At 41.5% G+C, this 72,089-nt stretch overlaps 3 protein-coding genes across 4 annotated transcripts in view; 1 reads left to right on the top strand and 2 right to left on the bottom strand.

Annotated features, from left to right (window-relative positions):
* Positions 1 to 12,524: 12,524 nt before the first annotated feature.
* LOC147628831 (putative NAD(P)H dehydrogenase (quinone) FQR1-like 1) lies at positions 12,525 to 40,657 on the top strand. Of its 2 annotated transcripts, none has more exons than XM_086811992.1 (4): positions 12,525 to 12,779; positions 12,912 to 13,005; positions 39,903 to 40,165; positions 40,258 to 40,386. In XM_086811992.1, exons 1-4 carry the CDS (start codon positions 12,757 to 12,759, stop codon positions 40,292 to 40,294), a joined length of 417 nt encoding a protein of 138 aa, XP_086668118.1. In that variant the 5' UTR covers positions 12,525 to 12,756; the 3' UTR covers positions 40,295 to 40,386. The 2 variants fall into 2 exon arrangements, with proteins under 2 accessions (XP_086668118.1, XP_086668117.1); XM_086811991.1 differs by having other exon boundaries at positions 12,527 to 12,779; positions 40,316 to 40,657.
* On the bottom strand, positions 20,907 to 22,897 carry LOC147628832 (uncharacterized). The gene is made up of 4 exons (XM_086812400.1): positions 22,392 to 22,897; positions 22,125 to 22,286; positions 21,796 to 22,019; positions 20,907 to 21,078 (listed from the first exon to the last, which is right to left on the bottom strand). Exons 1-4 carry the CDS (start codon positions 22,785 to 22,787, stop codon positions 20,907 to 20,909), a joined length of 954 nt encoding a protein of 317 aa, XP_086668526.1. The 5' UTR covers positions 22,788 to 22,897.
* A 31,427-nt stretch (positions 40,658 to 72,084) lies between the features above and the next one.
* LOC147628830 (mitogen-activated protein kinase homolog NTF3-like) overlaps positions 72,085 to 72,089 on the bottom strand; it is a 2,477-nt gene continuing 2,472 nt past the window's right edge. The window contains exon 2 of the mRNA XM_086811990.1: positions 72,085 to 72,089. This exon is cut by the window's right edge and continues 1,242 nt beyond it. The gene's annotated coding sequence lies outside the window, so the exon portion shown is untranslated.

The following is a 72,089-nucleotide window of genomic DNA, read 5'->3' as shown; positions in this document are numbered from 1 at the left end:
TTGCCTTTGAGATTGTAGAGAGAGTTCTAGAGAATAGTTGTTTTAACTTCAAAATGTTCTTAAAAAAGTTTAAATTTTTTATGATTTTGCCAATACATAAAATATAGAGAGACACTTTTATGTATCTCTATGATAGTTTAGAGAGATTTTTTGAGCCTTAAGATATTAATTTTAAATTTTAGCAAATGGAGATTCAGAATGATAACAACCACTCAAGAGATGTACTGGCTGTGAAGGATTCTTCCAATGAAGAAGTAGCTTTGTCTACTCCACCGGAGTTGATGAATGTTCGCGCTGCAAAACACCTTGCTAGGTCAAGGTCTACAAAATATTGTGGACATATGCAAGCGGTTTGAGAAAAATCAAGTTGCTTGCAAAAGGAGTACTTAGAAGCCCTTTGGGATGAGATCCGCGGAAGTGGCAGCCAAAGGGGAGATATGCTAAGAGACGAGTTGTCTCATCATCTCCACTGCGTCCTTGACAGTAATGGTCAGGCTAACCAACTAGACATGATTTCTTTCATGGAGAATATGCATGTCGAAATTGGGGAATGTCAAGGCGGATGTAATGGGCAATGTAAAGAACAAGTGGATTCTCTAAAAGAGCAAGTACGTACTTTAGGTGTAGAGGTATTGAGTCTTAAGATATCTATCAATCGACTCAATGCTATTATGAAAAAGATGAGTCGTATGTTAGAATCCCCCGCGGGTAGTTCCCTAGGGTTTTGGTGAGAATAATAATGTTTTTTCTCAAGGCACAAATTGTATTGCGACTTGCAGAATTGGCTCTCTCTTTTGGCTATGTGTATGAATTTTCCATTTTCTCAAATTCAATACTTCTCTCTTATTTTGTTCTCTCGTACTTTTTTATTGTGTCTCAACTTCTACTCTCTCTCTCTCTCTCTCTCTCTCTCTCTCTCTCTCTCTCTCTCTCTCTCTCTCTCTCTCTCTCTCTCTCTCTCTCTCTCTCTCTCTCTCTCTCTCTCTCTCTCTCTGTGATCGTATATGTTATTACCCTTTATCTTTGTAAGAGATAGATTGTATATGTTATTACTCACTTATTCATTTAGGAAATGGGTTGTATACGTTATACTCATGTATGTATTAAAAACTTCTCTAAGAACTACATTCTTATTAAGCTAAGTCTATTTGACATGTGTGATAATGGCTGTTGAAGTTGAATATTATGTTGGTGTTTGAAGTTAAGAATGTTTTAAAAGAAAGTTAGTATTCCCTATTTTGTGTTTTGAAGGAGATTTGAAGATGGTTAGGAGTTGTTTATACTTGAGTTTAAGCCAAGTTTGTTGGCTTCGAGTTTTGGATGCAACATGTGTGTCTTGCCGCCGTAACCGTTCAAGGACAAGGGCTTGCATTCGAAAATTGTTGGAATTAGGGTTAGGGTTTCAACAATGCACACACACAAGATAGAGAGGCTTGAGAGCACACAAACTCACTAGAATAGAATTAATAAATGTGTGCCAGATATAAAAGATAAGTACACACCCCAAAATGAGTAGATAAGAGGGTGTACATACGCACGGGGGAAAAAAACCTCCTAGTGGGAAAAAATGCCCCGACGGTCCTAAGTGTGTTCACACACATCACTACCATATAATGCTACAAATCCCCCCTGGAGTGATGATATGAACATGTACAGGGTATGGCCGATCAATCCTAAAAAGGCAATAAGCCCAAAGCTTTACGAAAAGCTTTGAACTTTTCACGAGGAAGAGCCTTCGTGAATAAATCTGCCATGTTGTCATGTGTAGGCACATAGATCAAGCTGATCTCTGTTGCATAGAGTCTTTCCTTGACATAGTGGTAATGCATCTCAATGTGCTTAGTGCAAGCATGAAACACTGGGTTCCTCGCAACTGCTAATGCGCTTTGGCTGTCAGTGAAAATGGTAGTACTAGACGAACACCCAAATTAGCCATAAGACATATGAGCCACACACACTCAACTGTAGCTGTAATAGATGCCCTGTACTCAGCTTCACAACTAGAAGTGGCCACTATAGGCTGCTTCTTGCTGAGCCATGATATACATGAATCATCAAGGCGAAAGCAAAACCCACTAGTGGAGATTAAACCTCTTCAATAGCTTCTGTATATATATAGAATACATCATAATAATGCCATCATTGCACTGCATAAACTGAATCCCCAAATAATAATGCAAGGGTCCCAAATCTGACATCTCAAACGATGACTGCAAATCAGCCTTAAAGGCTGAAATCTGATCTATATTGGGTCCCGTGAGCAACATGTCATCAACGTATAGAATGATGACAAAAAATGTGTCCTTACTCCTCTCTTCACATAGAGGGTACTCTCTGTTGGACTGTTGCAAAAATAATTTGCAACCAAGTATGCATGTATCTTCTCATACCATGCTCTAGGAGCCTGCTTAAGGCCATAAAGAGCCTTTTTTAACTTGTATATTTTAGACTCTTCCCCTTTCACATCAAAACCAGGAGGCTGCGATACATACACCTCCTCATGTAAATCACCATTCAAGAATGCAGTCTTAATGTCTAACTGATGTAAATTCCACCCATAATGTGCTGCCAAAGCAATGAGACACATAATGGTAGTCATACGAGATGTGGGTGCAAAGGTCTCATCATATAATCAATGCCCTTTTGCTGGGCATACCCCTTTGCAACAAGTATGGCCTTCTAAAAGTGATCAATGCTACCATCTACTTTGCGTTTTATCTTGTAAACCCACTTAGTACCAATGGCCTTCTTGCCACCCATGAAGTAGACATGTCAAATGCCAGGTGTCATTCTTGAGTATAAAGTTATACTCATCCTGCATAGCATGCATCCAATGATCATCATCATGTGCTTCCTCAAAGGAAACAGGTTCCTTCTCATTACATAAAGTAGAAATGAGAACATGATCCACATGAGAATAATCTACATGATGAGAACCTGCACGAGTTCTGCTAGGTAAAGGAGCTGCCAACTTGCTATCCCTCAATGTCTGCACAAGCCATTTTGGCATATGCCTAGATTCTTCTATGGTTACTCTCTCCTCATTCACTACATCCTCGATAAGGCAAAAGGCTAAATTTCAGCACTTGGTTGAGCATTCAATTGCTCTACATATGGATGCCCTCCATTAAACAAAGGTAGGAGCGAATTAAACATGTCTTGTGAGCATACATTCTATTGTTTTTTGCATGAAAACATGGGCTGAATTGAGTTTTTGACAAAAACAACCTCTCTACTTACCAAAATCCGCTTTGAGGCCGGATGGTAGAGTATATATTCCTTGCTTTCTGAACTGTATCCCACAAATATGCATTTAACTGCCTTATCCATCAAGCTTACTATGTTATTGCTCAGGCACAAGAGCATAAGCAAGATAACCAAAAACATGCAAATGAGCCACAGAAGGCTTCCTGCCATGCCAAGCTTCATAAGGAGTTTTAGACACTGTAAGGCCTTAGTAGGGCATTTGTTCAACACATAGTTTGCGCACATAGTTGCCTCTAACCAAAAACCATGAGGTAAATCTTGGGCTTTCACCATACATCGTGCCATCTCCATGAGAGACCTATTCTTCCTCTCAGCCACACCATTTTGTTGAGATGTATATGGCAATGTACATTGATGCCTTATGCCTTTTTCAGCCATATATGCATGAAATTCCTTGGACATATACTCCTCCCCTCGATCTGAACGAAGGGTGCCAACTTTACATTCACATGCATTTTCAGCCATGGATACGAAGTGCTTAAAGCACATAAAAACCTCTAACTTCTCCTTTAATGGATACAACCAGATATATCTAGAGTAATCGTCAACAATAAAAGTGACGAAGTAGAGATATCCCCCAATAGATGGTGTCCTCATAGGACCACATACATCACTATGTATAAGCTGTAATTTCTTAACAGCTCTCATAGGTCCATCCTTTGGAAATGATGCCCGATGCATTTTACCAAGAATACACCCCTCACATACATGTCTAGTAGGGGTCTCAAGAGTTGGCAACTCAGACACCAGATCATGCCTTTGAAGGCGTAACAAACTGCCATAATTCAGATGGCCAAATCGTGCATGCCATAATTTTTGCATCACTCATAGCACTAGTCGTAAAGACTGAGCAAGCATCATGCTGCAACTTCTCAAATACATCCATCTTATATAGGCCATGAAACAAGGTACCTGAGGCAATGATAGAATAACCATCATTTCTATCCTGAACTGTACATCTGTCATCCACAAATTTCACCATCAAGTCTAATAAGGCTAAGGCTGAAACTGACAGCAACAAGTTCTTCTTAATGCCTGGCGCATATAAAACTTTCGAAAGAGTAAATACGTCCCCATTTGCAATAGTGAGCACAACTCTACCAACTCCTTTGACAGGATATGAGGAACCATTTGCACATGTGACAGCTCCTGCACTTGGGACAGATTCTAAAGATGAGAACAAACCTTTTTGTGAAGTAATGTGCTTACTAGCACCACTCTCAAAGTACCAAGCATCCGATTCTGCCACCCACTGACATGCATACATCATGAACAGAAGGGTCATAATTGCAATGTACAGTCCATGCCCAATCATCTTGAGCAAAACTTGCAGATTCCTTCTTCTCTGCACTTGCTGCTACTGCAGATGCATCAGCTACAACCATGCCTGATTCTTTCTTTTTCTCCTTCTCTAGCCTTTTCTTGCACTCATGTATGTAGTGCCCTAGTTTCCTGCAATAGTGAGGCTCACCCTTCTTTTTAGGCTTATCACCTTCTTTCTCTGCATCCTTACCTGAGGATTCTGATTTTGGCTTATAGCCACCATGCAAAGAAGCTTTACCTTTGTCTTTTTGATTGGCAACAAAAGCTTGGTCACCAACTCGCATATTAGATCTATTTTGCCTAGACTGCTCTTCTTGCAAGAGTACTAAAATTGGCTCATCAAATGTAAGGGCATTTGGATTTCCCTTCATCATGAGTCTAAGGGTAGAGGCAAAACTCTGATAAGAATCCGACAATGCATTGAGAAGTGTGGGCACCAATGTACTATCAGGATATATCTCATACACACTAGCAAGCTGCTCCTTAAAATCTTTGATCTTGGTCAAGAAGCTATCCATTGAGTCTCCCTCATTCATGTGCTCAGACTCCAATTGTTTGTGCAGATATGCAACACGTGCTTCATTGCGCACATGGTATAATGCAGCAAGTGTATCCCATGCCTGTTTTGAAGTCTTGCATGACCGAATATGAGGAATAATGCTTCGCTTCATAGAAAGTGCAAGCAATGCATGTGCCTGTGCATCTCTTCCATCCCATCTCGTTTCAGCAGCAGTGGGAGGTACTGGTGGTGCATGTGGCGGAGCCACATCTGTATCCGATTCTACTTCAAATGTACCTGCAATACCTGGTTGCACTGGTAGTTGTGAAATAGCAACCAGTACATGCTCATCATATAGGACCACAATGGGTAGTTAGTCCCATCAAGTTTGTCCTCAGCAAGCAGACAACATGTTGAATACATCACTACTGCTAGAATCTTTCAACACACTGCAAGTACTCAGTATTCACTGGATGGTTGCCAACTGACTAAATCACCTGCTGCAAAGTGTATGAAAAATAACACAGAGTAAAGAATAGAGTGTTACTGGCAAAAGTATGATGGTCGATGTTGTTGAAGACACTGTAGATGCTGCTGCGCACCAAATCTTTACCGCTACACAGTCCAAACACCCAAAATCGAGTAGAATCAATCCAAAATGACGCCTCTCTAGAATGTCTACAGAAACCTTGTGGTGCCCAAAACGTGTCCGAATCGCATCGCAGACCCCGAAAATGCTGTATACTTTGTATATAGCATACTACAGTATACACCTTCTTCTCCTAAGAGGGTATCTCAATTGGAGACAGAAAAATAGGGTTGTACGAGGGAGGCAGACTACTAGATCAAGTGTCAAGGAAGCTAGCTCTGATACCAATTGTTGAAATTAGGGTTAGGGTTTCAACAATGCACACACATAAGATAGAGAAGCTTGAGAGCACACAAACTCACTAGAATAGAATCAACAAATGTGTGCCAGATACAAAAGATAAGTACACACCCCAAAATGAGTAGATAAGAGAGTGTACATACGCATAGGGGAAAAAACCTCCTAGTGAGGGAAAAAATACCTTGGCGGTCCTCAGTGTGTTCACACACATCACTACCATATAATGCTACAAAAATAAAATGTTGCTAATTTAATGAATTATGTTAATGAAAATGAAGTAGGAACATTTGGAAGGGTTGAAAATGGAGAGGAACATAGAGGAATCCATGGTGGAATCCACTTACTCACAAGAAACAAAGCAATTGCCAATGCTATGGTACTTCAAGAACCTATCAATGAACGTCAAAATGCACAACCACAGAGAGATATAGAGCAAGGCTCTTTTTCATTTTGATTTAAATGAGCCTCCCGTGGATGTAATTTCCATTCTATTTGTTGTGTCGTTGGTGATGTGAAAGATATTAAATCCGAATGTCACTATATAAGGCATGCGTTTTCATTTCCTCGGAATGTTAAGCACCCAGCAACCATGGTGGTGTATTCCGGAGATTGCACTCTTCACTCATTTTAGGAGCCCTTACTTATAAGTGCCATTTTTGTAATGCACTAATTTGGAAATGTGAGGCATCAAGAAAGTTAAAACAATATATAGGCAAACACTGTTATGGAAGCGGGAATGTCTCTTTGCTACCTTTGGAAAACTCACCTTCTGCATTGGCTGAGTTGCTGCTTGGTAATGATAACACAAGTAAGGAATATAAAAAGAATATTCGCTCTTACAATAATGCCTTGGCATTTGTTTCACTTGGTGGTACTCACTTGGATAATCAGTTCACTAGGAGGGGAGGAGTATTTAATTTCCGAATCCATTGTACTACCTATCATTGTGTTGGTTCTGTAATACCTGATGAAACATGAGATGCGGCTCCTCGATTTGCCCAACTATATGTGTATGATACAGAGAATGAATTAGAGAATAGACTTCATGGGATGCCTTCTTTAAATCATAATGTACTTGAGAGGTTGCAAACAATGATGTATGGATATAATCCGTATGCCTGTGCTCTTTGTACAATGAGAGAAATGTTGTAGTCAAGTCCACATGCAAATTTGAGAATGGTCATCACTGAATCGCGAGGGGATGATTTACATGTGGGGCATAGAGATATTCAAATAGTGTCACGCACAGGTGCTATAAAAAAAATATCGAACTTGCACCATTCATATATGCCTCTATTATATGTTCTTGTATTTCCTCGAGGCGAGGATGGTTGACATGTTGGAATTCCACTCAATGGTAGGAATAGACAAGGTTCAAATGAGGAGACAAAGACCGTAACTCAACGGCAATATTATGCATATAGACTACAAATAAGGGAAGATACAAATGCCTACCTTCTGCGCGATGATCGGCTATTGCAACAATACATCGTTGATGCATATAGTAGCATGGAAGAATCTAGATTAGTATGGATACGTAATAATCAGAAAGCATTGCATGCTGAAGTATACCAAGGTCTTGCAGATATGGTTAATTCAAGTGATGGGGTCAATAGAGTCTCTAGGGGCATTGCTGGGCACAGGGTAGTTCTACCATCTTCATATACCGAGGGGCCTAGATATATGCACCAATTGTACCAAGATTCAATGGAAATTATTAGAAACATGGGTAAACCTGACCTGTTTATTACCTTCACTTGCAATCCTAAGTGGGATGAAATAACCAATGCCTTACTACCTGGTCAGGTTCCCTAAGATCGACCTGACTTGACAGCTCAGGTCTTTTATGAGAAACACAAGGACATGATGCACTTATTGGTGAAAAAAACAATATTTGGAAAGGTGTTGGGATTTGTGTATGTTATTGAATTTCAAAAAAGAGGCTTGCCACATGCACATATATTATTGACATTAGAAAGTGGAAGTAAACCAATGGAGATTGCACACTATGGTATGTTGGAATGTGCTGAACTTCTTGATAAGGTTATGTTTCCTTGGTTGCACACCATAATTAGTCATTGTAACATCCATGGACCATGTGGGAAACTAAATATGCACTCTCCTTGCATGGAGGTGCAAACATCGGTACCCTCGGAATTTTTGCAAGACTACTAGCATTGATGTCAATGGATATCCAACTTACATGCGGAGAGACGATGGTAGTTTCATACAGGTAAAGGATTAAAGGGTGGATAGTCGATGGGTTGTTCCATATAACCCTTTTCTGTCTATGAGATATAAAGCCCATATTAACATTGAAGTATGCTCTATTATTACTTCCATAAAGTATTTGTATAAGTATGTATACAAAGGACGTGATAGAGCTACTATAGAGTTGCAAGACTCACACGGGGTTATTGATGAGGTTAGTCAATATTTGGATGCGCGGTACGTGTCTACGTTAGAGGCATGCTGGCGCATATACTAATATGATTTGTATGATGAAAAGCCTCATATACAAAGGTTGCATGTCCATCTCCCAATGCAGAACAATGTGATATTCAATGATTAGTATGATTTGCGTGATGTGATTAGTTGTGACAGAAACCAAAGAACATCTTTGACTGAATGGTTCAAAGCTAATCAATTGTATACGGATGCAAATAGCCTGCTATATGATGATTTCCCTTGCAAGTGGGTGTGGAATTCAGCTTTGCGCTCATGGACTAAAAGGAAAAGGGAAAATGTGACCGAAAATATGTATAATGTTACTCCGAGTGCAGGTGAGCAACATTACTTACGCATGTTACTTACTGTGTGCAAAGGTTGTAAATTTTTGAGGATTTACGAACAGTAAATGGACATTTGTATCCCTATTTTAAGGCTGCATGTGAAGCCAGAGGAATGTTAGAGAGCGATGATGAGTGGTATATGTGTCTCCAAGAAGCTGCATTTCAGAAAACAGGATTCCAGCTACGTCAATTGTTTATATCCCCTGGACACCTTTGGAATAAATTCTCCACTGAGCTTTCAGATGATTTTTTCCATACCTTGCACATCAGAGAGGGTGTACAGATGTTGGAGTTTGTCATTCTATAGCAAAGAATCAAGCTCTGTTGCAAATGTAAGACCTCTTACAACAGTATGGAAAGCGGTTGCATGATTTTGAAGGGTTGCCTGTTCCCAATAGATCGTGTTGCTAGTGTGAACAATGGTTTGCTGATGGAAGAGATGTTGTTTAATTCTGTTCAGCAGGCTGATTTATCCGTTTCCATGGAAAGGAGTCTAAATAGTTGTCAATCAAGCGTATTTGACACTATCCTTGAGGCTGTTTCTTTCAACCAGGGTGGTGTTTTGTTCCTTGATGGTCCAGGTGGATCAGGCAAAACCTATCTTTATAATGCCTTGCTGTCATGATTACATGGAGAGAATCAAGTTGCATTGGCATGTGCATCATCTGGAATAGCTGCATTGTTGCTTTCAAATGGTTGTACACAGCGCACTCACGTTTTAAAATTCCATTGGTGCTCAATGCTTCTAGCACATGTAGAATTAAAGCTAACAGCCCATTAGCGGAGGTGTTGAAGCTTGCAAGGTTAATTATTTGGGATAAGGCTCCAATGATGCATAGGTACACATATGAAGCACTGGACATGAAATTGAAAGACATTATGCAGAGTGATTCAGTGTTTGGTGGGAAAGTTATGCTCTTTGGTGGTGACTTCAGGCAAATCTTACCGGTTGTGCCAAAGGGATCACGTGAGGACATTGTTGATGCAACGTTATGCCGGTCACATATTTGGAGATATGTGAAAGTTCTAAAGCTCACCCAAAACATGCGGGTTAGACACAGTTCTTATAATTGTACGTAACAAGAATTTGTCAAATGGACAATACAAATTGGAGACAGCTCTATAGGCCATCCAAACAATGAAGGTAGAGTGGTAATACCACCACGAATGTTGATCCATGGGAACTTCATTTTGAGTTTGGTAGAATGGGTATACAAAGATCTTTAGAGGGTGGAGGAATATGGATGCTTCTTTAAAGACTGTGCTATACTTGCACCACAAAATCTAGAGGTTGATGAGGTTAATAAACTAGCCTTGAGCGCATTGCCCGGTCTTGAAAGAGAATACCTCAGTGCTGATTTGGTTGCTTCTTTTGAGAATGATGCAATATTGTCCCAAATTGAGTACTTTAATAGTTTGAACTTGGGTGGTGGTTACCCTCCTCATCACTTGATTCTAAAGATCAATGCTTCTATCATGCTGCTCCGTAATTTGGATCCTCGGTGGGGACTTTGTAATGGTACTAGATTGATATATAAGTAATTTTACTCAAAGGTGAGATAGAAGTAGAAATTGTTACAGGTACCAACATTAGAGACATGGTCTTTATTCCCAGGATAACATTCATACCTACTATGCTGTAATTGCCTTTTAACATGAGAAGGAGACAATTTCCTGAAAGGTTAGCCTTTGGTATGTCAATAAATAAGTCCCAAACAAGGACAAACATTGAGTATATTGGGACTTTACTTGGCCACACAAGTATTCACACATGGACAGTTATATATTGCTATGTCACGTGTTAGATCATCTGCAGTGAAAGTGTGTGTAAATCATTATGTGGAACGGGAAAGCAGCATAGAAGGTTGATGAATCGAAGTCTTCACAACTAATGTTGTCTACAAGGACATTTTCCAAATGGCATAAATCAGGATGTAAATTTAATCTATGCCCAAAAAATAGAAGCAAGCTATTGATATAGTAGCTTATAAACGCTGGAGACTACAATCATAGATATATCCGTATCAATGAAAAAAATGTTTCCAATGATGTAACATTTGTAATATATGTTGTATTTCTGTGCAATCTTTCACATTGATGCTTCTCTCTTTGGTATTGTTGAATTCATGTGTATAAATCTACTTGCATTTAGCTAAAGATACCATGTAGATTCACAAAAGAGAGTGCCTTGTCATTGCTCAAGAGGTGGTTCTAATTGTTGAGATGGTGGATGGGTGTTAGTGAGTTCCTATTTGTTATTTTTGGACATTTGGATAAGCAAACATTTACTTTTGACTTGCTTTTATTTATTTTTCTTGCTTGGCACAAAATACTAAACATATATATATATATATATATATATATAGAGAGAGAGAGAGAGAGAGAGAGAGAGAGAGAGAGAGAGACTTAAAAGTGTGATGTAAATTATTGGTGTTGTGAGTGTTATATTTGATATCAGGGGTATATTTCTTAGTATGGAGGTGGCAAGGAGATCATTTTCATTTGTTTATGGTGATGGCCAAGATATTGAAGGTAATTATTTTAGAGATTGCTATAATTCAAGTATTTTTGTTTTCCATAATCTATGTAATATTCATGGCTTTATTATAGATCCTCCATTTTGGGAAGGACAAGTAACATCATCTCTAATTATCGAACTGTTAGAGAGCACCGATGTTTTACGGTATATATAGAAACCTATTTTTTATGTAGGCTTTACGTTTTGTTTAATGAATTATATTGCTATTGATACATTCTTTTCGCAACAACAGGGAATATCTTTCTTTTTTAGAATCCAAATTATTGTTGGGTGTGTATGGTTGAGACCCTTAACAACGAGAGCTTTGGACTACTTGGAATTTACAGTCTGAGATTACAAAAGATCGCGGATCAACTTCAAGTACATGTAATGTTTGTGGACTATGAAAAGCCTGATAGGTTAGATTTTCGAGTCATAGGCACTGGACAATACATAATTTTTCAGTTTGCTGTCTACAAGCCTGTTCAAACCCCATTTGCCTCAAATATTGATCCACTAAATGAGTTCTATAAGGTTTTGTTGTTTTTTTTCTTTTTTTCAACGAAAAGTTTATCTTGCACTGCCTAATGTTTTCTTGCCAGATGGAGGCGAGGAGTATAGGCTTCCAAGGAGAGATAATTCAGCTGTACGAAGATTGTTTTAAAGCTTTGTTCAGGTGTGTTTAGATTGTCAACATTATTTTGGGTTGAAATGCTGGCTGTTTATTTACGTCAAGTTTGGTGCTTTATTTAATGAGATTAAGTGCTTTAGGAGTATATATATGGTAAGCATGGTGTGTTTATATATAGGTTGGCAAGTTAGGGACTATGGGGCTTCAAATATACGGCTTATCCCTACTTACCCTTCGAAGATAAGCGATTCTTTTTTTTTTTCCCAATTGTTTGGAATTAGAAAGTAAGAAAAAAACACATTCGTGCGTGCCATCGCTTTTGCAATGAGGGCTTGAACCCGTGATCTTGGGACTCTAGAGCAACACCTCTCTCTACTGCACTGATTTGTGATTGACAAATAAGAATACTCTTGCCCGTCAGGGACGGGTCAAGCCACTAGTATGTGAAGCTTGAAAACTTTTTAAAAAGAATTGAAAGCTTTGGCATTCTCGTTGCTTGGTCAAATATGGTACATTTCCCATGGATGTTTCCAAATTGCCAATCATAGAAAGGGCTTCTTATCTTATATGCTTAAAAAGAATTGAAAGCTTTGGAAACATCCAAGGGAAATGTGGCCATATTATTATTTGAATCAGAGAAAGGGCTTCTTTAAAGCTGAAGGCGCGTCATCCTTTAGACTGTAGAGAGAGAACGTGCCGTCATCATCCCCAGCACTAGCCAGCTCGCAAGGGCCATTCTCCTTTTCCCTTACGTGGGAATACCAACTTCAACAGATCTCTCTCTCTCAATCAACCGGGCTCTCAGAAACACCGGCAACAACCAACAAAAGGGGCGAGATGGCAACCAAGGTTTACATTGTGTAAGAATCTATCAAAATGCAAGATCTGATCTCTTGGCCTCTCATGTATGCTCTCTTTGTGTACCTTACCAATGCCCTGTATGCATGTGTGCTTGTGTGTGTGTGTGGGCGCGCGCGCTATATGGAGAGCAGCTATTATTCCATGTATGGGCACGTGGAAAGCCTAGCTCAAGAGATCAAGAAGGGAGCAGACGCCGTGGAAGGAGTCGAGGCCACTCTATGGCAGGTATGCTTATCTCATTGATCTGGGTTTTCTTAACCATTTTTGAATCTACACTGGGCAAACTATTTTGCAAATAAAATAAAGCTGAACACCTTGGCTTAAGAAGCTGTTCTTTAGGGGGTCGTTTCAGGTCCCGTGATCTGTGTTCAAGTAATCTTTTGCCTTGGCTCTCTGTGTCTGTGCGGACTCACATCCTTCCACAAGGTGGCCTACATGTCAGTAGGAAACAAGCAGATTGCAAAGTTTGAGTGCTCTGAAACTTGTGCTAATAGTTAGCTGCTGGCATGATTATAGCTTTGGTTTTGAGGACTCTTTATAACTCACAGAGGATCTAGTTTAGCTAGCAGAAAAGTAGGGAGGCAGGGGAGAGCTTGAGGTGAGACAGCAGCTGTGAGAAGGCTACCTATTTCATGGGTGTTTATTTTCAGCAAATGCGTGTGATTATCATGATCCCTTTCACCAACCCCATAAACAGAGGGCAGCTGCTGCCTTCACCTCATCTCATTCGTGGAAAAAGCCCCTTTGAGAGAACCATGAGGTATGTTACCAACAAGAGGAGTTCCGTGGAGCCTGAGCTTCTATTTTTCAGATGAACATGTTGATGAGTGGGCCATTGCTCTGTTCAGTGGGAACCACCCCTTAATACTTTGTTTAGAGGAGGAAAGTCTGCTTATTGGCTAAGATTTTAGAACAATCATGAAAATCACCCACATATGAATTAAAAGTATCCATTAGTTGTGATAGAGATGCGATGCAAGTGCATAATACACCACACTAGGATCAAGGATCTAGCTCTTTGGACAAGGGCACGCGGCACGTGAGCACGGCCATGTGGAATGCTATTGTGGACGGGCATCTGAAGACAAGGAGACAATCACGAGAAGAGTGTCTGGTCAAATGAGCGAAGGCTGGATGTGAAGAGAATGTGTGCAAACTGTTCGGTCAAATAGACAAGGCCGCGCAATGTGTGAGGTGAACATGGTCAAGTGTGAACCAAATACCAAAGAGTGGACCAAAGTGTGAATGGTCCTTCTTTGTTAATTGGTTATTAATATATCATCAACTATGGATTAATGAGAAGTACCGATTGGAAAACGCACCTAGAGGCCATTGAGCAGATTGAATAGATCGCGTGCAATCTCACTTTGTAGATTTTACTGACTTCATGAACGGAGATTTTCCATGACAATGGTGCATTGCATATACGTGTGCATGCCTAGAAATTGTTTTCGTGTGAACTGTTTTATTGCATGCAAGATCGGTATGTGTAGTTTATGGGCAGGGACGTCGTCCCATGAACGGCGTGCATGAATCTGCATTCTGATCTTGCTTGTGGGCTGTAGACAGGTGGGAAGCGCGTCTCTAAACTCTTTGGTTATGCATACAAGAATTATGGCTTATTTTTCTATTTGGCAGTTTCATACTTCATTAAAGTGTGGGCAAACAAGTTATAAGTCACTTTGTTCACACTTTATTAAAGTGTGGAGAGACAATTTATTAGAGAGTTTGTGACTCCAATCGGTAAGGCGAGAACATGCGCCCCTTGTTAATGGATGTGGGCATGGACACTTGTGTGGGCAGCTTGGGCACCCTCCCCACTTATTGGAGAGATGTGGCGACTTGAGAGGTGGTCCAATGAGGTTTCTCTTGCCTGTAAAATCCTATAAGTCTATCCTCTCTCTCTAATATTAGATGGGTGTCTACTTGAAACCCTAATTTTTGCAAAAACCCTAACTTTGTAACAACCGCAATTTTTAGACTTTTCGTAACAAAAAGAGGTTAGTCAACCTCTAAGTAGCTTTTGCAACCCTATTTAAGTGTAAACCTAATTTATTCAACCTCTTAGTAGCTTTTTGCAACTGTAACTTAGATGAAGCCCTAATTCAATTGAAACCCCAATTTATTGATGTACCCATTGTACCAGTTGTCACATCATCATTGGTACTTGCTGGTCATATTATCCCTATCATACCGTTGCCCACATGGCTGTACAATCTGTCATTGCTTGAGTGCTCGGGAATCATACATCTTTTGGAAATATTCTCTCATGGGAGCACGTTGCACTCGACCACCCTCGAGCTCTAGTAGGGACCGCAAACACCTACCTTGGTCTCTCATTGTATTGTAATTTGTCTTAGTATCCCGCAAGGTCTCAAGCTACATTATCCCCGCATGGTAAACATTGTGAGAAGTTTGACATGCAATGCAGTGCGAGGAACTACTGCGGTCGAGGAGGACCTCTTCATGCATAGCTCCCACTGGCATTGCAAAGAACTTCCCTTGCAAGCGGTTATTTCCAAGTAGAGAGGTCAAGGACACCATTGATGAAACAATGGAAGTCTTCTAGGTGGAAGTAAAGTCATCACCGAGTGTATGCCTGATCCTTGTTGATGTTATCGACTATATGGTTGTTGGCATCATACTTGTATGCACGGACCGCCACTTGTTGACATCATACCTGTATGGCTTGTCGCCCGCTGACGTCACTGCGTGTACGATTGTAAACGACTAGCGCCACCTCATTTCTGCGATTATTTGTACACATATATCTTCAATCGTCAACTATTGCACGGACAGAAACTTGCTAACGTCATCATTGAATAGTGGATGTGCTGATGTCATCATTGCTGTACAGCTGCCGTATCATTGTTGTATGGATTGTTTGTTGATGTACTGTTGTACAGATAGTCTTGTGGATATCATATTGATACAGAAAAGCCTCTACTACTCTCATAGTTGCTGTAGAGGCATCTTCTTGTTTTTGGAGAAATTGTAGAAAGTATCAAAAATAGTGATCTTGTGAAGATAAGCTTCCCCAGATTGCCCTAGCACTTTTGTGTGTTTTACTCCATTTTATGCCACTCTTTATCCAGATATTTATTTGATGTAATTCGGGATTTTTCCCATATTTTTCAGCTATTTTATAGCTTAGTTTTAGGCTTTTTTAAAGGCATTTTACCATTTGTCCATATTAGTAGTTTTTTTTTGCTACAGCCGACTGGCTCTACAGATATGTATATAAGCATGGACATTGTTCATTCATAATCAATCAGTACTTTTTGGTTTTTGGCTCAAGTGTTGGATCTCTCTTGGCTGTCTACTCTTTCTTGTGTGATCTCTATTTGCTTTTGCTTTAGATTCATTGGAATGTATACGAAACCACCGAGGGCGCAAAGGAGAAAAAACGTAGGCTGAAAACTCTTCTTGCTGATCTGTGGAAGCACAAGATCTCTGATACCATGTGCGAATGAATGAACAATGTCCATGCTTATATACATATCTGGAGAGTGAGTCGACTATAGCAAAAAGGCTACTAATATGGACAAATCGTAAAATGCCTAAAAAAGCCTAAAACAGCTTTAAAATTCCTAATTACATCATATAAATATCTGGATAAAGTGGCATAAATGGATGAAAGTGGACCTCAATATGTTTGGTCTTGCCTTGGAAGGATGAAGTTTGAGTCAACACCAAGGCACTCTGGTTGTCCGTTAAGAATAGAGATTGGAGAATTCAAGAGTACATTAAGATTGCTCAACATCTGGAACAACCATAACAGGTCACATCAAGTATCCAGATAAACACGGTAGTTAGCCTCAATAGAAGATAATGAAATTGTATTCTGCTGATTGGATCTCTAGAAAATAAGACCGGAACCAAGAGTGAAGCAATTAAAAGAGAGACTATAGTCCAAGGTACCAAGGTACCGGATAAGTATCAGAAAACCCTCAGAGTGGCATGCCAATGAGAATGTCAAGGAGTGGAAGAAAACTTACTCATAACACTGACATTGTAAGAAATGTTGGGCCTGGTGCAACTCAAATAATTAAGAGAACCAACAAGCCTCCGGTACTGTGTATTGTCCCTTTTACTGTATCATTGTACTCATCAAGGCGAGGTTACAAGAATGATGAAGTTGATGTAATCTCCGTGCTTGTGTTAAAGATTGTGCTGAAGAATCAACAAGCTAATGACAGGAGGAGGAGGAGGAGGAGCAGCAGCAGCATAGTTACGAGGCACGCCTCTAACCGTTAGAGGCGTTCGAGGCATAGAAGTCTTTCGAGGCGTTCGAGGTGGCTGGGCATAGTTGAATTTTTTTTTGACTGTTTTTGTTTGTTTGAGTCCCTAGATGGGGGCTATAAGGGCCCACTAAGCTCTCAAGACTCATACACTCTCTCTACCCGTTTTCGTCCGTTTTTAAAGAGTCTCTAGACGGGGGCTATAAGGGCCCCTCTAAGCTCTCAAGACTCACACTTTCTCTCTCTCTCTCGTCTCTCACTCTCTCATAGACACACTCTCTCTCCCTTAAGGCTTAAACCTTGCTCAAGGCAGCCCCTCTCTCACACTCACTCTCTCCCTCTCGCATACACACCCAGGTGACACCCTCTCTCTCATAGACACACTCTCTCTCCCTTAAGCCTTAAACCTTGCTCAAGGCAGCCCCTCTCTCACACACTCTCTCTCTCTCACACACACTCTCCCCCTCTCGCATACACACCCAGGTGACACCCTCTCTCCCTCGGGCCTCCCCCAAGGCTCTCTCTCTCTCTCTCTCTCTCTCTCTCTCTCTATATATATATATATATATATATATATATATATATATATATATATATATATATATATATATATATATATAACAGACGCCTCTAATGTCTCTAAAAAATACGAGTCTTTCGAGGCGCGTACCATACCCACCTCGTACCAAATGTCTCTGACGCCTCTAACAACCCTGAGGAGGAGAAGAAGTTGGAGAAGGAGGAAGTGGGGCTGGAGGGGCAGGGGGTAAATAAGTTGATGGTGGAGAAGCTGGTAGTGGAGTTGGGGTGGCCGAGGAAGGAGGAGGGACCTCGATAGTAAGCTCGGGATGAGAGCGAGAATCATCTGATGAGGGTTCAACAAAGTGAACATTGTGAGAAATCACCAAGGATCTCGACTCTAGATCCAATAATTTGCAAGCTTTGGAATGAGAGCTATATCCAAGGAATTTGCACTTCGTGGAATTGGGATCAAATTTAGATCTGTTAGAATCAGGGATATGACAGGGTATCCATACCCGAGAAAGTAGAGAGGGTAGTGGTCAAGAGAGCGATGGAGTTTTGCAAAGCTTGCATCTGGGCTGCGATTTGTGCCTGACGTTCCGACAAAGAAGCTTCGAGAGCTACTTTGAACTCTTGGAAATCTGATTTTGACACAAAATCGTCAAAAAGATCGGCATCGGTACCTTTCGTAGCCGGCAAGCCTTCGCGTTCCACAAGGGGCTTCAACTCTGATTCTTGGGTCGACATCGTGAGGAGGGTACGTGGAGAGAAAATTCGATCTTTGCACAACAAAAGTTGCGAGTGAACTTGAGAGCTTGAGAGCTTGAAAACGTGAGAGATGTGTGGTAATAAGCCCACTTAAGGGGTTTATAAAGGTTTCTACAAAAACTAAAAGCCCCCCAAAAGCTATGTTTGGCTTTTGCTTTTGTGTGTTTTATATATATATATATATATATATATTCTAGTTTCTTAAAAAAAAATAAAACACCTTGAAACCTTAGGGGAGGGGTTTTGAAACTTAAAAAAAAAAAAAAAAAAAACGAAAGCTCAAAAAAACGTGGGCTTTCCTTGTTTTTTTTTTCCCTCCTGGATTAACCGTCGGCGTGCTGGTTGCTTCTGTCGGTGCTTTTGCGCCAACCTGCGCCTGCGCCAGCCTCGCATAGGCCTGGCCACAAGGTTGTGTGGGCCTGGGCGCCCGCCTAGCCTGGGCGTTGCCCGGACTGGCTACGCAGGCCTAGCCGCTTGGCTTGGCAGGCCTGGCCGCCTGGCTACGTAGGCCTAGGCGCCTGCCAGCCGACTGGCCCTGGCCGCCCATGCACTTGCGTTCTCAACCACCCGCAGCATCAAACTGCACCCGGCCAACCGCACGTGACCAGCAGCACTCGGCCAGCATGCCCACTCGCCAATGTGTCCACCTTCGCACACGCGTGCTCTCTCTCTCACTCGTTCACGTTCACCCAAAAGCAATCGTGCTTTTTTTGTTTTCTGCTTCTCACCCGACTTGCTCATGCATACGACTGCACAAGCGACTTCCCTACTTCTTGCAAAGCAATCAACCCTACTTAGACTACCACCTCCCATCAACATGGCGTAAAGCAGGTGCACGTCTGCACTAGATCCAAGCTCCAAGACCATAGAGCTCTCACAAACTCGCGAGACTCTCTATATCCCAATAACTAACCTTGGCCACCCTTTTGTAGGCTCTTGGCCTATCATCGAGCGTCCACACTTGGGCGCCCGCCCGTCCATACTTGGGTGCCCGCCCGTTAGTATATCCCTAACTCAGCTCGTCAATCAGCCTGCCTAGCTCCAAGCTTCCCCAAGCCTCGAAACTAGTCTTGCGTGCGTGTAGCACACGGTAGATACACACTGTGCACATGACACATTCCCTATTGCTAAACTTGTTGCTAAGGTGGAGACCTTGCAACACTTTGATTCCGGCAACTAATTCCAACTCCACTGATGCCATTAAGTCCCTTCTTCCTCTTCTGCGGGAATTGAGGCTTATGTCGGAGCAACTGAGGAATACCTAAACTGGAGGAACTTGTCTAATGATGTGGCCTATAACTGCTTGCAAAACTCAACACACCACTGATTGGCTTGTTGAAATCTTTCACACACCATCTCTGGAAAGCATTAAATTCCGTACCTCCTGAGGCGAATGTTGAAGCCCCTTTGTGCTGCCATACACAAGATGCACTTATTTGCTGGGACATGAGCTAACTGATGGCGATGTTGAAGAGAACTTCCTACTGTCAAGCGATGCACAAAACTCTAATGCTTTGATGACGGATCCCAGACTTCTTCTAGACAACCAAGGATGGTATTGTTTGCATTGCAAATGCAAAGGATCAATGCATGACTGAGTGGATCTAACATGACTATAAAGAATCAATGCTCATTTTATAAAATAGATTGAATGAAATATAATAACAAATGATGGAAACTTAATTATGCTATGCAAATGCAAATGAAGGGTTACTAATGCAAATATAGGCTAAAGCCTGTGATGACGTGTAAAATCTTTAATACTGGATTTATATGAGGGGATGCAACTACTGAATGAATGGAATAAATCTAGCCAAAGTGAAAGCGAAGGTGAAAAGTAGCATGGCTAAAGACAGGAGCCGACCTGATGCACGATAAAGGTTGGGTGGGAGTGACTTACTAGAATGACTAGGCGTACTAGCTAGTCCGGGGTAGTGAAACACAATATATTTCATAACGCTAGTCCGAGGTAGGAAAACACAATATATGTCATGTTTTGATAGCTAGTCCGAGATAGAGAAACACAATATATCTCAGAATGCTAGTGCGGGGTAGGGAAACACAATATATCTGAGATCGCTAGTCCGGGGTAGGGAAACACAATATAACTCAAATAGTTAGTCCAGGGTAGGAAACACAATATATCTCATATTTTGAAGATACTAGATGCCTTAAAACTGTAGAGATGAATTTAGATGAATGCAATGTAACTATATTAATGATTCAAATGATTACAAATCGGCGACCTCAAGATCTGATGAATGAACTCGATGATGGAATGACTTTATGCTGAATAATCAGTGCTGTTTATATATGAATCCCTGTTGCTGGTCGGCCAGAAGTATGCTGTCGGCCAGATGCTAATTGGACAAATAATGCTTAAATCAGCATTAAATACCGGCCGACTGGGATCCTTATGTTGATGGTTATGATGATATACTATTGATGATGATGATGATGATGCCAGCTTGTCAACATGCAACCCGAAGGTTGTGCACGTGACAAGTCCGTATGGGGGCGCATAGGTCCATATGAATGAGCTCCAAAATATAAGAAGCCCAATGAGTAGCCTCGTGACTTGTGAGAGAAGGCATCTCAGTGTTGCTTGCCATGAAGACAAGCCACACAAGTGGAGTGGGAGGGTTTCAGTGGTGGAAAACCCTTAACCATCTGTCGAGAAGACAACAATTGCAGAGAAGTATAATTCAGAAGTCTGAAGTGAGCATGCCACAACTCCGTATCCACATGAGCTACCAAGACATGATACCTGTGAAGAAGATGCAGTAGATGAGATTGGGACTCAGTCAAAGAGCCACCAAAGTCCTTCAACTGATAAAGACCACCTTCTTGGATACGTGTGGCAACAATCTGCAAGATGCTGGTGTTGATGACTCAAGGACAAGGTGGTAAGGTACGTAGTGTACGGCACGCTATCAGTACGTACGGAACGTACTTCTGTACGGAACAAATTTTAAGGTACGTAAACAGTACATACCATTTGTAAACAGTCCTAGAAACCTGAATATTTTGTAGACATAGCAACCAAAATACTTAAAATAAAGACTGAACCTCATTACTTAAAGTTTAAATCAATTATCAGTTACCAAGCCCATTACACAATACCTCATGTTAACAGTCATAGTGATATAAGCAAGAACCATGAAAGTCATAGATGATAAAAGAGAGTACAAATATCATGTCTACAGCATATGTCCTGGTCCACAAGTGCAAAAAGCAAAACAATGAAACACTATAGTTGTCTAGACTCTAGAGTCTAGACGCAAGAGTCTCAAATCTCATCATCAGATGAAGATGATGAGTCTTCTGAAGAGAGCATGCCTCCATCATTGATACCATTGCCCTCTTCATCGAACTCTGGCTCAGCAGCAACAAGCTCCAGTGCATCCTCGTCATGTGTCTCGGGAATCTGAGTGTGAATGAGTTCGACAGCCTCATTTGCACGCCTCTGCTGGGTGCGACGAACTGGAAGCTTTCCCCTGCGAATGCTCTTCTCGCAGAGCCTGGATCTGGAGCTGCCTGGCGTAGAGGAATGCTGAGAGATCGTGCACGTGAGCGGGTCACACAATGATCCACGCTCTCAAGCTCTCTATGTAAAGCTCTCAAAATCTCCTCTTGCTCATCTCTAATCTGCCGATCCACAAGCTCCGGGCTGGGTTCATCTACCATTTTGAGTAGTGTTGGATCAACCTGTTTAAACATGCCACAAATTGCATATTGGACAATGGATATTCATTGAACTAGAAAAAAATTTCTACTTCTAAGTTCTTCTTGAGTCCAAATTTCAATTTATACTTGCTTCGGTGACCCCAAAGCATGGTAGCTTTGCACGAGCCTCATGTTAGCTCTGCAATACACCAACTTCTCTAATTGAGAAGTACTAAGGCGATTCCGAATCTTAGTGTGTATAAGAGAGTATGAGCTCCAGTTCCGCTCACATGCTCCAGCTGAGCAATCCTGTGCAAAAATGAGTGCAATGCGAGCAAATTTGTAAATCTTTTAATGCTAAAACATCAATCTTCATTTCCGAAGACTATACTTTAGAGATTAATTACAAGTTACCTGAGATAGAACACGAAGAGCAACTCGTGAAAGGTTTGGAAGACCAACCCTTCCATAAGAGTGCCACCATGTCAAAGGGAATTTCATGGCTTCCTTCCTCAATGACACAGGTCTCGTAAATGAAGCACCAATACCACTCATGTAAGTGGTGAACTCTCTATCGATCTGAAGTTGCTCCTCCTCTGAGAACATCCTTCCAACATCACATGGACCACATTGATTGGTGCACCCGATACCTGTCATGTGCTTGATGACGCGAGTTATGGTGCTAGTGTACTGCTCTCCGCAATACTTGCATGCCCATAGTCGAGTACCTGACCCTTGCTGAGAAGGGGTGTTAACAACCCTCAGGACATTGGTGTGGATTGCCCAGTTCGGGTTAGTCTTGCGCGGCATGATGAAGCCTGGGCGTGAGAGAGAGCGAAGAAGAGCGAAGAAGTTTGCTCTGCAGAGTTTTGCAGGTACACACAGGGGACACGATTTTGCAAGTACACACAAATGTCCAAATTTTGGTCGCTTATCTACAATCGCATGGTCGCCATACGTGCCTCGCCACACGCCACACAATTTTTTATTTTTTTAAAATGCTTCCGTACGGATCCGTATAGTACGGTACCGTACCGTACCGTACCGTACGGTTGTACTGTAATGTACGGATCCGTACGTATGTACGGCATCAACCTTGCTCAAGGATGGAATTGTGAAAGTAGACACCATATTCTTTCTCCGCAATCCGAAAAACTGAGAGGAGATTGTTGGAGAGCTTGGGAACATGTAACACATACTGAATGGTAGAAGGTTGGCCGGGGGAAGAGTTGAACCGCACATTACCAACCGAAGAGGCCTCCAAATTGGAAGCATCACCAATGCACACCGTTGAAGAGTTGGGACAAATGTCATGAAGAATGGTCCTGTCAGGAGTCATGTGAGTAGTACACCACTCAATCCGTAAGACGTGGTGGAAGGAACTGGAGAGTCAGATGGAAGCTCCTTAATACCAATGAAGATAGTCTCCTTCGTGGAAGAGGATTTTTGAGTTAGTTGGTGGATGAAGAGTTTTGATTGGGGGTTTTCTTCGCAGAACCACCGTCTCTCTTCTTCTTGCGACAATCAGGTTGAATGTGACCTTTGAGACCACAATAATGACAAATAAGTTCCTTATGAGCGGGATTGTTAGCAGGTTTGTAGTCACCTTTGTTGCTCGTGGAAACCTTGGACTGCCATTTGCTTTTGCCCTTAGCTTGAAGAAGGGTCTTGGAGGTACCTTGGCTGGTCTTCTTTTTGATGGCCCTATCTTGAAGCCTGCCAACACTGGTATGTAGATCAGGAGTAGAAGGAAGAAGTGATATAGTATCCCAAAAAGCAGAGAGTCTTGGGCAATTTGGTGGGGAGTCGATTGACAAAGTCCTGGTTGGTAGCTTTGCTCCCCAAAGAGATCAACTGCTTTTGAATGATTATGAACTCCGAAACAAAACATGGAACCCTCCTCTTCAATTGGTAGCAAGAAAAATCTGCAAATAGAGACCCAGGGGCTGCCTAGTCTCCCTAGAGGTAGAAAGGTGTAGACATTGAGAAAGCTTGGATAGAAGGGCCTCCTTTGAAGGGGGGGAGAGTTGGAAATGAAAAACGCAGAAAAGGGGTCTGCAGAGAAAAAAAAACATAGATTTTAGGGTTGGCCAAGATGAAGGAAAGAGGCTGAAAAATAGCCTAGAATGAGTGCCAAGAGAAGAAAAAGATCACACAAGAGAATATGTGAATATGAAGCGGAAGCAAATAGAGATCACTCAAGAGAAAGTAGACAGCCGAGAGAAATCCAACACTTGAGCGAGAAATTGAAAAGTATTGATTGATTATTAATGAACAACGTCCATGCTTATATACATATCTGGAGAGCCAGTTGGTTGTACCAAAAAAGCTACTAATTTGGCAAATGGTAAAATGCCTAAAAAAGCCTAAACTAAGCTATAAAATAGCCGAAACATATGGGAAAAATCCCTAATTACATCAGATAAATATCTAGATAAAACGTGGCATAAAATGGAGTAAAATGGGCTAGAGATGACATGTCCAACACCTCCTCTCAGCTCCAGCACGAGAGTCCGACTCCCATACGAGTAAGGAGTTGATCAATAGTATCTCGAGGAAGAGGTTTTTTTATCAGAGATCTTGTGCTTCCACAGATCAGCAAGAATAGTTTTCAGCCTGCATTTTCACTCCTTTGCTCCCTCAGTGGTTGTGTTTTGGAGATCTCCTTCAAGCACACATCAGTGCTTCTCTTGGCAGTGATTCTAGGCTATTTTCAGCCTCTTTCCTTTATCTTGGCCAGCCCTAAAACCTGTGTTTTTTTTCTGTTGTCCCCTTTTCTACATTTTTCATTCCCAGCCCTCCCCCTCTTCAAAGGAGGCCCTTCTAGCCAAGCTTTCTTAGGTTCTACATCCTTCTACCTCTTTCTACTTTCCATGGCTTCTACACCAACTGTTATCTCTTCATCCATTCCTCAACTTCCCAAGGAATCCATCTTAGATGAAACCAATTATCTTGATTGGGCACTACAGATGAAGACTCTCCTTCGGTATCATTGGCTATGGGGTATTGTTTTTGGTAGTGATGCCTCTCTCGATGCTACTTCTCCTTCGACGACTGAGATTGATGCTTGGGTTGACAAAGATGCAAGGACTCATGCCTTTATCTTCTTCAGCATAAAACCCACTATTGCTCGTCAATTTGATGACAATGATGAGGATACTCTAGAAGAATTGTGGGATACCATCCAGAGGAGGTATCACCTTGAGAACTTTGCTCAGAAGGTAGCCTTGGAGAATCAGCTCTCCAACTTGAAGATTGCCAATATTGCAAACATCATGGATTTTGTTACGGAGTTCATAAAGAAGCAACTTGGTGTGCTGTATGCAAAAGCAACCACGGTCCACACAGTGCATGAGTGCCTAGAAGAGGAGAGACAGTGGTTCTGCTAAGAAAACCTCCCAATCAAACCTCTTTATTCACCAACCAAACTCAAAAATCCTCTTCCATCAAGGAGACTGTTTTCATTGGTATTGAGGAGCTATCATCTGACTCTCCTGTTCCTTCCACCTCACGTCTTTCGAATTGGGTGGTTGATAGTGGGTGTACTACTCACATGACTCCTGACAGGACCATTCTTCATGACATTCGTCCCAGCTCTTCGACGGTGTGCATTGGTGATGCTTCCAACTTGGAGGCCTCTTTGGTTGGTAATGTGCAACTTAACTCTTCCTCGAGCCAGCCTTCTACCATTCGGGATGTGCTTCATGTTCCCCAGCTCTCTAGCAATCTCCTCTCAATTGTTTGGCTTACGGAGAAAGGATATGGTGTCTACTTTGACAGTTCCGTCCTTGAGGTCATTAACACCAACACCTTGTAGATTGTTTCTACAGGTATCCAAGAAGGTGGTCTTTATTGGGTGAAGGACTTTGGTGGCTCTTTGATCGAGTCTCAATCTCATCTGTTGCATATTCTTCACAGCTATGATGCATTGGTAGCTCATGTGCATACGGATTTGTGGCATGCTTGCTTTGGAGATTTGAATTATACTTCTCTGTAGCTGTTGTCTTCTCAGCAGATGGTTAAGGGTCTTCCACCACTGAAATCCTCCTCCACTTGTGTGGCTTGTCTTCATGGCAAACAACACTGAGATGCCTTCCCTCACAAGGCTATTCATCGAGCTTCTCATATTATGGAGCTCATTCATTAGAACCTATGCAGTCCTAGGCGGACTACTACCCAAGGAGGAGCCAGGCAGGTACTTTATGCTTATATTGATGATTACTCACACAAAGTTTGAGTTTATCTCTTGGCAAAAAAATCTCAAGGTTTCTCTCGCTTCCAAGAGTCCGTGACTTTGGTCGAGACTGTGATCATACCAAAGGTTCGACAAGTCCGCTCAGACAGTGGAGAAGAATTCATCTCAAAAGCCTTCCACAACTTCTGCTCACAGAAAGAATGGTATGAGCCGTCAATTTTCCACACCTCACACTCTTTAGCAAAATGGTATGGTTGAATGCAAGAATAGGACTGTTCAGGAGATGGGCCGTACCATACTTTCTTCTTCTAATCATCCTCCTTTTTGGGGAGAAGCTGTGAGCACTGCTGTTTACATCATCAACTGTTCTTGGCACCCCAACTCCACCACCAGCTTCTCCACCATCAACTTATTTACCCCTGTCTCTCCAACCCCCCTTCCTCCTTCTCTGGCTTCTCCTTCTCCTCCTCCTCCTCCTCCTCCTCCTCCTCCTCCTCCTGCTCCTGTGCAACGGAGGATTGTTCCCAAGATTCCACGATGGCTGGAAAACACTATTCGTGATTCTCATCTCTTTGATATAGATCTTCATTAGCTTGTTTATTCTTTAGTACAATCTTTGACATGGACACGGAGATTACATTAGCTTCGTCACTCTTGTAATGTCGCCTTGCATCGACAGGTCATTGGGGTCAAGTGGGTCTTTAAGACCCAGTTTCATGCTGATGGATCTCTGGACAAACACATAACGAGATTGGTTGCGAAGGGGTACTCTCAGATTGAGGGTGTGGATTTTGAGGAAACTTTTGCTCCTACAGCTAGATACACCACCATCCGGACAGTTCTTGCTCTTTTTGCTCATGAGCACTGGCTGGTTTATCAAAGGGATGTCAAGTTTGCCTTTCTTAATGGTGACTTACATGAGGAGGTGTATGTTGAACAATCTCAAGGTTTTCAGGTTCCCGAACATGAGGGTAAGGTGTACAGATTGCACAAAGCCCTTTATGGTTTGAAATAGGCACCGAAGGCGTGGTATGATAAGATTGATGCATTCTTTCTTTCCCTTGGATTCCATAGATGCTTTGCAGATGGCAATCTGTATGTCTTTTCTCAGGATGCTTTGCTTTGTTTGATTGTCTTATATGTTGATGATTTATTGATCATTGGCTCACATCTTGCCAAGATTGAACAGGTCCGGGCAGATTTAGCTCTAGGTATATATATAGCTCCGGTAAGGGTTAGTTGATGAGTACCATAAGGTTATAAATTGCACTTTCTTATAAGGTGAATTTGGGCATGTTCTTGGATTCATCTAGGTATATATATAGCTCCGGTCAGATTTAGTTCTCACCTTTGAGATGACTGATTTAGGACTTCTCCACTACTTTCTCGGGATGGAGGCCTATTAGTCTTCGAATGGAGTGTTTCTTAGCGAGTACAGATATTTGCAGTAGTTCCTGGAGACATTGAGTGTTCGATGGATCCTAACTCCAAGCCCTCCCATGATGATCCTTCTCCCCTCTTCAAGGATAGTACACAGTACCGGAGGCTTGTTGGTTCTCTTATTTATTTGACTTACACCAAGCCTGACATTTCTTACAGTGTCAGTGTTCTCAGTCAGTTTTCTTTCACTCCTCAACATTGTCATTGGCAGGCCGCTCTAAGGATTCTCCGATACACTTATTCGGTGCCTTGGACTTATGGTTTCTCTTTTAGAGGAGGGACTCAGCTTGTTGGATACTCTGATGCTGAATGGGTAGGTGATCAGGATACTCAACGATCCACTTCTGGTTATTGCTTCACTCTTGGTTCCGGTCTTATTTCCTGGAGATCCAAGAAGTAGAATATAGTTTCATTATCTTCTACCGAGAATGAGTATCATGCTTATCTGGATAACTGTTGTGAGCTGTTACGGTTGTTCTAGATGTTGAGCAATCTTGATGCACTCTCGGATTCTCCGATTTGTATTCTTACGAACAGCCAGAGTGCCTTGGCATTGGCTCAAACTTCATCCTTTCATGGCAGGACCAAACATATTGAGGCCCACTTTCACTTTGTTCGTGAGCTGGTCGCCAACGGCATCGTTACATTGGAGTATTGTCATTCTCTTACCCGTATGGGAGTCGGACCTCATGTTGGAGCTGAGAGGAGGTGTTGGACATGTCATCTCTAGTCCATTTTACTCCATTTTATGCCACTTTTTATCCATATATTTATGTGATGTAATTAGGGATTTTTCCCATATTTTTCAGCTATTTTATAGCTTAGTTTTAGGCAACGCTTAATATATCTTTCTTTTTCTTTCTTTCGTCCTCTCCACTGACGATCAATTTCGAGGCTTGCGACAAAATTCCCAACCCCTCTTCCAGTTTTCCAATAAGGTCCCTCACATGGCCTTATAGTTATGGAAATTGGATGATGACAAGAAGGATGTTGGCCTCGATCCCCTCATCAACCCCAGATCCAGGACATGTTGCATCACCATTGAGCTACCTTTCCACGTGATGTAGCTAAGGGAGACCTCTTGGCCATACTCATTAGCCCCATGCTTGATATTTTGGAGAGTGGTATACCATCTATTGGGGGTTGATGCTCCTCTCATGTTTCATGCTCCCCATATTCCGTCGTGAGATTTCCATGGACAATTTTGTATCACTCCAGTGAGATAGTTTTGATTTGTTCTATTTTATTTTCTGTTCCATGATGAGATGTGCCATGGACATTATTGTATCACTTTGCTCTCATGGGCCCATTGGGTCTTTGGTAGACGCCTAATATATCTTTCTTTCTTTCTTTGTCTTCATCGACGATTGCGACAAAATTCCCTGTTGCTCATCCAATTTTCCAAATGTCACTCACATGGCCTTATATTTATGGAAATTAGATGATGACAAGAAGGGGCTTATTCTATATGGGCTTAATTCAATATATCCCTTGGGATGTTTATATTTTCAGCCAAGTTCATTTGACCATGCGGTCTCGCTTACGTAGAACGTAGAAATAAAGTACAATAAAGGGAAGCCCAAGGGCACGCAATCCCACCTCGCAAAGCCTAGAATATTGGGAATAAGGTGAAGTGCGACCCCAAGGCAGTCTGTCAAAGAGGGTATCAATGGTCGTCACTTAAACCTAGCAAAAAGGGCACAATATCAACGTGAAAACCATTCTCCTGGGCCACACCATAGGGCATCCCGTCAGGCAATGCCCAAAGAAACCAACTCCTTCCACCCATTTCTCAACCCAAGGACTTGTTGCCAAGGCTAACCCTATAATGTGTCCCCCACCCGAGCCAATTATTAGTGCTTTCAATTGCATGACAACACAAGTTACAATGCCGGCGAACTCTTCCTCAACTAGAAGCTTAGCAAGGGGACTCCAGCGATGGAAGCACAGATCCTTACGTGTCGTGGCACTTTAGCACGACCACCTGTCATAGTCTTGCTTGATTGCAGCAATACCAAGGACAAAATTTCATAGCAGCTTGCCCAACAAGCCAGCTTAGATTTGAAACCAGTAAACAAGATAGAACACTCCTGGATTTAGCGACAAAATGAGTCTACAAGTTGGTATTCCTTTAGGTGTGGATTGTACACATGATTTCTTAGTCACACCATTGATTGCTGCAGACGTGATTTTGTGAGTAAAATGGTTTAGACAATACAAACCACACGTGGAGTGGGATGATAATTTTGTGTGGATCATAGAGACTTTGTCAACTTCCATCGTCATCCTGGGAGAACCTGAAAGAGCTTTGCAATCTATGATCCCTAGTATACAGTCCACTAACAATGTGATTCTTCCAATTATCGTTGATATAGTTGGGACTAACCATGAATCCATGTGAATGAGTTTACAGTCTACTAGTCCAAACACTGTGATTGTTGATATAGTTGGGACTAACCATGTTAATGAGTTTTCTCTGGATCATGCACAGGTTGTACCATGTAAGTCACGCAAAGCTAGAAGAAAGACCAAAAAGACCAACCGACAGAACATTCCATCATCCACTAGCCCCCAACAGTTCCATCACCCACCTAATCCGCCAAAAAGCCACACTTTGATCGATAGCAAAGCATGACCAGAGTACCTCCAAACAATTCGAAGGGGCACGATAGTCCAACATCAACATTCAGTAGACAAAACCTTCAAGAGGCTGACACAAGATTCCAACTGAAGGAACCCGCATTGTCGAAGTTGCCAATCCTAAGCATGAGGGGATGTCACCTACATCCCACACTTGGATGCCTTGGCACATTTTACTTTTATTGTTATGAGATTCTCTCACAAGGAGTTATGTGAGAGCTTCCACCGCCATCTTCTCTCGTGTCGCTATGTGACTGTATGTGATTGTTGCTGCAGAACGTGAAGGTTTCTATTGCTTCCTTTGCTCTCTCTTCCAACATATGGTTTCAGAGCAGGTTGGCGACTCTGCCTATTGTGAAGCTTTCTTGCACCTAGTCGACCTTCTGACTGTAGTGTTGTTTGCAGCAAGTCGACACTCTGTAGCGTGTGGCTGTTGAACCGACACAAAACTCTACAAAGTAGGCGCTAAATCGCGACTTGCAGCAGGTAGCACACAAGCGAAGCGAGTGGCTGGCTAAGAATTGGCGTGACACACGAGCGATGTTGCACAGGTGGGTGGCGACTAGTAGTGTGGTTGCAAAGGTGGCCAATGAAGTGGCTGCACAGGTGACACGTGGCTACAAAAACAAAAACAAAAAGGCATAGGCGCAAGTGGTGCTGTCACAGCAGGTGGCAGCGCTAGCAAAGATGCAACAGGCGGGCAGCAACGCATTGCTTGGGCTACTTCGGCAGAGGTGACAACAGGCGGGGCGGCAACCGGCGGTAGGCGGTGCTGCATGTGCGGGTGGTGGCAGAACTTGGCTTTGCACGGGCTGAGTTGAGTGGTGCAGTGGTGGCACACAGTGTTGCACAAGCAAATTGAAAACTGCACACGTGGCTCTGCACACGTGGCTCATGGCGAGTGAATCTTCGGTGGCATTTCATCAAGCCATCAGGTATTCTTGATACAATGCATTTGAGCTCTATCTTGGTGCTACAAGTTATTTCACTTGTAGGAACACAGTTCATGTCAAAGTCATGCAGCAGCAGCACGCACACCACCATAAGGCACTGAGCAATGTTGGTGGCTGGGCTCCCATCTCCTAACCGTTGTCCCCCCCCCCCCCCCCCCCCCCCCCCCAAAAAAAAAAAAAAAAAAACCCCGGCAGGAGGAGATACCTATGATAAGGTGCCACCACACCCTATATATGGCTCTTCGACTTCCCATGCTCTTGCATATGGGATAATCCACCACAACTTCTAGTCATACGATAACTTGAGAGTAGGTACGAGAATTGCCACCTCGAACACCCTCCCTCAATCAGAGCACCTCGATCAAACAGAGGTTCGGACCATCAAGCCATCAGGTATTCTTGATACAATGCATTTGAGCTCTATCTTGGTGCTACAAGTTATTTCACTTGTAGGAACACAGTTCATGTCAAAGTCATGCAGCAGCAGCACGCACACCACCATAGGGCACTGAGCAATGTTGGTGGCTGGGCTCCCATCTCCTAACCGTTGTCCCCCCCCCCCCCAAAAAAAAAAAAACCCGGCAGGAGGAGATACCTATGATAAGGTGCCACCACACCCTATATATGGCTCTTCGACTTCCCATGCTCTTGCATATGGGATAATCCACCACAACTTCTAGTCATACGATAACCCGAGAGTAGGTACGAGAATTGCCACCTTGAACACCCTCCCTCAATCAGAGCACCTCGATCAAACAGAGGTTCGGACCACCCAGGACCACACAGGCCGAGCTCTGATACCATGTCAAAGTCACACAGCAGCACCACACACACCACCCTAGGGCATTGAGCAACGTGGTTGGGCTCCCATCTCCTAGCCGTTGCTCCCCCTCAAAAACCCAGCCGGAGGAGAGATCTATGACAAGGTGCCACCACACCCTATATATGGCTCTTCGACTTCCCATGCTCTTGCATATGGGATAATCCACCACAACTTCTAGTCATGTGATAATCTGAGAGTAGCTATGAGAATTGCCATCTCCAGGCTCCAACAATTCAGTGTTGGGGTTCTTGCTTTAGCATTTGAGTTTGCAGTATTGTAGTTGGCCTTTTGCATTGTAATTTGTTGGGGAAGTGATGGCACAAGCACAAGATGTATTTGGGGTGCGTCCCCAGGAGGACAAGTTGGATGGAACCAACTACTCATTACGGAGTTCTATGATTTGGAATGGAACCAACTACTCATTACGGAGTTCTATGATTTGGAATGTGTTGGTAGTGTCGGGTGTAGACACACACCACCAACACTTCAGTCAACTACACCTCCTCGAAATGCTCCACAAAGGGTTGTAGGTATTGATGTACAGATTACAGATCCTCCTCCTCCTACGTAGGAACAAAGGAGATGGAACTCTCATGATGCACAAAGCAATGTCATTGATTGCCTTGTCAGTAAAAAGGTCAATCATTCCACATATATGGTCATGTACGACAACTAAGAATGCCTGGGATACACTAGACCGTATGTAACAAACTCCGAATGAGGCTAGAGTTGTCTATCTCAAGAGTTAAGTGCATATTTTAGAGATGCATGAGGGGGACTCTATGATAGAGAACTCACAAAGGTCAAAGACTTGTTGGGAAAAGCTGTTATACATACCTGACAAGCAGCTGGTTCAAAGCCCACTCAATTCATTACCTCCGTTTTTGAGTCTCTCTCAATCTCATGATGAGTGGTGGTGCAAAGCCAATTCTTTTTTATAAACTTCTCCTACAAGAAGAGCAAACGAGAACAAATCTATCTAGTTCTTGTGGTGGAGAACATGCATTTATTGCGAGAGATAAAGACAAAGCTAAAGTGGACTCTGGGCACACTGTCAAGGGTGATAATACTTCCAAAGGTGATGCATCCAAGAGCAAGAAGAAAAAGGATAAATGCCATTTCTGCCATAAGGAGAAATTGAGTGGATTGCTCATGAAAAGTACAAGAAGAAGGATGCAGGCAAGGATTCGGGCAATGTGGTGGATTCTTCTAGTGATAAAAAGGAGAATTCAACCAACCTTGTGGAAAATGATTGGTCTTGACCTTGGAAGAGGTCAATGATGAGATGTCTCTTAGTGCATGTGATAAGAGCCAACCAATTTGGTACATTGACAATGGAGCTACTAGACATATCACGTCTAGCCATGATGTATTTGTCAGAATATGCAGCGGAGATGATGACCAAATCTGGGAACACAAGAGCAAAAACGCAGGCAGAAAAAACATCACAAGAGAGAGAGAGATGTAGGCGTGTAACTCTGCTCTATATACACAAGAAGATCCCGAGAAATGATACAAATGAGGTATGGGGGCTGAGGACCTATATATACCTCCCTGGAAGGGCAGTCGGCCAGCACTAAAGTGCCCACGACTGAAGAAGAGGTCCCACGACTGCATAAATGCAGTCGGCCAGCAAACTGGTGCCCACGACTGATCAAAAACAGTCGGCCAGCAGCAAGAGTGCCCACGACTGATAAACACCCAGTCGGCCAGCACTGTACTGCTCTTGGCACCCTTTGGCAGCCCTCCCGAGCCTCAGAAAAAAATGGGAAAAATAGGGAAAAAATGCGGAGAGTGGGGAAAAATGGGAAAACACCTCATAAGGGCGGGCACACCCACAACAAAGGCCCTGGTGTATAAAACTGGACAGGAGATAACTTCTAACAGTATTCAACTCTTTGTAGGATGTCGATGTTGGGAGGAGTGTCTCATGTGCAGACTACTCTTCATACCGCGTGAAAGGCATAGGCAAGGTGCCTTTGGTGCTTGGTAATGCAAGCAAAGTCAAATGAAGGATGTGCTATATGTGCCAGTCATAAAGAAGAACTTGGTGTCAGTGTCTTCTTTTGCTAGGTAGGGCTTGCATGTGGAGTTCAAAGGTGAGAAGTGTCTCATCAAAGACCCTTCTAATGGGTATCAGATTGTCTCCACTGGCACATTATGCAATGGTCTTTTAGGTTGGACACCTATGAATTGCAGGCACACAATGTATATTCAGTTGCAAATGATACTCCCTCTTTGTAGGCAATTGAATTGTGGCATTCATGTTTTGGGAGGTAAACTTTGGGAGTTTGATGCTTCTACTACAGAAGCATAACATGGTAGAATGTATGCCTCATGTTGAGATACCAGCAGGAGACTAGCAGATCATGTATGTGAGGGGTGCATTCTGGGCAAAATGCGTCGAAAGCCCTTCCCTGGAGATGGTGTTGTAAGAGCTGAATGTAAATTACAGCTCATTCATAGCGATGTTTGTGGTCCAATGAGGACACCATCCATGGGAGGACACGTATATTTTGACATTCATAGATGGCTACTCAAGATTCACATGGGTTTATCTGATGAAAGGAAAGCCTGAGGTGCTCGCACATTTTCAACACTGCCAGGCAATGGTTGGAAATGTTGTGGGGTGTTAAATTCACACTTGTCGTGCAGATACAAGAGTTGAATACATGTCAAATGCTTTCAAGGCATATTTGTAGGGGAAAGGAATTACGCATCAATGCACGATGCCATATGCACCACAACAAAATGGTGTAGCAGAGAGGAAGATAGATCTTTGATGGAAATGGGAAGATGCATGATAAAGGGTAAAGACTTGCCACACAAATTGAAGCCATTCTATGCGCAACTCATGTAATTAACAGATGCCCCACTAAGGTCTTGAAGACCATCACACCGTTTGAGGCTTGGCATGAGCGCAAGCCCAAAGTTGATTACTTTCGTGTGTTTGGTAGCTTGGCATACACTCAGGTATCCCAAGGGAAAAGGACCAAGCTGGATGATAAAGCTATGAAATGTATTTTTGTGGATTACAATCATGAGAGTAAAGGTTATAGACTTTATGACCTCTCTACTCACAAAATTATTACCAGCAGGGATGTCATATTTACTGGAAATTTTGTTCAGCCACCTGCCCCTACACATAAGCAAGTTCTTGATGACCCAGATGACTTGTTTCGTCAGCAAGTGACATTCCCACATTCTGAAATTTCTGAACGGCAGGGTTTGGGACAGCAAACACCTTGGGATGAGATTGGAAATCAACCTGCAAATGAGCCCTATGGTCAAACATGTGTTGATGAAGCTGTAAAGGATGAATAGACAGCCATAGAAGAGGCTAGAACAATCCCTAGATGGCTGATCTGTACCCTTGAAGAGAGCAAGCTTGGTGCTCCATTTGAGAGCAAGACTAGGGCAGCAAGAAGGGGTGAGTCTAGCAGCCATGAGGTGGATTATGCTTGCATGGGTAGCATGTTCAATTCAAAGGAACCGTTCTCATATGAGAAGGCTCATGCTTGTGAGCAATACGAGTCAGCCATGCGTAATGAGTATAGTTCCGTACAAGGAAACCACACAGGGAACCTAGTTGACTTGCCTCTTGGCAAGAATGTGATTCGCACGAATTGGGTGTACAAAGTTAAACACAAACCAGATGGATCCATTGATAGGTATCAAGCAAGGTTGGTTGCACAAGGCTATTCCCAAGAGAAAGGGATAGACTATAATGAAACCTTTGCCCCAACTTCAAAGATGACTACCATTAGGACAATCATTGCATTGGCGACTCACCGTGGGTGGAGTATGTATTAGTTGGACATAAAGATTGCATTTCTAAATGGGGATCTTATGGAAGAGGTGTATGTACAACAACCTCTTGGCTTTGTGATTGCAGGGCATGAAAGCAAAGTATGTCTTTTGAAGAAGGCACTCTATGGTCTCAAACAAGCTCCTCGAGCTTGGTATGAGAAGATTCATGCACACTTGGCCAGCTAGGGATTCCAAAATAGTCCTACTGAGAGCACTCTATATGTGCAGAGAGATGGTTTATATATTTTGATAGTCATCCTTGATGCGGATGACACGAGTTTGACAGGGAACAATGAGCTGAAAATTACAGCTTTTAAACCTGAATTACAAAAGACATTTGAGATGTCAGATCTTGGCCATTTACATTTATATCTGGGCATACAGTTTATGAAGCAAGATGGTGGCATAGTTATGTTTCAATCAAAATATGTTCATGGGCTTTTGAAAAGGTTTTGCATGAAGGATTGCAAGCCTATTGCCACACCGGTTGAGACAAGTATAAGGCTCAGTAGCTTTGATGCATGTGAGCCTTTTGATGCCCTTTTGATGCTACCTTGAATAGCTAGGCTGTGGGATGCCTCATCTTGTGTACGACATGGCCACACATTTCTTATGGAGTTTCCACGTAAAGTAAATTTTTGCACAACCCAAGGACAAAACATTGGCAAGCTGTGAAGCGTATCTTTCGATACCTCCAAGGCACACAAACTTATGGATTGTTCTATGCCACGGGGGGTCACTTTCAGCTATGCACTTACAGTGATTCAAATTGGGCTAGCGACTATGATTTACGACAGTGGCTTTTGCTTTTTGTTGGGAAATTCTTCCATATCATGGCTTAGCAAAAAGCAACCTACAGGGACGACTTCTTCATGTGAAGTTGAGTAGACAGAGCAGTCTTCACAACCACGGTTGAGTGCATACGGTTGAGGAGGTTATTTGATGACCTGTATGCATGCCATCAGTAGGGTGCTACTTCCCTTCTTATAGATATTTAGACAGAGAAGTCTTCACAACCACGGTTGAGTGCATACGGTTGAGGAGGTTATTTGATGACCTGTATGCATGCCATCAATAGGGTGCTACTTTCCTTCTTACAGATAGTTAGAGTGCTATGGCTATTGCAAGAAATCTAGTTTTTCATGCATAGAAAAAGCACAGAGGTGCATTATCACTGTGTGGGAGAGGATTCATGTAGGTGACATTAGCCTTATCTATTGTCCATCATAGGACAACGTGGCAAATCTCTTCACCAAGGCGCTTTCTCGAGAGAAGTTCGAAGCTTTCCAAAAAGCTTTGGGCTTGATTCCCATTTGGGGATTGATCTACTCTGCACATACACATTTCCACTACAAGGAGGATTTGTAGGAGATATATACATTTTGTAGTATGTAGGGATGTCGTAGTATCTAGTCCATACTACGCATGATGGAGTTGATGGTTTGTTTTCTTGTGGAAGACTACCATGAGATTATAAATTTCACTTTCTTATAAGGTGAATTTGGGCATGTTCTTGGATTCATCTAGGTATATCTTTATGCTGTATTAACGGACATGCAAATTTCACATTGTGAAGTTTTTGTGTAAGTTGTGGCCAGTTGATATTGTGTTAATTCTTTCTATCTTTAGTGGTGCATATGCTCTATCAACTACCTTTTTGTTGTAATAATTCTTTCTATTTGTTATGATCTTTAGTGCTAGGCTTCATTATGGCTGAGTGTGCTTGCTCTGCATCTCCGGAGCTTTGACAAAAACTCAGTACAGAGACCTTTGTATGAATGTATGCTCTTATGTGTGTGTGTGCGTGCGTGCGTGGGGAGTGTGTGTGTGGGAGTATATATTCATACCAAGTTCTACACCCACTATTGGGCATTGATGACGTTAGTGGGGATGTCGTAGTATCTAGTCCATACAATGCATGATGGAGTTGATGGTTTATTGTCTTGTGGATGACTAGCATGAGGTATAAATTGCACTTTCTGATAAGGTGAATATGGACATGTTCCTGGATTCATCTAGGTATATCTTTATGTTGTATTAGCAGACATGCAAATTTCACACTGTTAAGTTTTCATCCAAGTTGCTGTTAGTTGATATTGTGTTAATTCTTTTTATCTTTAGTAGTGCATATGCCCTATCAACTACCTTTTTGTTGTAATAATTCTTTCTATTTGTTATGATCCTTAGTGCTAGGCTTCATTATGGTTGTGAGTCTGCCCTGCAGCTCCGGAGCTCTAATAGAACACAGACCTTTGTATGAATGTATGCTCTTATGTGTGTGTGTGCGCGTGTGTGGGGTGTGTGTGTGGGAACATATGTTGATACCAAGTTCTACACCCACTATTGGGCATTGAAGACGTTAGTGGGGATGTCGTAGTATCTAGTCCATATTATGCATGATGGAGTTGATGCTTTATTGTCTTGTGGATGACTACCATGAGGTTATAAATTGCACTTTCTTATAAGGTGAATTTGGGAATGTTCTTGGTTTCATCTAGGTATATGTATGTAGGAGCTAGGAATTTATTAGTGCTAGGTAGTAGGCCCTTAGTTTGTTTTGGGTTTTTTTGTACCTTAGTGTCACATGTATACTTTCTGGTGACACATGGCATCTTTTACTTGGAGACCTTGGTCCTTAGATGTAGCGGGGCACTTTTACTTTTATTGTTATGCGATTCTCTCACAAGGCATTACGTGAGAGCTTCAACATCCATCTTCTCTCATGTTGTTGTACGACTGTATGTGATTGCTCCTGCAGAACTTGAAGGTTTCTATTGCTTCCATTGCCCTCTCTTCCAACACATTTGGGGGGGCTGGGGGCCATGTGTCTGCCGAGCTCGAGCAGGAAGAGCCCTACGGTGTGGCACCAGAGACAATGGTTTTCGCGTTGATAGTGTGCCCTTTTTGCTAGGTTTAAGTGACGACCAGTGATACCCTCTTTGGCAGATTGCCTTGGGGTTGAATTTGAGGTCTTCACCTTATTCCCAATATTTTGGGCTTTGGGAGGGTGGGATTGGGTGACCTTGCGTTTCCCGTTATTGTACTTCATTTCTGTGTTCTGTGCAAGCGAGACCGAAATATGTACAGCCCAAGGGATATTTGAATCAAGCCCATACAGTATAAGCCCTTAACTATAAGGCCATGTGAGTGACCTTGTTGGAAAACTGGATGAGGGGCTGGGAAATTTGCTCAAAACTGATCATCAGTGGAGAGAGAGAAAGAAAGAAATATTAAGCGTCTATTAAAGACCCAATGGGCCTATGAGACCAAAGTGATACAATAATGTCCATGGTATATCTCATTATGGAACGGAAAATAAAATAGAACAAATCAAAACTGTCACTGGAGTATGATGGAATACTAGGAACATGAAACATGGGAGGAGCATCAGCCCCCAATAGATGGTATACCACTCTCCAAGATGTCAAGCATGGGGCTAATGAAGTGAGTCCTAAACAAAGGATTCACTATCTAGTTTTTATGTTCTACTTCAAACAGGAAAATTTGTCAGAGTTCATGGACCTGCCTTGTAACAAATTTGGAGGTGGTTATTGTGCCTTTGAAGTTTGAATATAGGGTATAATTGCTATCACCTGGGGTTCTTTTGGTTTTGTCACCAACGATCACTCTCAGGATGACGAGTGAGGATACTGAAAAACAGAGCCCAAGCAGGTACCCACATCTCCAGCTCCAACTTCCCCGTTTTACTGGACTGTCAGTGGGAGGTGATGATCAACATCATTGAAGCATGTCACATTTGGTATGCCAAAAAGAGACCATGGAAGGAGACCATATTCTGCATATGAAGATGAAAAGCAATTCTCATGCATAGGCATTCAATAACACACCCAAATTTTCATGTGAGAAATTGTGTTGCCGATTTTGGCAAGCTTGTTCTCTTGGTGTATGCAAGCGCTGCAAAGTTTAAGTAACGCTGGAGTAGTCCTTTTGGCCAAAATGTTGAGCTCTAAACTGTGACCGTACTTTAAGCAAGAAAGTGTGATAAGGATCCTTTTCTTACCGAAGGCATAAACAAGTTATGTTTAATTTGTTTGTGTGAATAGGTTCCTGAAACACTGCCTGAGGACGTACTGCAGAAGATGAGTGCACCAGCAAAGTCAGAGGTACCAATCATTGAGCCAGCTCAATTGGCAGGGGCTGATGGACTAATTTTTGGATTTCCTACGCGGTTCGGGATGATGGCAGCTCAATTCAAGGCATTCCTTGACGCAACAGGCGGCCTTTGGCGCTCCCAACTGTTGGCAGGCAAGCCTGCTGGCATCTTTTACAGCACAGGGTCACAGGGTGGTGGCCAAGAAACGACAGCGTAAGTAATAAAAAATTTTGAGGTCTTTTTCTTGTCTATTTTGGTTGTGTGCCGCCTTGAATGGTAACACAGACGATTACTCCTCATTGCAGCACTGAGACTCTGCCCAATCATATACCGGTATTTTAACTGGTTTTACGCTTCCTACAGGTTGACAGCCATTACCCAACTTGCACACCATGGAATGATATTTGTGCCCATAGGCTACACTTTTGGTGGGGGCATGTTTGAAATGGGACAAGTGAAGGGTGGATCCCCTTACGGTGCTGGGACTTATGCAGGTGATGGTAGCCGACAGCCAACCAAGTTGGAGTTAGAACAAGCTTTTCATCAAGGAAAATACTTCGCTGGCATTTCCAAGAAGTTAAAAAATGGAGTCTAACTCATATGGTATGGTATGATTGTGAATCCCTGACGTGCAGTTGTTGTTGAGACGTCATCATCATCATTATTGTTGAATTAATTTTGGTTAGTTCTTTTTGGGCACCAAAATGTTTTTTTTTTGGGGGGGCTATATTCTGTGTGAGATTTTCAAGAATAAGAATAAGAGTGTTTTTTAAAGGTTTCATTTTAGTATGTAATGAGTAATGTTTGAAAAAGTCAATGAAATGATACTCCCCATATCCTCTCTATTTAAGGCGATAGAATGATGACCCCTCATATTGTTTCTATTTGCATACATTCCACCCATATGCTTTCTATTTGCATGCATTCATTCAACTATATCCTTTCTATTTAAGGTACACAATTCTCTATAAAAAGCCTCAAAGGGCTCACTCATCGAGTAGGAGGAGGAGGAGAGGGAGGAGTCTGGGAAACTCAACTTCTAAGGTCGTGTTAATTAACTGCCATGTTAGTGTTAGTGGCATTTAATTAAAACATATCAAATAATTTGTTTGAAATGTACATGTTTTGAAAATGAATCATCAGTGGGTTTTTCCCTCCTCCCTTGAAATCCCCCTTTCAAGGGATTTTCTGTGGGTTATGTCTTTCACCTGCGAGGGGGGGGAGGGGGGGGGGGGGCGCAATTGAATTTGCTTGCTAGGAATTATGCAGTAAATCCTCCAACATGTCAGAGACTCACTTCAAAGTTAAAGCTAGAGAGAGAGAGAGAGAGAGAGAGAGAGAGAGAGAGATGCATATAGTTGAATTTGTTTGAATTGCACTAAAAGTCTCACAACGAAATGAAAAACATATTGCTCTCTTCAAAACTTGTTTAATGTGCTTTTTGTTGGAGAACAAAGCATTATAACCCAAGTGATACCATAATTCTAAACATTCTTCATACACTTGTAATGGCTTCATTTTATGGCTCTGGTTTGTCCCTTAGCACATATGTTTACATTGTATATTCCAAAATGGGTGACAAAGCATTTCTTTCTACTTGTAAGGTGCATGTGGAATGTACAGACTTGAAGTAACTTAGATTGTTTCCACATTAATTACCAAGCTATGTTAAAGCATTTTTTGGCCACAATGGCATGAGGCTATCATTGAAAGGACTTAATTCATGGGTTGTCTTGAAACATCTGGAGTAAGAACCCACTCACACGTGTGTTTGCTTGAGACCAATTACACTCAATTGTATGTTTGAGAAACACTTCCAAGCCATTGTAATCACGCACATCTGATCAACATTATAACAAGGGAACAAAAAGGGGTTCGGCTAGTACTTGCCACCCAATTATAGGCTCCAAACTATATGCAATGGTAAACCACCCTCGAGTTAGAGACCGACACAACCTTGGGAAGTCCATATCCTCAAGGCGTGCACTTTCCATACCACACATCTTAGTCCCCACGATTGTCATTGGCATGGCTAACCATAAGTTGGGTCCCTTGGGAGGCTCCACTCCCAAGGTAGGGTTTCACACATGAACTTACAAATGAGTCACAATCCCAACTATATAGTCCAATGACCAATTTGTATTGCAATATAAAATGTGTTCAATCTATCTCTAAACACTAGTCTTGTTACCTCCAAGTATGGGACATAACATTCCCTTCTTGCGAATGCAAGGAAGATTGGAAGGCAAAATTTGGATACTGGCATCAAAGTGAAGCAACATTCTTCAAGTGTTGTTTTCATCCATACAATCCCTCCATCTAATCTATCACTTAGAAATAATCCTATTTCCAAGAGTGCAATCCCTATGATCCACAATAACCATTGGTTCATGGGGATGATAGATTGATATATCCTCAAGTCTTGCGAGCTCTTAGTTAGAAACCAAGGTACCTCTTTCATCCAACACCCGTTTAAGTAGTAAACATAAGAAGATAGGATCCACACATACTTTATCCAGAAGATGCAACCTATAAGCAACCTCATTAATCTTTTACAAGATAAAAAATAGTTCAACAAATCGTGGAGATAATTTATAGAAATATTCACTCCATATTATGTGAGAATATTTTAGAATTATTAGGTAAATCTATTGGCCTTCTTTTAGGACTCTAGATTATTATTTTTGGTTAGCATAAAATTGTGCTATGTCTTGCACATTCTTTATGCTCTCTTGCAAATTGTAACATCTCTTGCTGTTGTTCCGAGAAGTTAACCATTGTTACATAGTATCCACTCTTTAGTTGTACGGGGACGTCTGGACACTAGTGTACCATCCTAGTGAATTAGTATTGTGGGTGATCCACATTAAATATTGATTACCTAGTGTTATTGGCATAGCTTGAGACCATGCTTGACGGGTGTATGTTGTTGAGGTGTAACAAGTAGTGCCATGCTTGACAAATGTATTGTGGTTAAAGTGAAACAAGTGGACTATGCTAAAAAACTGCCGAAGGTCGAAGTGTAACAAGTGGTTTATACAATTGATGTGTCATGCTAATGGAAAGTGTAACAAGTGGCAATACACACCATGCTAGATGATGTGTATAATGATACTCTCATCATAGTGAAACAAGTGGTAAGTGTATGTTGTGTTTGTGCCTATCAATGTTTCATATTGGGATTAATTGTAGAGAAGGGTAATTAACTAAAACAACTAATGTGCTTACGTTTGTGAGATAGGTGATGAGCAGTGCACGTGTCGCACAACATGGAGGATCTTATCTATATCATCTTGAAATATTATTATCTCATATTATTTTGTTGGCCACGTGCCAAAAGATTGTACATATTATTTATGCACGCTTGTGCATGGTGTTGCTATATTGTCAGCACATATTTTAGAAGAGTTTTGATTATTTACACTTAGTGTGTGAACAAGCTCTAGTGTTTGAGCTATTTTTGTAAAAGTGAAAAAAGCAAACCTAATTTTGTAGGCACAACTATTATTAGCTCCTTAGGGCTATTTATTGAATACAATTCTAAAAAATACTCATGTCATGGAAGTGGAGCTACACACGAGTGGGGAGATTGCACCTAATCTTGTCTTCATAGTGATGTTGTTCCATCTCTCTTACTTATGCTATGTTATGCTCTTTCATAAGAATTTGATGCAAGTCTATACTTGAATCTTTGATGAAATTGTGAGTTTTTAATTATTTCTTTAAGAAGTACAAAGAGGTTCAATGTGACAATGGTTTAAGAGCATGGGTTTATGTTCTTGAAGAAGGACAATCTTATAAGAAACTAAAGGGTAAAGGAGAAAAAGCTTGGAAGATCTTTGGGCCAAAGATTTTAATGGCTGTGGAACTTGTATGGACCCTTGGATATGATTAAATATCAAGGGCAAGGAAAGAAGGTGGAAAATCACTTTGCACAAGACCAAAACCACCCTTGTCATTGAAAAGTGGTTTTTCAATTCTCTTAACCTCTTCTTGATCTATCATTATGGATGCCAAAACCACCCTTGTCATTGAAAAGTGGTTTTTCAATTCTCTTAACCTCTTCTTGATCTATCAGTATGGATGAAGTTTGCAATTGAAGGAGGATTCGGCTTAGCTTTTGGATTGCTAAACCACTCAGCATGACATAATTCTATAATGGAGAAGGGCTCTCAAATTTTCTTATCCCCTTTTCCAACAATCTGCGCTACGTTGGTGGTTTCCTCCCTTTAAAGAGCAAATAAATTTTTAAATAGATTTTTCTAATTAAAATTTTCGTTTTCCTCCATAATTCGACGACAGCGGCTCTCTCTCTTTTATTTTCTCTTCCTTTCACTCGGCGACATGCGGACAACTTTTTTTTTCTTTGCGCGCAACCGCTTGAGCGCGGCCGTCGGCTGGTTCGGTCGTGCAGGCCTCTAATTTTTTTTTACAAAGCTTTAATAAGCTTTGCATAAGCCTTACTAAGCTTGGATTAAAGCTTACACTTAAAAGCTTTAATCTTTATAAAATCTTAATAATAATAATAATAATAAAAAGGGGGGCCGGATATATTATGCCTGGTTCTTAGCTGTGGAGAAGTTTATATTTTTCCAATTTTAAAAAAGAGCTTAGCTTTTGTAATTTTTATAAGCTCAATATTAAAAAAAAAAGTTAGCAAAGCTTTATACCATAAGCTTATAAAAGCTTACATAAAAGCCTACCTTCAAAAGCTTTCAAGGATTTCAAAGAAGAAAAGGGGCACGACCGTATTTCCTTAGCTCGGTTGGCCTTGAATTGTGAAAAGAAAAATGGTTTCCTAAGAAACCAATGACACCCCAAACCTCGGCATTAACATTTTTGAAGCCTAAAGCCTCTCCTAAATCATTTGGTACATCTCTGTGACCATAACACAGGTATCGACACCAAGGTAGATGATTCACAAAAAGCTAATAAACATGATTCAAAGAAGTGTTATAGGTGACACGAGATTGGACATATCGCATCAAGTTGTCCACGAAAGCCAAAGTTTATTTCACTTGGACTCAATATGATCGATGATGATGAAGAACAAGACTAACACGATGACTACTCCGACTCTTGAGGTAATATATTCATTTCATTTGATTATTCTTATAATAAATTCTATTTAAGACTTTTTTAAATAAATTTCAAGGAGAGTTTTTATGCATCAAAAGTAGGACTTCTTGAAGGAACTATCCCTTCCATCTTGAACTATACTTTATGAAATTTTCACTATGTATTAGTCTTGTGGTATGGGTTACGAGATTAATCCTATGTGAAGGATTCTGATGCATACTTATATCTAGATCTGTGATATTTTTTGGTGGTATGAAACACTAGAATTTATTACACATAGAAATCCTTGATACAATGTCTTTTATTATAATTAGAAAAGATAATTGAATTTATATATTATACGACAATTGATCTCCTTTGCTCGTTAATAAGCAAATACGCAATTGAGGTCAGTTGCGTATCCAAGCAGGAGGGTTGTTACATAATGTCCACTCTTTAGTTGTATACGGGGACACGTGGACACTAGTGTGCCATCCTAGTGAATTGGTATCGTGGGTGATCCCACATTAAATACTGATTACCTAGTTTGACATAGCTTGAGACCATGCTTGACGGGTGTATGTTGTTGAGGTGTAACAAGTAGTGTCATGCTTGACAACTGTATTGTGGTCAAAGTCAAACAAGTGGACTATGCTAGACAACTGCAAACAGTCGAAATGTAACAAGTGGTTTATGCAATTGATGTGCCATGCTAATTGAAAGTGTAACAAGTGGCAATACACACCATGCTAGATGATGTGTATAATGATGCTCTCATCGTAGTGAAACAAGTGGTAAGTGTATGTTGTGTTTATGCCCATCAATATTTTATATTTGGATTAATTGTAGAGAAGGGCAATTAATTGAAACAACTAATGTGCTTACGTTTATGAGAGGTGCGATGAGCATGTATGCATGTCTTGTATGCGTGTCGCACATGAAGGATCTTGTCTATATTATCTCGGAACATTATTATTATCTCATATTATTTTGTTGGCCATGTGCCAAAAGATTGTACATATTATTTATGCACGCTTGTGCATGGCGTTGCTATATTGTTAGCACATATTTTAGAAGAGTTTTGATTATTTACACTTAGTGTGTAAACAAGCTCTAGTGTTTGAGCTATTTTTGTAAAAGTGAAAAAAGCAAGCCCAATTTTGTACGCACAACTATTGTTAGCTCCTTGGGGCTATTTATTGAATACAATTCTAAAAAATACTCATGAGAGGGGAGATTGCACCCAATCTTGTCTGGATGGTGATGTTGTTCTATCTCTCTTGTTTATGCTATGTTATGCTCTTTCATATCAACTTGATGCAAGTCTATGCTTTAATCTTTGATGAAATTGTGAGTTTTTAATTATTTCTTAAAGAAGTACAAAGAGATCCCGTCAAGACAACCATAGCACCAACTCGCATTCTCTCTAAGCCAATCATCCATAGAGTTGTCTTAAGTTCCTAGTCATGCAGTCAAACAAGTCTCTCCAAAGTTGAGAATTTTTATCTAAAAGAGAACTTATCAGGGCTCGAACTTCTAAGGATAAGAAGGTTTTAAGGCTTACTAGGTCCCTTGTGTGATATTTGTGCTCACTTGGTTTACTCACTTGAAGGTGGACTTAAACCTACCAATGTGTAGGGGATGTGCACTGATCCTTTCCTAGGAGGCAGTGCCACTGATGGGGTTGAAATGAGGTTGTCACCTATCACATTGGAGAAAATAATGTGATGACCCATGGAAGGCCAACCTTCACCTACCACTTAGTCTTCCTTTAAAGCATCTAGCAATGTAAAATCTAGCTAGATTGGTTCCAAAGGTAGAGGCTATGGAACTAGTTTTTTTTTTTTTTGCAACTTCTTAAGAATGGTTATTATAGGTTTGGCTATGGCCTTTAGCATGCTCTGAGAAAACCTTATTGGTCCTATGGTTGACTCTTGAATGGGGCTAGGGATACTCTCAGGTGGGGTCAGTGGTTCATACTCGACCACATGCTTAAGTACTCGCTCTAGTTCACCCTGCACCTTTCTTAAGTGCTTGGGCCTATTTCATTCGCTCCTTCTCCAACATGGGATTGGGGTGCTCTTTGAGTTTTTTTGGAAGGTTTGCATAGCCAATGGATTTCTTCTCTTTGAGAAGAGCTAGTTTGAGCAAGAGATCACCCGTTGTCTCCCATGAGGGAGGCAACTTAGGCAACTTTAAAGCTATCATCCAAACCACTTTCATTAGTATGACATCATTGCCCTCCTTGATAAAACTGATTATGTAGCAGTTGTGTTTCTGTGTGCTCTTTGAGGTTTTCTTTTGGACCTCTAGTTTTGGTCCTTTAGCCTTTTTTGGGGATGATGTATCTTTTTGGAGCTTGCACCTTAAGGCTCTTTGTGGCTGTTGGTTTTGATGTTGGAACTTGAGCTTCTTGCTTCTTAGCTCCCTTGGGTGTTTCCTTGGCAATTTTCCTCGTCTTAGTCTGGAGCCTTGTGATGACATTAAGGGGGACTGTATGAATAAGTCCACATTATACACTTAACAACTTAAGGCTCGTCAAAGTGGTTGAAGCTCTGGCCTACTGGGGTGATTGTCACTTTGTTTGGGACAACCCTTAAAAGCATGTTCGAATCCACACTCGTAATATATTCCTCCATATAGAAGATATAGCACTGGATTTGAAGATAGAGTTGGGACACTTGGTGCAACAGGTCTGTGAGGACACTCATCAACATGGTGTAGGCTCTTACAAAATAGAAACATTAAAGAGATGGCTTGTGTGATATGTTATTCAATTTTCTCACCCTGTGTTGCACCATAGCTGTAAAGAAGAAGATATAGTTAATGGATGGGGGTTGCTCGGGATATCCACATAAATTGTATTGATTATATGACTTATAGCTCTCCTATTTTGGACTCTTAGAGTCTACTGGTAAAGTCACCGAATACTATTGTACTAGTGTGGTCTTCCAGGAGGAACTAGTTAGGGTGGTAATACCAAAGGTGGGTATGGCATTGGTGTGGCAATCTATATATGCCTTTGTACAGAGGTATGTATAGAGGTAATACTACCAAAGGTGGATATGGCATTGGTGGCAGTCTATACATACCTCTTGGTATAAGGTTTTGAAAAAGCGAGCACTAGATTATGAAGCATTTAGTATGAGCGGTAGGGCAAGTGGTTGCTTTGGGTACCAAGAACATAGGTTATGGTGTCGATTTTCCGTGGTATACTAACAATGGGTTGTATTGTGGTTCCCATGCTGCTAGCAATGAGAGCACAATATTATTGTAATCTAGGCCTTAGCAACGGCGGACACTCCATGTTTGCATGGTTTTGGAGGTAAACCATATCACTTCATGGAAATAAATGTGGGTGTCTCACTTGAGGAACTGGTTAGGGCTAGCCTTGGGGTTTCCCTTAGGACTAACGTTGCCATTGTTGGCCTAAACAATCAAGAAAATTTTCTACTAACTCATCCCTACTGATGTCCTTGACAAGGACTTTAGCTTGTGCTGATTGGGCACCCTTAATAGTTGAGTCTTTGGATGATACATCTCCTATCTCGTGGTTCGAGTGGTGGATGACTTATCTTGTAGATTGTCTACTATGTCTATTACCTCACACAGGCTGAAACACTTATTGAAGATGTAGTGTCTAGATCTATAGATATGGTCATGAAGCATCTTGCTCTTGAGGTCGATTATAAATCGTGAGCGATAAGTCATCTAGCCTCTCACGGGAACTGCAACTCATGTCGAGATACTTAGTTCTAGCAATGTAGTCCCGCATTGTTTCACCTTCCTCTTGCTTTGATCTGTACGATGGGGCTCCATCTAGCTCCACTGGGTGAGAATCCCTTAATGAATGTGTATCACAAGACCTCATAGAGCTGGCCTTTTCATGATGTGGGTTTAGAGACCTAAATCACTAGCCTTCTTTGCCTTTAAGGCAAATTAAAGGCAAAGTCCAAACAAACAAATCTTGTTGGGACCCTCAATCCTTCCTACGGCCTCACACAAATTTGATCAAATTCTCTAGATAATGGGATGTCTAGTTCCATTGAATTTGGTCATTCTCCTTGGGATATGGATTAGCTTTATTTTACCTAACTCTAAGCTTCTAGGTATTATGTTTGTGGCAACCCCCCTTCCCATTTCAAATGCCATCCTAAGCATGTCTTCTTCATATTCACGTGGTAGTGGGGAAACGTAAGGAAGTGATTGCACATAACTCTCTGTTTTAGGGTTTGGGATTTCTTGATCCATTTGATTGGGCTGTGTAATTTCCATTGGCAAGCTTTGAGGTTGCAGGCTTGCTCTCGCAATGACGATGATAACCAGGGATATGTTATTTGAATATCCTTCTGAATTCCTTTGCTTTGAGCCCTTGTGAATCCCTTTAGTTTGAGGTAGTCCCAAACATTGGCTCTTAACCATTCTCAATGTTCCCTGTTCCTCGCTCAAATGGAGAAGAACCGGAACTTGGTTCTATGGTGAAGAAGCTTCTATAATGAGCTTCTATGGGGGGAAAGTGGGACTCTCACTATGTGTGCTTGCTATTGTGTTTTTTGAGGAACACTTATTCCTAATTGTACAACAAAGGAGACATGTCTCGAGAACACTGTAATAACTACGATTACTGGGCGCTGCTTGTTAAACCCAGCTCAGGATCAATACTAAATATTTGAAACGTTGTGGCAATTGTTTTATCGCTTTTTGATGGAGAACCCCTTCACTGGAGCTTCGCCTAAAAATAGGGCAGTCTAATGCCTTTTTCATGAAGTTTGATCAATATTTGAAACATTGTGGCAATTGTTTGATCACTTTTTGAAGGGGAACTCTTTCACTGGTGCTTCACCCAAAAATAGGGCAATCTAATGTCTTTTTCATGAAGTTTAAGGAACTATTTAGAGCCCCTCATTATGGTCAATGTAGACTGGGACTTTTGTAGTCTCGCCAGTGTGATAACCATAACGCTATAGCACACAGCCTTTACTTAGCTGATTGTGAGCTTGTGCTTAATCCCAGGCATTCTCACAAATAGCTCGTCTCTCTATATGATTGGTGTGCAACATGAGCCCTTTCAACCCTTTGATGATTTACCAATGAATACCTATGCTCACTAGACTCCATTTTAGCCAACAAAAGCTCTACATGGTTTATACCACCCTGGGGTTAAGGTTAGAAAAAAACCTACTCTATTTACACATCCACAAACACATAAATCACACACATTAACACTTATCAACTCAATATCCTACTCTAAAATACATTTTCCTAACACTAGACTAAGGATTTACATCTAAGAGAAAAATAGAAGAGAATGGCTCTTCTTCCTTCCCTCATCCAGACTAGTTCTTCCCCAACAATAGTGCCATTTGTTCATGTCAAATAACTTTCTTACCCTATTGTAAGGAATCATAAGATAGTGGCCAAAGACTTATCTTGGATCGTGGAAGTCCTATTAGGAGAGGCAAAAGAGTCTAAGAGGTGCGTTGATCCCTCTTTTTTGAGCTATTCCTCTATTCCCAACCCTCTACTCTAAGGTAGCCCTTCAAATGGAAATGGCTAAGTGATAAAGCCAAACCGCTCTCCTCTCCACTCTAGCTCAATCACTCCCTCACTCAAGCTAGCAAGCATGCACACCCAACACACTCTAAGCACGCACACAAGTATGCACACTATTAGCAAGCAAGAAGGTAAGAGTACAAGAGAAGAAGAGAGCTTTGCACAAATAAATGATTGATTCTTCCTATTCACATTATCAAAAGTTGTAAATATATACAAGGGCTTTTCCTGACCACCCAACTTAAGTGGGTGCCCATAGCCTATCTCTATTCATACATACAAGTCTTTATGGTTTGGCAATTGCATGTCTCAAAGCTCATATCTTTAGGTTTTCGTATGTTAGGCTCATGTGTGTTGACTCACGTCTACTAATTCATCCCTCACATCTCTTGGCTCACGTGTGTTAACTCACACACCTATGGACTCACATGTGGTTCATGCCTTTTTTATATGAACTAGGCTCTCACATACTTTATTATTATGAAAAAGGCCTACCTGAGACATAATTTTATGTACTATGACAGGGTTGGTGTGTAATTATTGGTAATTGTACTTTAATGTCCCAATAATTACAAAGGGTTGGTGTGTAATTATTGGTAATTTTACTTTAATGCCCCAATAATTATAAAGGACTTCTTTGGAAATTGTAGATGTGTATGATGGGAAAATCCTTAAAGGACATGAGTAGGTATTAAAAAATGTTAGTTCCCTTTGTGAAAACTTACACACCATGGGAAGGTGATGAATGTGAGAATAGGAGTGTTGTAGGAAGTAATCCTAATAGCTTGGAATAGAAGGATGAAACAGAGCTAAGCTCTTTGCTAGTTTTATGGTAGTCAATTGCTTACCTTAGCCTTGTCAAAGCATGTGTCATAGGGCCCTGCTTTTGAGTTGCAAATGCAACTTCTTGATATGGGTGCGCTAGCTTGTCCTTGTCATGTCTTCACTCCATTGTCACACTGAAAAGCCATTGAAATTCTCCTTGCTGATGGGGTGAAGGGAGATCTCTCTTTGCCTAGATGGAGGCAAAGAGATGGTCATTCACAATGGTTCTCTCTCATAAAAGGTCTCTCATAAAAGGTGGAGGAAGAAGAAGCTTTTGAAAGAGGGAAACCTACAAGAAAACCTATTCAACCAGGAATCCATCTAGCATGCATGAATCCAATAGCAATGAAGCAAGAAAGAGTAGAGAAGAGAAGAGCTCACAAGTATTCTATGGGAATGATTATGTATTGCTTATTGTCAAAAATGACTTATATATAACTGAGTACTTTTCACACTAGGTCAGCCAAACTTAAAAATGGTCTTGTGTCTATTACGTGTCTTAAGTATATATACGAAGTCCTTAGATTTTTTCCATTTGACGTTTAAGATAAGGAAAGACCACTTTATATGTTCTAATGCCATCTTACAAAAGACAAGTGCCTATTCAAGCGAGTAAGATGGCAAAGCTCCTTACATTATGTCAAGTAGGTGCAACCATGGTAACCTACAGAGTTAACAATTGTTCTCACAGCTTTACTGGATTCATACTAGGGTTTTACATCCACACTTCAGCTTATGATGAAGGGTAACTCAAATGCCCTTGCATGAGTTGCACTGCTCTTTGCAAGAAGAGAAATCCCAAACCAAACTAGTATACGTGTAGGAGATCAAGCATTCGATCTTAGTCAAAAAGGTAAAGGCAAAGCCTTCTCTCAAGGCACAGATACAAGCCAAAGGTAGAATCAACCCAATATTTTGGTGGTAAGGATGCTGAGAAGGGGGTGATAATCCTAAGAAGAAAGGTAATGTAACTATAGTCAGAAGCCATGCCATTATATCACAATGAATATAGAAAACAGCTAGAGAAGGAGAAGAAGAAAGAGTTAGCAAACTATGCAAAAGATAATTGACTGTGCACTACAATTATGACTCTTTTATCCATTTTGGGCATTCATTATTGTGGATTTCATGTATGACCCTTCTTTCCATGATGCGTACATGTTAGTGAGATAGATGAAAGTGGTGCTAGAAAGCATATTACTTCTTAGTGTGGTTTGTTTTCCTTCCTTGAGTTTGCACCTCAAGGAGGCATAGTCACATTGCAAACAACTCCTCATATTCAGTGATGAAAAGAGTTTTTAAGGTTATTATCACTACTACAAATGGTGGAAAAATCACTCTCTAAAAAGTCTTATTTGTGCTTCTAGGCATAAAAAAGAACTTGTTGTCAGTCTTTGCCATTGCTAGGGTAGAGGTGTACAATTTGTGACTAGAGTGATAGAGATATCACTATAGTATTTGGTGATCTAAGCCATGTCTTTACAAGTTGGACATACATGAGAGATTAGCACATATAATGCTTGTTTACTGGCACATGTGCTACATAATAGATGTGGAGGAGCTATTGCATGCCCACTTTGATCACCTGGGTTTTTGCAATTTGCTACCATAGATGCCATAGCTTGAGGCCCTTGGTAAACATGTATACAAGGGTTGCATTTTGGGAAAGATGGTAATGGACATCATTCCCAAAAGATGGATCAGTAAGGGATGTCCAAAAATTACAGCTTATACATAGTGATGTATGTGGTTCTATGAGCACACAATCGATCGAGAGATATCTGTACTTTGTGACTTTTTTTGTGACTAATTCACACACACCTAGAAGGCAAAGACAAGGCAAAGACAAATATTTTTACATGCTTTAGAGACCTTGTTTCTATGACTGAAAATATGTCTACATATAAATTTGGCACCATTCGTACAGATCAAAAGGGGGGGGGAGGAGTATATGTCAAAGGAGTTTTATGCATATATGGATAAAAGAGCCATAAAACATCAATGCATGGTGTCTTACAGACCTCAACAAATTGGTGTGACTGGGAGAACGAATAGATCTCTCATCGAGATGGCACATTGCATGCTTTTTGGTTGGAGGTAGTTATGTGTGCCACTTATGTGTTGATAAGAGATGTCCCACCAAGGCCTTGTAGATAACTCCCCTTATGAAACTTGGAATGGTAGGAATCCCTTTGTGGATCATTTGCATGTTTTTGGTTGTCTTGCCTATCCTCTTGTGCCTAAGAAATAACACAATAAGTTGGATAACAAGGCGATAAAATGAATTTTTATGGGATACAACTCAGAGATTGTACCATCCGCACCAAGGTAGATTTTGGTGAGTAGATATGTCACCTTTGTTAAGACCTTAGTTTAACCCATGATTTTATGGGAAATAAATAACAAAATGTAGAGATGTTATCTTTGTTAGTTCAACCCATGATTTTATGGGAACTAAACAGCAAAATGTATGAGGACATCTTTGATACACACTTCTACCTTTGTACAATGCTGGACAACCATATGTGGAGCGAATGAATGCTCAAGAAAGTGCTGCAAATGAACCCATTTCGGTTGAAAAGTAGCTTCAATTTTATCCCACAAATTAGCCTATTTATGGGGCAATGGTGGATTATACAGTGGATGAGGAAAGGGTAGCCATAGAGGAATCCAAAAGTATGCCAAAATGTTACATTACAGGATAGCAAATTAAGTATTCCTTTACTGCCTCTGCAGGACATGTGTGCAAGTTCTCATCATCAGTCTCATGGGGTGAGTGGTTTAAAGATATGTAAAAAATGGAAAAAAGATGAGATGTGGAAACAAGCGACACTCTCATTGCCATCATATACAGTGAAGAGGAACTTGTAAGGGTTATGCTCACGAGAAGGGCACATATTACGACGCTCTCGTATGACTATAATCCGCCAGTGTATCATAGATGGCATGTACATTAGTTAGATATCAAGACTGCCTTCTTGAATAGTGATTTTCATGAGGAGGTTTTTTTCTATCAGCCTCATGGTTTTGTTCAAAAGGGATAGGAGTCTAAATTATACAAGTTTTAAAAAAGCTTTATATAGCCTTAAGCAAGCTCCCAAAGAATGGTATGAGAAGATAAATACATCTTTGGCTCTACAAATAGTTTTTGCAACAGTCCAATTGAGAGTACCCTCTATGAAAAGAGGAGTATAAATTGTTTATTGGTCAACATTGATGACATGTTGCTTATATGTCCTAATGAGGAGAAGATTAAAGCACGAGAATAAAACAAAAGCTAGGGAATAAAGGTAAAAGCAAAGAATGGATAAAAGCAGGCATTCCCTCAAGTATAAAAACCCATGGATTGTTCCTAAAATAAATTCTTGAAGAGGGGGTGTGGCTTGTTCCCCGCTCAGTGTGGTGTACTCCCCTATTCTTTCCCAGAACTTAATCCCCTGGAATTCAACTTCAGAAGTTCCTCCCTTGAACAAGGGAGTGAAATGCTATAACTGTCAAGGATTTGGACATTGCAGTATGGATTGCCCAACTCCTTTTGGATCAACGTTTTTGGGGCGGGAAAATCAGGGACCAAGACCTTGAATTGGTGGCTAAAGGTGGTCCAAGAAGGGACCGAGCCTACCTCATGGGCTGATTGCAAAACCATTTTCAACAAGAAGGGACCGAGCCTACCTCATGGACTGATTTCAAAACCATTTTCAAAACCATTTTCAACAAGAAGTTCCTTCCCGCTACCTTTGAAGCAGATGTACAAAAGGAATGGGATGAGGTAAAGCAAAAGCAGGAGAAAGTGTGGCAACATATCTTAATAACTTCTCAGCCGTCTCAAAAGTTTGTAAATGGATTGCAACCAAAAGCTTTATCAAGCAGTCTATATGTTGGGACCTAAAACCTTGGAAGAAGCCCAAGACAAAGCTTTGCAGGCCGAAGCTACATATATGCCTTGGATGGTGGATAAATCAAGAATCAGAATCGAGACTCATCTCAAAGGAAGAAGTTTAGAGACCGATCCCCATCAAGAACCGAGTCACAAGAAAAGAACAATAGGAGTGAGGACAAACCTCCACCCTTTTGAAGAAAATTGTGTCTTAAGCAACTCGAAGAATATACCAACGAAGGGAAGTGTTTTCAATGTGGAAAGAAGGGACACTTGGTTGCAAATTATCCCAACCTGACAGATCAAGAAGTTAAAGAGACTAGAAGGTCATCAGATTGACATCCTGCCATGAAGTTTTTGGAGCAGCTTTGTATCATAAAGGCTATGTAATAGCTTATGATAGTTTTAGATGAGGATCTCTAGAACTATAATGGAACATATTTTTGTGACATTTTGTTATCAAGAAAGATTTAAGAGGGAGGGATTGTATCTCTAAGCCCTCTTCATTGGATGTATATATATATATTGAACTGGAATTGATCATTATTTTGCTTATAATGGTTATTTGGACATGCTCTAGTTTGGGTGGCAAACGATGCCAGAAAGCCCAAGGAACAAGATTTGTATATGGACATGCAACCATGCCAGAACGAGATGTGTATATGGCAACAGTGCCAAATGACCCCTTGGATGGCAACGATGCCAGATATATTGGACTTCGCAATCGGGCGGTCATTGCAACCAGATGGCCCAGATGATTGTATTGGATTTCGCAGTCGGGCGGTCATTGCGCCCAGATGACTGTATAGGATTTCATAGTCAGGCGGTCATTGCGACCAGATGGCCCAAATGATTGTATTAGATTTCATAGTCGGGTGGTCAATGCAACTAGATGGCCCAAATGACTATTGATGAACTCTCAGGCGGTCCCAATGACCAGATGGCCTTGAGGAAAAGTCTGAGCGGTCTTAGTGACCAGATGGCTCAGCACGGTTTCGATGAAATCGGACATGACAATCCATGAAGAACAGGAGGATCATCACTTGTGCATTGCATACTGATGTATTTTTTAATTTCTTTGACTTTGTGTGTTGTTTTTGATGCATGGACAATGCTTGGATTTATGGCATGTGATAGTCCACTGGGCTCCAGACTACCTGGCCAGTACCTAGAATACCCAGTAGATGCGAATGATGCATACTTGTTTGTTGACTAGCTTGTGTCTAGTTTTTGCAAAAGGTGAGTATGCATTTATTTTCCAACCCTTGCTACATGCTATGAAGAATATATACCATCAAGAACAAGAACATCGGTCAAAGAAACACATAAAGATGTTGCTAGAGGAGCGGAAGGCACCACATATATACGAGGAAAGATCGAGCACCAAATGGGACTAGTACCAAATCTATTCCACAATTGAGGACAACTATGATATAAGAGGGAGGGAATGTAACTATTTGGTCCTTCATGCTCTTTTCACATGATAAAACTCATGCTCGGACACATGGACAGAATGATGGACACATGGAAACCGGGTTCCTAAAGCTGGAATTGGAAAAAGCACACGTTTGGGTCAAAAAGCAAGAAAAAGAAAAAGTCATACTTTGTTGACCAAAAAGCTGAGGACACCGTTGGAAAGAGCACGTCGAATCGAGTCAAAAAGCAGCTCCATGGCCAAAAAGCAAGGCCTTGAAGTTGTAAAAGTGTAAATCAAGAACTTTGACTATTATTAAAGCAAAAGCACGGGAATAAAACAAAAGCTAAGGAATAAAGGCAAAAGCAAAGAATGGATAAAAGCAGGCATCCCCTCAAGTATTTAAAGACCATGCATCCTCTTGGTGGACCATTGAAGAAATCTTGGAGGCAGCACGTGGAGAACTCCTTGGGAAAAGCAAGAACACCATGCTCCCTTCAGCCGGCGTTCCACCACCATCAGGTATACTCAGCCGCCGCTGACGCCGCCTTCATCTACCCTGTGCGCCGCCAACAGTACCAGCAGCACCTGTTCCATCCTCACCCTCTGGCTACGCCGCCTTTGTGCCACCTGTAGTCGATTCTACCACCGCCTCCCGTCGCTGCCAGCATCAGTAGCAGCACAACGTCGCCCTGAAGACCAGCCACCGCCACTGGTAGACAACACCGCCTCTACTCTGTTACGCTGCCATTGCTGTGCTATGCCGCTCTGTCCAGCAGTGCCACCTGCAGCATCCCTATCCATAGCGCCGCTTTTTCCCTCCTTGCTGCCCGGAAGAGCTTGCACCGTTTCAGTCTGCAGCGCCCCTTTCAAGTACAGGTGCCACCTCTGCCCTGTGTACGGCTGAGCATAACATCCTCCCTGAACAAAATATCAGCCGCCACCAGAACCAACATTAAGCTATTAGTTTCAACACTTTAGTCATCGACGGAGGGGTTGCCGTGTGAATATATATATATATATACACACACACCTTGGTGTGAACCCCTTGGGCAAGGGGTTTGTCTTTGTCTAGATTGGATTGAGTATAGAAGGCTTTGTGGATACTTGGGAACATCAGTTGGACTCATTTGATTTCGGTACTACCCTGGTGTAAGCCTCTCGTGGGTCATCCTTGTGGTGAGCTCAGCATCAACTATCTTGTGCCTCAACATCGACCTCAGCCTGATCTCGACATCGACATTTTGTTTGATATTGTATTCATTTGTTGTATTGGTGGAAAAGCCTCCGTCTTTGTCTCTCGTATACATGGTTGCATCTATCACTACACGCTCCGGTGGGCTTACAGAACATAGCATGGTCTGTTTCGTGAGTTAGGATTGGGACACCTGCTGGCTGCAGCCTGCTGGCCATTGGTTCCTTAAAGGTGGCTGGAGGCTGCTGGTGGGGCCCCTTCAGTGGGGATTTCCCTTACTGCACCGCATTGGTCTGGTTGGCCTGCTTTTAGGACACCAAATTTGCGAAGAATGCCTTTATTTCACCGCCTTTTGGTCGTTTTTACATGCCTATCCTTCGGGCCAGGCGAGTGGGCAACACCTGCCGATAATGGCTGCCTACTGCTCCCACGTCCCACGTACTGCTCCTTTAGTTCCCAGCAAAACCATAGCTTGCGAAAACGTCTTCTACAACTTGCACATTCCTCGAAGACGAGCATCATTTCCTTTATTAATTTAGTAACTGCTTTAAGCTAATAATAACCACCCTATAAAATGAAACATGAGGCCCTTTATATATGACCATCGTTCCTTCTTTCTTTTTGCCTTTACACAACCAAATGCTCTTAAGAAAAGTGATCCTCTTTTCCAAGAGGGGGCTTTGCGTCCACTTTACTTTGACTATTGAAGCGCATGCTATCAAAACAATGGGCGGCTGAATTGTATGTGTAATTATGTCAATATCAAGGAAAACACACGGACTAAACAGGAAGTGTTGTTGGAAAAAAATTCATATGTATTGTCATATTGATGAAGAGCTCGTTGACATCCAATAATTGGAAAACTTGCTCCACATCATGCTTGTGCAATCATATGTTGCTCAAGTGTAGCTTTAAAGCGTCATCCAAATAGATGAACTCACATACGCCAATTAAGTGTCTAAACACAAGTCTCAAGTCCCACCCGATCTTCTCAAACCATTTGAAGCTCGTCACTAAGGCTTCTCTATTAAATACTATATATATGCATCTAGCTCTAGAGACACTTTAAGCATAATAATGTCCTCATCTCTGTTGTGTGTAGATTCTGCATAATGGAGTAGTACCTGGATCCAGCACTGTCCAGATTATGCATAATGGGGTGCATGGGAAAGGCCAGCTTGTCATCAAAGTACAACATACTGAAGGTAGGATGTGATATCATCCATAACCTTATTAAGTTAAATTGTAGTAGATATAACCTCAGCATCTTTGTGTGCAAAGAAAGTATCTGATGAGGGCCCAGCTACTTGCATAGGCATCTCCGCAAGTTTGAAGAAGGCTGCATCCATAAGCACATCTATGTTTTTCTGCGCCTCATAGGTAAAGAGTCCCTTGAACCATAGGCCTCAAGCCTAGCGACACTGGCTTCAAGTTAAACTATTCGGGCGTTCTTTCCCTCAATCACACCATACCATCCTTTTGGTTACACACATGCATGTGATGCTGGGCATCCTCTTGAGCATCTTTCAATTTGGCAATATCTATCTGGGCATCCCATAAGGTAAGCTGCATATCTCTACCTTATTTGTATTTGTTAGCATTGGTGCGGGATTCCCTGGGTACTGAGTGCATCTTGCACTTTGGCTCTCCAACCTCTTCTGGGCGTTCTCTGCTTCTTCCTGTATCTGTTACTGCAAACTCTGTAAGGCATCCTTCAAATCCTTTTTGTGCTTTTGCAATAGTTGCACTCTTAATTCTTCAAGTTCAATGATATGGAGGCACTCCCAGTTCCAACTCCAATGACATGGAGACACTACTTGCATTGGCATCCAACATCTTGCTTCAGTCACTTACTTGTTTTCTTGCATTTGGCTTTTGCATGCACTATGGCTAGCTGCCTTCTTCTTCTTTCGATTACATGATCGTTGGTTGTCCGCGTCATCTATTGTTGTTGCAACTTCACCGTGACTACTGCTCTGCACACTCAAGGTTTGCATCATCTAAGGCGATGGTGTCGGATAAGGGCCTATCTTCCAGGTAGTGTTGTACAACTCTGGTAAAGTACTCCATCTGCCCATTGGAGTCACAAGATGCAGCATGGCCAAGTACGTGGGCTTGTATACTGGGTGCGATTTTTAGTCGTTGCACATCTTCAAGTGTGTCATCATCCGGAAGAGGTCCTCTCGCTAACCTTCTCCTTGCTCGGCAGCTCGTCGGCCTCCATGGCCTTCTTTAGCTTGGCCTCGATCTCCCCTTGCCTTCTTGCCCGATTTGCACACTGTCGTCAGCATCTCCATGTCCCTTGACACATCTAGTGGTGTGTAAAGGAGTGTGTTGTCCTTAGCGCTGCATCACTGCTCCTGTAGGCTGGTAGTTCCACTGCCTCCAGCGTCCACGGCTACCCCACTTGCTCTTCTGCCTTGCCTCACTCATATTCATTGCTTATGTGTGCTGGTGATTGATAGTCTCGAAGACGATGGGATCAAGCAGGGCTAGATGCAATGGAGTACGTTATGCCTAGTCTCTGAATTGTTGTTAATAAACGGCTACTAAAAAGTGCTCTCTGAATGCTGCCCAAAGCACCTTTCGTCTACAGAGAGTAATTTTATTCTCCCGCCACGTGAAAACCTTTCATCTATAGAGTAAACGTGACGGGGAGAGGAAAACGCCAGGTTGCACGTCCTCCAACTTTCCCTCGTACAGCTTCCCACCTTGATTTCCCGCCACCCCGCCATCGTGGCCTTTAGCTCCAACCCGCCATGCGCAGTACTCGTCCACATCCAACCTGCGCAGGTCTCTTTCTCGTGATAGCCTGCCATGACTCTCCTGTAGTTGGCTTTCTCTCCAATGTAACACCGCACCAGTCCAGTACACAAACATTTACCTTGGCAACCGCCTTACACAACAGTACCCCCACCCATTGGTATTGGGCAGGTCCTGCACAGTAGCGTAGGTCTCTCTCTCTCTCTCTCTCTCTCTCTCTCCGCAATTACCAAGCCAGATGCCCCCCGTGTTTTTCACTACGTGTTGCTGATGCCCAGAGAGAGGTGCAGCGCTTTTCTGCATGAAAGCCTCTCTCTCTCTCTCTACCGTCATGGATACTAATATGTCTTTTGGTTTTGTCTGCATAGATACTAATATGTCTTTTGGTTTTGTATGCAGTCATGGATAAGTATCCGAAGCCGGCAACCCCAGTTTCGTGAGTGCATTCACGGCATTTCGTCCACCACAATATGTTTGCCACTCAACACAATGCGAGCAGTTCGGCACCACCCAATCCAACTCTATGCCTGAAACCAATAACGGGGGGCTAACGATGCATGCTACAACCAATTGCATCGACCAGTATCAGTCATTCTCACAACTTTTGACGCCAGGGTGCTCGAACAACCATCTCGGTAATCTCTATGAAAGCCCTATCGAGCACATTAATTTGAATTTTGCATTGCCTCAGCTTGGTTTCATCAATGGCGCAACTCAATCTCAGCATCATTATTACAACTTTCCCCCTCCCTCCTTGGACGAGTCAACAAACTCCGCTTCTGTGTCCTCCATGCCTATTGTACCTCACATTAGCAATACAAGTGATGAGCCCCAATCACAACTTTCAAGCCCCATGGGAGTTGTAACATGTATCCATAGTGGCAGCATAGTGACCTCTTCTACAAAATCTAGAGTGCGCAAGAAAGCCCTTTTAGAGACTTGGACAAAGAATCGAGTTTTATGTCTTCTTTCCCTTTATGAGGCCAAGTGGTTGTATCATAACAAAGGCAACTTCAAGAAAAAGCATTGGGCAGGCATCGTGGAGACGCTCAATGCAAAGTGTGGTAGCACCTTCTCTCAATCTCAATGCAAGAACACGTGGATAGCCTTCGGAAGACTTACAAGGCCGAGAAGGCCAAGGAGAGAACGACTGGAGCTGCACCGTCCAACTGGGAGTTCTTTGATCGGTGTGCCACTATCTTGGCTACAACATCGAAGGTGAGAGGGCTTGTTGGTGGCTTTACAGGCGATGACTTCGTTGGTGTGGTCGAGGTGCCTATAGAGGATGATGAAGACAACCAAGAATAAGATGCAAAGGACCAAGAAAAAATCCCAAGCCCCCAAGCTCAAAGAACACAAACTCAAAGCCAAGACAAGACTGGACCATCTCCCACGAATGGCCCTAGTCCTAACATTGGTGTAGATGGAGAGCAAGTACGAGGCCAATGGAACAAGAAGAAGAGAAGGCTTTCGGCTAGCTCATCTCTTGCTGCAGAACTCAAGAAAGGCATGGTTTACTTTACAAACGCTATGAAGGAGATTGAGCTTCAACGAATTGCTGTTGAAATAGTGCAGGCTGAAAAGGCTATGGAAATGCAATTGCAAATCGCCGGACTTTTGGCTGGGAATGGAGGCAACAAGAGTTTGAAGCTATATAATTATATGGATTTCTATTTACATTCTAAACGTTTTAAAATTGTCTTGCACAATTTATACACTTGAAGTCCTCTCGATCACCTCTCCCTTTGAAGCACTCTATATCTTGTGTGCCACTCAATACAAAATGTTGTATGGATTTCTATTTACATTCTAAACGTTTTAAAATTGTCTTGCACAATTTATACACTTGAAGTCCTCTCGATCACCTCTCCCTTTGAAGCACTCCATATCTTGTGTGCCACTCAATACAAAATGTTGCGCATCCGTTGCTCGCGTATATGCTCGTCTTGCTGTACGAGGGGGCTTCAAGTTGTTGAGATGGGGATCAATATGTTCCTCCACATGTTCTAGTAGGAAATTATGCGGGACACAACATGCAATGATGTAAGTAGGTGTGTGATAGAGGTCGACCGATATGTCTCGCAAAATGCGCCACCTATTTTTCATCATGCCAAATGTATTTTCAATTTTGACTCTTCCTTGAGACAAATGACAATTAAAGGTGTGCCAATCTCCTCCATTTGGACAATTAGCCTCCTTATATGGAGTGACAATGAGAGTTGATGTGGCCCCAAGCCGCCCCCCTCCCGTGTACTATGAAATAATAGAAGGGGCCGGGGAAAGCGGGGTCCCCCCCTCGGGGCCCCTTCCCCTTTCTTTGCCTAATCCGCTTTCGCTCGTCACTACTAACGGAGTCTCAGTTGATTTCCTTTCCTTTAGCTACAATGATGTTTCAGTTCGCTAAGTCGCTCAAGTCCGAGGCGACGGAGCCGCAGCACATGGCATGCCTGGCAAGCTTGGATACAATTTCCCGATTGGAAACCCATGGATCATAGACGGTATCTCCCCATGGCCTTTCGTCTTTGGAAGTGTCCTTCCCTCTCAATGCCCAGGCATCCATCCAATGCATTCTTTTCGATGCAGTAGGAATTGAACCTACCGAACACCGTACAAAATCTTAATGAGTGTTCAATTTGCAATCGCAATGATCCATGTCCCTTATCACATCACCAAGAAGGTATGGGGATATGCATGTTCCTTCTAACCTTACAATAAGGGATGTGAGCACTTGGCGTCTTCGCATCTTGTGGTATATACTAGATGCTTTCCAATGAAAAACATCATTGGTACCACCAGGGACAATCACACAAACATTCCAAAGCCACTTTTGAGCGTCACAAATAGCTTGTAACAATATAGAGTAAAAACGATGGCGGCACCAAAACTCCGCTGGGGTATCTTCTTTCCTTGGTCATCTAGACAATTTTATATGAGTACCATCAATCGCTCCACATACATTTAATATTGCGGAGCCTTACTCCTTGTGGAATGGAGATGTACTGGCTTCTTAAGTTGACAGCCAAGATGCCAACAATGGCATTACAATACTTACGCACTGTCGATTCCCTAACACCATAAGTATCAGCAATGTGTGTGGTGGAGTCATTGTGTGCTAGGCGAAGGAGCATGAAGCTAAGTGCCTTCTCTAGATCTATGGACTCCCTAACAAACGATTGAGTGTGTGCGGTGGCATGAAAGGCATTACCTCACAGAGAAAAAGTTGGAAAGCTTGAAAAGGGAGCTGATAACGTCTGCGAAAGAGCTTGTCCCGATTATCAAGCTCTCGAAGCCACACGTTTTGTTGAACACCATGCCAAAACACATGTTGTCTTGGGAACACCCACCATTCACGCCGTGTGAAAGCCATTTGAAGGAGTTGCTCCATGAGATGGGGGACGGACAACATGATCGGCAAAACTAGAACACAAAAATAGAAGATGCTCCGAGACTCTCCAAGGGCAAGAACACCTGTGGCTTCCATCCATGTACATAGCCATAGTATTGCAAGGAGAGCCTCGCATTGTGATGTGGGGTTTACAATGGAGAATCGAGAGAGAGAGAGAGAGAGAGAGAGAGAGAGAGAGAGAGAGAGAGAGAGAGAGAGAGAGAGAGAGTTTTGGTTTGGCGAATATGGAGTTAACCATGCTTGTGTTTAGCTTGTTAATAGCAAAAAACCTAGCAAGAAATGGAGTGATAAAGAGGCTTGTTGTAGAAGGTGCTCTGCAGTGCAAGATTGTAGAAAGCGAGCAGCAGGAGAAGAAGAAGATGAGCAGAACGTGTTGATTCACAGCGACAATGAGACATGGCTGGAGAAGAAGAAGGTGTGAAATGAGATGTTGGGGGTGACGTGGGGTGCAGCTGACGTAGCTGGAGACGTTGGAAAGCTGGCCCCCTCCACGTGCACAATACAACCCTGGTGGCACTGTGGATTGCAAACGCAACGAGGAAAAGAGTAGCCATGTGCACTGGCCTTGATAAGCTCACTCAAACAAGACTTAGATCCATTGATTATTGAGAAACTAAGGCATAAGCAATGGTTTGACCACAATCTAAAAGATAAGGAAATCAACAAAGAAGATATGGTCTTTTGTATATTATGCAAAATAGTAAACGTAAGTTGAAGCAAAGTGGACTTGGGTCTTTTAGGGTTACTAAATTAACACCCCAAGGATTGGTAAGAATCAAAACCTTGGATGATGTGGAAATGGATGGATTTCTTAATGAAAGCGCTATTATGTCCCTTTGACTGAAGGTATGTTGTTCCAAATCCACAAGAAGAAAGAGGAAAGAAGCAAGCACATAAGCTTAAAAGAAGAGCTCAACGAGAAGCTAAAGTGGTTTTAGTACAAGACCTTGAGAGTGATGACTTGCTAGTAGTGAAGTCACCTAGAGTGTGATGATATATTCAACATGGTGACAGAGTTAGTGAAGTGTTTGCACTTCTTGACACAGGCACCAATCATAACCTCATGTCTTATGAGACTCGTTTAAAATTAAAAAAACCACCTTTTATGGAAATTCAACTCATATGCAACATCATTTGCTGTGGAGGTTAAAGATGTTAATAATCTCTCTCTCCCCATTAAATCTAACCCCGTGGAATGCAAATTCTATGTCATGAATGCAAGAATGATGAATGAGAACTTACTTCTCAAGAGGGTGGATGGCAAAAGCATCAATGCCATATTCATCAAAAAAGACTGCAAATTACACTACAGACAAAGGAGGGACAAGAAAAGCTTCCAATGGGTTAACACGTAGATTCATACTCTCAAACATAGTCTCAACCCTGGCTTTGATGGAGACCTCATTTCTTTAGCTGATTCCTTAACCTCTTCCATAACAAACAAATCATCCATCCAAGGCCTTAATCCTTCAAGTTTATCAATTCAGGCTGGCTCCCACCATCAACCAATCCTGGCTTTGATGGAGACCTCGTTTCTTTAGTTGATTCCTTACACTCTTAAATCATCCATCCAAGGCACTAATCTTTCAAGTTTATCAACTCAGGTTGGCTCCCACCATCAACCAATCATGGCTTTGATGGAGATCTCGTTTCTTTAGTTGATTTCTTACCCTCTTAAATCATCCATCCAAGGCCTTAATCCTTCAAGTTTATCAACTCAGGCTGGCTCCCACCGTCACGCCTAACACAACTCACATCCAAGAGTTATAATTGGTAGCAAGGTACCTACTGAAGCTCAACATACTAGGCTATACCGCACTCAAGCCTATAAAGGTCCATGGTGGGTTTCTACTCAAGTTGTTTTGTTGCTATAATATGGTTACCAAGGGTGAGCCAAGGCCATGAACCAGTGAAGCAATGCAAATCATCAAGGAAGCATACACTATGCCACCAACAAGGCCATAGGGGTACAAAGATAGTTGCTATTAGCCTATGGGTTGTATCAAGGGAATATAGAGACTTGGGTACCACCCAAAGTAAGCTCTAGAGAGCACATTAGTCACTACATCAGGTTTTTATTAAAAAAGAATAGGTTAAAAAGGATCATCAGTTATAGAGCAACAAAAAAGAAGCCTACACCGATGTTCTTAGATCCACTAATGGTCACGACTACCCAAAATAATATTGAGGAAAAGATGCATAAAAAAAAGTGAACCTGATGCAAATAGAGAGATCATGACTTCAACCCCAAGGTAGAAAACAAGAGGAAAGCTCTACATCAAACCAAGTGAGACAACCACCATTCTGCCCCAAGAAAGGTCAAGGAAAGACAACACCAATAAGTGCACTAGAGGTACAAGAAAGATCGTCGGTGTGCTTACCTCTAGCAAGCCATCTACCCCATTGGAAACTGGATCCAATGCATATCTATCAAAACCTAGAAGTGGTGATGGAGACACACAATAGCTAGCAACATAGTTGAGAAGTGGGTCTGACAATCTGATAAGTGTTAGATGGACCATCTAAACATTACATTATGTGAAAAATGTCAAAGAAAGCAGCCTAAGTTGGCAAAATGTTGACGGAAGTAGGTAGATGGAGAAAGTCTTGTTAAAACAAAAGAAAATTTTCAAGGAAAGTAGACTCAACATAAAAAATATTAAAGAAAGTAGTTTAGTTGGTGAAGAATATCAAAGAAAGTGGAAAGGTATTAAAGAAAGCAGAAAGGAAGAGAAGAATAGGCCCAAAAGTTAATGCAATATACCATAGCGAGGTTGCATAGCAAACATATATACAATTGGACAAACTACTTCTAGAAGGAGCTCAACAAGGTGTGTGCAAATCTCTAAGGAGATTCTAACCAAAGTGATGTACTACATGGCGAGCTACTTGTAGCAATTTTGTAAGCTATTTGATAAGCCCATACTGAAGCCCTGAGCTTATGCTCCTAGTCATTTCTACTAGCTTTAACTGTCTTGTTGGTGAAAATGTCTTGTTGGTGCTCTCAATTGACGATCAGCTTGTTATGAGAATATATTTTAAGCTCTCTTAAAAATATTATTCTACCCTCTTAGATAATTCGGGGACGCTTGGATTATCTTTGCATGAAGACAAGTCATGTTAATATCATGGGTGATGCCATTATAAATATTAATACGTTTGATATACATTAATGTTGGGGCCTCCAATGTTTGTTATAGTTGGTTTGTATAAAAGGTTAATTCTTAGTTTACTTACTCTTGGCAAACATGTGTGGTGTGATGGTTTGTTTTTGTATACTTATCAAATATTTGTTTATCAATTTGCTGTTGGTTATTTTATAGGTGAAGAGGATTCAAAAGATTAAGGAGAATACGCATAATATTATTTGTTGGCACACATTCTTGTAAATAAGCTTTGTAGATACATATGCTAGCTTGTGCACATTTTGATTTATTTTGGAAAGATTTGATTTATCAAGCTTAGACTTGAACTTTAATATTTTTGTATAGCATGATATGCTTTAACCCTAGTCTCAATTTATGGACACTCTATTTTAAGCATAAGAGACTGCTATGTAAGTAAAAGCACCTTTTTGTATTTTTGGAGGTTATGGCCTATTTTGGAATGAAGAATCACGTAAATACTCATGTGTGGGGAGAGGCCACACACATGAGGGGGGATGATTGCACCCAATGTTTGAGTCATTATCTTTAGCTAAGTATTTTATTTGTTATTCATTCAATTATTGAATATGTAGAATTTGTGGACTTGATGAGTTATTTGGGTTGAATAATCTATTTTCTTGCAAGTTTCTATTTTCTCTATTTTCCTAGAATTGGATCTATGTCAATACTAGAGCAATGACTTTCGAGTGAACCAAGAATTCTACCAAGTAAGAATCTCACCACTTCGTTGATAAAATGTGAGCCTTAATCGATAACTAGATCAATTGGACACTTGAACCAATGAGAAAATGAACGCTAACTAGTTTTGAACCTACGAGCAATGATCACTTACTAGTTTTGAACGAATGCCAGTAATGATCACTAACTAGTTTTGAACCGATGCCAGTAAATATTACTAACTAGTTCAAGTGTACACCTAAACCGATGCGAGTAAAGATTACTAACTAGTTCAAGTGTACACTTGAACCGATATGAGCAATGAGTACCAAATAACTAGTTCAATTGGACACGTGAACCCGCAATGATTGCTAACTAGTTTAATAGGACACCTGAACTGACGAGCAATAATTGCTAATAACAAGTGGACACCTAAACCGATGGGTACTAATAAAAATTAGCAACGATCCTTGCATATCGGCCTAAATTTGTTCATGTAATTTGTGGCAACAATAATGTAACAAGCATGTGTAATCAGATCTACAAAGTCAATGCTCTACTTTTTAAAGAGTTGCTGGTGGACCATGATTAAATTTAAGGTAGGAGTTCTATCCTTCTCTTAAACGAGTAGAAATAATAATAATTGGCACTCATCGGACCATTTTGCAAACTCGGTGAGTCACCAAATATATCTCGCCACCATAAGCCAGCTTGCATTAATTTTCATGTCATAGCTTTAACAACATAATGATCACCCGCTACACTAGCTCTAGAATGGAGAGAAACCCATCCTGTCACACACAAAATGCCATTATATCCTTACCTGCACATGTGTCTTGCTATCAATTGATAAGGGGGCAACTTCTTTAATAAGTTGTCTAGCCATGTCTTTGTTTAATTGGAATGGCAGGTGCATTTATGACACCGAATGACATAACTCTATAAACATACGCCCCCAACTTATAGAAATTATAGTTTTATATTGGTTTATAGAATCAATCTACACATGCTTGATTATAATCTAAGAAGCCAACTAGGAAGCTATAGGCATCCTTTTGACCTATGAATCCATCTAGGAAGTTTTAGGCTTCCTTTTGACCCTCTCAAGCATAATGGGGTTAATGATCTCTAATAGTGTCTATTTTGATCTTTTTCAACATATACTTGGAGTTTTTCATTCTTTCTAGGAATAATTACTATGGGTGATACCCATTTAGTATTCTCAATCTCATAAATAAATCTTACCTCTCTATTGTGTAGTGGAGACAAAGGTAGCAACACACACATAGATGCAGCAAGTAAACAAAGATACAGAGAAGCACATCACTCAAAGTAGACTGATGAGAATGAGTGATGTACAAGTGAAGTGACATAATGAGGTGATATGATAAGGTTACTTACACACACACACACACACACTCATAAGAGTGTTTACACATGCTCGAGGGAAAAAACTTCCTAAGGATGGAAAAAGTACCCCCCTCTCTCCCGCCCATTATTAACCTACGTCCACACATCACTACCATATAAATAGCTACAAATCTCCCCTTGTAGTGATGATGTGAACATGTATAGGAATCATGTGGATGATCAATCCCCAAACGGCAATAAGCCCAAAGCTTTGCGAAAAGCTTCTAACTTCTCTCGTGGAGAGAACCTTCATAAACATATATACCACATTGTCATGTGTAGAGACATAAGAGCCAAGGTAATTTGTCCCACAATGTGCTTTGTGCGAGTATGAAACATTGGGCTCCTCATAATGGTCAATGCACTCTAATTGTTAGTGAGTGAAGATGAAGGTAGGAATTGGATGTCCAATGCTAAGATCTTCCAAAAGGCATTTGAGTCATACATAGTCCACAATTGTTGTAAAAGATACCATGTACTTAGCTTCACAGCTTGAGTGGCCACCATCTTAATGAGACATGATATACATAAATCACCACCAAGATGAAAGAAAAAGCCACTAGTGGACACTCACGTGTTATAACATCCAGTCCGGAGTAACTAAAAGCATGTAGGTGAATATCACCTCCTTAGCATAGAGAATAGCCCAAGGGGCTAAATTTCCTGTAAGTATACTTGTTTGGCAGCCTACTAATGCTTACTTCTAGGAATGTGCATAAACCTACCAATGTACTTAACTTGCTCAACTAGGACACCCCAAACTAAATATCTGGCCTAGTATTGCATAAATGTGCTCCACACTCAACTCGCTTAACCTACTCAACTTGCTCAACCTACTCAACCTACCCAACCGAGACACCCCCAAACTGAATGTATGGCCTAGTATTGCATAGATAGATGAGGCACCCATAAAGTGATAGATCAAGTGCTTCACTTGCATCTTGCAAAATGAGCCTAGCACATGCCTCTACCGATGTAGCAACAAGCTTATAGTCTTTAAAACTCTTGAAACAACTTTTGTTTGTACTTTGACTACAACATCACAATACCATCATCACATGCTATATAACAAATAATAATGCAACAAGTGAGACCAAATCTTTCATCTCCATGGCACGTGTAATTTAGCCTTGAAAGCTATGCTTTGCCTCGTTGCTTTTGCTTTAATAATAGTCAAAGTTCTTGATTTACGCTTTTACAACTTCAGGGCCTTGCTTCTTGGCCATGGAGCTGCTTTTCAAAAAAGCAACTTATAGCTTTTTGACTCAATTCGACGTGCTCTTTCCAACGGTGTCCTCAACTTTTTAGTCAACAAAGTTTGACTTTTGATTTTCTTCCTTTTTGACCCAGACATTCCCAATTCTAGCTTTAGGAACCCTGTTTTCATGTGTCCATCATCCTGTCCATGTGTCCAAGCATGAGTTTTATCATGTGAAAAGAGCATGAAGGACCAAATAATTACATGTTCGGCCACAAGCCAACTCCTATTCTATTGAGACAAAGCTATTTCTAGCGCTTCTATGTTTGAAACTGACTTTTTACCACTGCTACACCTAATGTCACTCTCCCTGAACTATGGTCTACTCCAAGAACCACACTGGTTCAAAACCAAGCCAAACGTCTCGCATTTACGAATCTTTGGAGTGTTTGCCTACAGATAGGAGAAACAAACTTGATGTTTGAGCAAACAAAATGATTGTCCAATATGGCTTTAGATTTGGTATGAAAGCCTACTAACTGTAGGATTACCTTCCAATTCAGACGTACTGTATTCTTCAATAAAAGTCACTATGATGATGAGACAAAAGAACAGTCAACAAGCATAAATTATTCAATTTCGCCTTCAACAGACAATTCAAATGAAAATGTTGATCAACACAGCATTACTTCTGCAATCCTTGGTAGGAGTAAACATGCCAAAATAGCAAGGGAAGGTCCTAAAGAAGGGCATTTTATTAGCCTGACCCTACCCCAGTAAAAGCAGCCCCTCTGATGTTCAGTCATGTGCCACCTCCTGCGTTCCTACTAGACCACAACTTTGCACATTCAAAAAAAAAAGAGACTCGCCAGCCTTCAAAATGCAAACAGATGCCAATGCCATCACATCTCATCTCGTCTTTCTTTATGGACATGTAAAATAATATAACATTTTCAATAAACACTGCATATGATAACTCTGCATAAGATGCATGTAGAATGAATACAAAGACGAGTGTTCATCCCAAGCGTTGTGAGTACAGCTTTAATTTGCTTGCACTTGAGCAGAAAAACCCCAACTTGCATGTCAACGGAGTTGGGATCAGTTGGAAGAACTGGCCTTGGGATCCGTTGATTGGCAAATTGGAACTTGGGGATGCAAGTGTGGGAACGTCTTTGACAACGGGGCGTTGTCTGGGCATGCGTACACATGAGAACTACATTCAGACCCCAAAAACAGGCGATTTTGAAAACTATGTGGACCCAACTCGTTAGTCTCATAGGCCAATGCCTCGAGAACTTGGAAACCCTTTGAAGACGTGAACCAAATCTACATTCTACCTGCATAACTCACTAAACCTCTATTCCTTTATCAATCATAATGGTTTACACTTTGCTGAACCCTTGTGAACAATGCAGGTGACATTAACATAGACTTTTTTACGAAGATGCATTGGGAAATTTTACTTGTAGGCTTTAACTTAATGCAGCTTTCCTGAGACAGCGAAAACCCATGGAAACATGGATCAAAATTGAAGTACAAGATGAGCCAACAATCTACATACACAATCTACAAGTGATTTGTTCCATGAAACTTCTTTGCAAAAAGATTGCA

Source organism: Cibotium barometz, chromosome 18 (assembly GCF_041138505.1).
Source record: "Cibotium barometz isolate CiBa-2024 chromosome 18, ASM4113850v1, whole genome shotgun sequence".
Classification (NCBI taxonomy): Eukaryota; Viridiplantae; Streptophyta; class Polypodiopsida; order Cyatheales; family Cibotiaceae; genus Cibotium; species Cibotium barometz.
Note: the sequence above shows the minus strand (reverse complement) of the source record. Positions and strands in the feature narration are given on the sequence as shown.

Coding starts and splice junctions, on each gene's coding strand:
- LOC147628831 (XM_086811991.1), top strand. CDS start 12,757: ATGGCAACCAAGGTTTACATTGT. Junction 12,780..12,911: donor GCAACCAAGGTTTACATTGT/GTAAGAATCTAT, acceptor TATGGAGAGCAG/CTATTATTCCATGTATGGGC. Junction 13,006..39,902: donor TCGAGGCCACTCTATGGCAG/GTATGCTTATCT, acceptor TTGTGTGAATAG/GTTCCTGAAACACTGCCTGA.
- LOC147628832 (XM_086812400.1), bottom strand. CDS start 22,787: ATGCCGCGCAAGACTAACCCGAACTGGGCAATCCACACCAATGTCCTG. Junction 22,287..22,391: donor CTCTTCGTGTTCTATCTCAG/GTAACTTGTAAT, acceptor ATTTTTGCACAG/GATTGCTCAGCTGGAGCATG. Junction 21,079..21,795: donor TTCGCAGGGGAAAGCTTCCA/GTTCGTCGCACC, acceptor TCTTCTTCACAG/GTATCATGTCTTGGTAGCTC.